At 42.3% G+C, this 72089-nt stretch overlaps 3 protein-coding genes across 5 annotated transcripts; 2 read left to right on the top strand and 1 right to left on the bottom strand.

Moving 5' to 3' along the window:
* Positions 1-30829: 30829 nt before the first annotated feature.
* LOC127345001 (U-box domain-containing protein 45) lies at positions 30830-35185 on the top strand. The gene is made up of 6 exons (XM_051371391.2): positions 30830-30998; positions 31847-31925; positions 32200-32385; positions 32509-32616; positions 32777-33984; positions 34119-35185. The coding sequence occupies exons 2-6, from the start codon at positions 31875-31877 to the stop codon at positions 34936-34938; spliced, it is 2373 nt and encodes a 790-aa protein (XP_051227351.1). The 5' UTR covers positions 30830-30998; positions 31847-31874; the 3' UTR covers positions 34939-35185.
* A 613-nt stretch (positions 35186-35798) lies between these two features.
* Positions 35799-37972, top strand: LOC127345003 (OVARIAN TUMOR DOMAIN-containing deubiquitinating enzyme 4). 3 transcript variants are annotated; one of them, XM_051371394.2, is made up of 6 exons: positions 35799-36135; positions 36700-36821; positions 36925-36965; positions 37195-37293; positions 37372-37516; positions 37683-37972. In XM_051371394.2, the coding sequence occupies exons 1-6, from the start codon at positions 36099-36101 to the stop codon at positions 37749-37751; spliced, it is 513 nt and encodes a 170-aa protein (XP_051227354.1). In that variant the 5' UTR covers positions 35799-36098; the 3' UTR covers positions 37752-37972. The 3 variants fall into 3 exon arrangements, with proteins under 3 accessions (XP_051227354.1, XP_051227355.1, XP_051227356.1); XM_051371395.2 differs by having other exon boundaries at positions 35949-36135; positions 37372-37536; XM_051371396.2 differs by having other exon boundaries at positions 35949-36135; positions 37372-37550.
* A 233-nt stretch (positions 37973-38205) lies between these two features.
* Positions 38206-42997, bottom strand: LOC127345002 (transcription factor bHLH128). The gene is made up of 6 exons (XM_051371392.2): positions 42451-42997; positions 39524-39888; positions 39305-39433; positions 39126-39191; positions 38789-38857; positions 38206-38598 (listed from the first exon to the last, which is right to left on the bottom strand). Exons 1-6 carry the CDS (start codon positions 42863-42865, stop codon positions 38545-38547), a joined length of 1098 nt encoding a protein of 365 aa, XP_051227352.1. The 5' UTR covers positions 42866-42997; the 3' UTR covers positions 38206-38544.
* Positions 42998-72089: the final 29092 nt, after the last annotated feature.

Genomic DNA, 72089 nt, shown 5'->3' with positions numbered 1-72089 from the left:
GCAAGACTCTCTCGTGGGATTTTATTAATCAGCAACAACAGTTATATCGTTCAAAAGTTTATAAAGAATAAAGCTAGAGGTTTCATCGACCCAATTACACGAAGCGTTTTTTCCCTCCTAGAGTTTCAAAGCGGCCAGGCAATCTCTCCCTTCCGCCACCGACGTCACAGCTCCTGGTTCCCCTGCCATCCTTCGGCAAAGGTGGCGGTTGGAGGGTTCACGAACATTCAAGGATTGGATGCGTTCAATTTTTTTAGGGGCATCGACAACGATTAGATTAAAGCCCCTCCAGCTCGCCCAAAATCATTGTTCTTTCCCTTAGGAGCGCCGACGGGCCCGAGTTTGGAGTCGATAATCGGGCATTACGTTTGGTGACGGTGGTGGCAGCCTCTCAAGGCAGTGGCGGACGCGGAAAAAAATTTGAGGGTGGGCACAACCTCTAATTTTTTTTTGCACTCCCCCGAATTGTGAAAACGTTTGCCAAATGAATAATATGCAAGACAAATTAATTATTAATATTGAAGTTCAATACAGATGTGCACGATAGCAGTACAAATAGTTCAGAACATAAAAAAAAAGTCTTAAAAAGAGCCAAAATACCAGTACAATCTAGTTTTTCATGCCAAAATACAACTATGCACTAACTGAGAGTAACACCCACCCAAAAAGACCTATATGCCCTTGCGGCCTTAGCTATTTACAAACTAACACCATCTCATTTCCACTCGTTTCAACATCTTTTAAGCAAGATTTCAGCAACATTTTAACAATACATGAGCAGATTATCCTAATGACGAGAAGACCCGTTGCTGTTTTAAGAAGCAAAGAGAAGACTTCTTCTCCAGTGTACTGAAAGGCAAAATGGGCATGGAGTTTAAAGCGAAATTTGGTTTTAGATCATAGTAAACAGGGCAGCGACAATAGTGAGCCCATTGCTGGCACGCAGATACAACATCCAAGACTGATAAACTTACAAAGGATGCCAGTCTCTGATCCAGGCTATGGCCCGTGTCGATTCCGCATTTTCTACAAACCAAAGCAGAGGCCTAGTCGTAGCCTCGTAGGGCTCAGCCAAAGGAGGGGGCGCTGCGCTGGAGCAGACCTATGCAGGGGCACAGTCGCCGAGCACGGCAGGCCGCGATTCGGCGCTAAAGCGGAGCAACCTAGCACCTGGCAGCGGCGGCCAGCAGTTGCCGGCCGAGATCCGGCGAGACCTGGAGCCAACGTCCGGAGCAGAAGAAAAGGAGCCCGAGGGGCTGAGCCATGGCCCATGGGAGGGCCAAGCCGGGCCAGCCAACGAGTTGGCGGCGGAGGGCGCCACCGCGCAAGGGGCAGCCGCCGTCAGACGGCCGGAGAGCGGAGGACGGAGGCCGCGGAGCTAGGTTTGTGTGATGACCAGCGTACCACTGCATGGTGTAGTACACAAGTCGTGGACATGACACAAGTGAAACACCGTTTCACTCATATTACATCTCTCAGAGTGGTACAACAGAAACATATGCGAGTCCAAGGTATGTCTATAGAAATATACACGAGCTGTTTACAGAAGATCAACACATCCTCCTACTTTAGAGTGAGGTAAAACTTCAAATAAAGCTCCAGAAGAACGACTCGTAGTCTAACTTGTTGCTAACTCAAGCTTAAGAGCTAATTGGCTTGCTATAGAAATCTAGCTACTTAGGTGCTATGATTAGGGAAAGGTTCCCTTCTATTACTAGTCTAGGTTTCCATTATAGTTGGTGCAGAAGTTGACTCCATTGACTTCTTTGCTTAAATTCTTCATCTGGTTGCAATTGACTCCTCTGTCTTCGAGTTCCACGGTAGTTTCTCCTTCGGCGCCTTGATCTAAGAAGGGGGTTCAAACGAGATAGAATGAGTACGAGCGTACTCAGCAAGTTCATATTAGGAAATATGTGTATCATGCACTAGCTACAGCCATAGACCAGAAAGTCATAGGCTAATGCAAGTTTTCATAAACATTTCTTCAAAAGGTTTATTTTATTCTGAAAACTATGCCCGTCAGTCTTCGCAGGTTGACCAGAACTTCATGGAGTTCCTTTCCTGCCGCGTTCGCAGTTTCCTTCCCGGAACAGGGAGTGACGGTCACAATTCTTGATACCCTCTGCAGAGGTACGTTACTTTTCTCATAAGAGACCTTATCCTTGTTGCCAACCAGGCGATATCTTTCCCGTCCACACTTCCTTTGGTGTGAGGCCAGGTGTAAGATCCAAGTCCACACCGCCTTCTCCGCGACTGCAAACCCACCCTTTTGTCCAACCGTACAACCCCAGTAGACTTCTCCCGATAATACGGCTTTACTCACGGTGTACTCCGGACAATCCTTCATAGATCATAGAGCTTAACATCACTAATGGATGGGGATTTAAAAGGATATCCCAACCTATTGCGGCAGTGCCTCCAACACCCCACCGGCTCTACAGATCCGTTGGCGTGCAGAAGGGAAAAGATACGGCTGACTTCCCCAGAGCCATTATAGATCTTATGGTCAACGCGATTTGTACGGCGCTAGAATCACTGGACGGCATTGGTACTTAGTCCTAGATGAGTAGTACCCATGCAATGGAACCTCCACCATATCAACACATACCATGGTTCCATTGCCCACCACATAGTCATATTCATAATTGTAAAATAATACTTTGCTTTTCAATGCATGAGTGATAAGTATAGTACTTTGCATATAGTTTGATACAAATAATCAAATGACATGACCAAGCGATGAACTTGCCTTTCTTGACTGCAAGATTATGCAGGCAAAAGCTTCGATACGTGATAACTCCAAATGCTGAAATACCATCATCGTCCGGTAAGGACAATGCTTAAAGAACGAGCAAAGATGCTATAATGCATAGTATGAGATGCAATCGTCCCGAGCGTATCCTAACCTCGATGGTTTAAGATGTATGAGTTGTAAAGATTTCTTTAGGGTTTGTTGCACTTTTAGAATGGTTCTCAAACAAGGTTCTTATTAGGGTTTGGTTATATTAGCATCATAACCAAGTGATATTAGACATCATAATAATCATACACATACAGAATAGTGATGGAATAATATGTAAAGAACAGTTGTCAATTTTAAGTTCTACAGATCATGGTTGATGATTACTTATACTATACTTCAAAAGAATAACTTTTGAAGAACATGTTGTTTAAGAAATAATGAGTATTTCAAAGAAGGATTAGTCTTCTAAGGTTTGATTGACATTTGTACTTCAAAAGAATAACTTTTGAAGAACAGGTTAAAATAAGAATATGAACTACTATATATAGTTGCTATGGCTTCTAGGGTTTACTATTGGATTCATTTAGTTTCACTAATAGGAACTAGTTGGGTTCTTAAGTTGAATTGGTTCTATATACAACAAGTATTGGCAGGGTTATTACTATGGTTTCTTCTTAAGCATCATATCAAAGGATGGTTATCTAGATGGTTCTATAAATTAGCTACTAGGGTTTGATGGTTGAGGTTGATCTTAATGGTATGGTATATAGGAGTGGTGATCAATGGTACTAATTCAATTAACAAGTTAGGGTTTATACTTAGGTGGCACTAGTGAATCATATAGGTTTTAATTAAGAATAGGGACATGGAATGATAATCTTATGTGACTTGGTTTTCATGCTAGTGGATCATAACTTGTATTTGTTGTTCATATAATATAGTTCTCTATCTAAGGTGTCATTCATATGATCACATGTGATAAGCAACTAGGGTTTTAGGGTTTAACATTTTGACATGATCATATAAAATAATGGGATCCAGGTCTTACTCAAATTGAAATTAAGGTTTCTAAATTATGGTACAACTCCTAAAATGATAATTGATAAGTAGAGTTGTGGTTACTAATTACTTTGAATCAAAATTAGTAATGGTTTAACATTTTATTAATTTTTACAAGATTTAATAATTAGAGTAACTCCTATTTTGGTTTAATTAAGAATCAGGGTTTAATAATTGTTATTAGGTTTAAAATAATTAACTTGTTAACTAGAGACGTTTAATTAATTAAGTTTTGAATTACCAAGTTAACATTGGCTTTTAATATTTTCTTGAGTTATTACTATTTAAAGAAAATAGAAAATAGTAATTTGCAAATTAGGGTTTATGAATTATCACTAATATTTAAGTTAATGCAAATATGATAAATAAAATTAATCTTAACATCTTACTTAGTTACTAAATAGTTAAAATTTAATTTTTATAACTTCACTAATTATTGAATTCAAATTGTATTTTAAATTAATGAAATGGCATAATTATTAAGGTTAAAAATAAGTGAATTTTTATTTTGACACACATTTTTGTTTTGTATTTTATTTGAATAGAGTTTATTTTTGTGAGCATTTTGATATATTATTTATATTTTTCTGAGCTAAAATGAATTTTATATGATTTGACAAAGTTTCAGCAATTTACTGGTTTTTAAATTAAACAGAAAATACTAACTGTACCGATCTGGATCTAACCCTAGTGACCGACAGGTGGGTCCTTTGTCCAGGTCAAATGCCACGAGGGCGAAGACCAGTCAAATACACCCTGAGGTCCCACCTGCCACGTCAAACACGCCGGAGACGCGCCGGTGAACGACGGCGTCGGCGTTCTGGCCATCCCGCGAGTGCGCGGAGATCGCCAAACGAACCGCCTCGTCTTGCTGGGCACGATAGTGGTGACGCCACCACGATATGGTCACCGGAGCAGCGACGGCGAGCATGTGCTGCGGCGGCTCAACTCCGACGAACTCGGGAAAAACGCTACGGTGGATCCTAGGATGCAATAGATAGCTCGGAGGAAGCGCAAGCTCACCCTGGTGCTGATGGTGTGATCGGCTCCGGCGATTGTCGACGGAGATGACGACGAATTCGCCATTCCCGGCGATGTACTGCGGGAGAAGATCTTGAAATTGGCCGCACACACACCTCCCCTGGATGCTCGGCTTGGTCTGTAGAACGAAGACGTCGAGGCGCACCTCCTCGACCTAACGGTGGACTCCGGGGTGCTCTCAATCGCCGGCTAGCCGGAGAACAGCCTTCGGTGGTTTTTGCTGATTGCCAGAGATAGAGAGGACTAGAGGGGAAATGGAGTAGCGGAGGTGAACAAGGAGTGCACAGAGGTCCTCCCCCTCTATTTATAGGCCGCGGCTAGGTCAGCATCGTCGGCGCGTCGCCGGAGACGGTGCGGATATTGCGATGAGGATGAACTCGATCCGGGCGCGAATCTTGGCACGATTGGGATAAGCTCGAACGCGAGAAACTTGTACGAGATTCAGAGATGGTCTACGACGTCTGGGGTCAGGCTTATCGCCGACGGTGAGGTGGCCAGGAAGCTCCATCGCGCTGTCGACCCTGGAGAAGACGACGGGTTCATTTTTCCTCTCGCACGATTTTTAAAGCAACCCAAACGGTAAGTGGCTTTGGGCTGGGCTGATGCTGGGCTTGGTTGACGTGGTGGTGATGGGCTGCTGCGGTCTTTGAGGTCCACCGTAAGTTTCCTTCCACTTTTTATTTCAAATTTTTATTTCCTTTTTCTCGTTTTTATTTATCGGTTTGAATTCAAATTGAATTCTGTTTTGTTTTACAGGTTCTAAAATATTTGAACATTAATATATTTTGATAATGATGCTTGCTGCATTGTTTTGTTTTTAAACAACATTTATTAATTGATTAATTTTAGTTCTTATGAGGCACAAGTTAAAAGTGCAAATAGATATGAATTTTAGGGTTCAATTCAATTACTTTAAATTTAGGAATCAATTCTGTTTTAAAAGATCTGAAATTGAGAACATGTGAATGGTGAACATATTATATTTTTCAAGTGCTTAACCATATTGATTATTCACATATAGATTAATTATGGCTAGGGTTTAACAAATGGTAAAGGAAATGGGATTGGTTCATGATTTTATGTGTATGATAGTTCTTAGGGTTTAAGAAGATGGTTTGATGAACTCTATCTTTAATAATCTTGCTTAGCAATTCTGGCTTGGCTTACTTGAAATAGATCCTAAGCTCATCATGGTTAATTTAACTACTTATATGAATACTATTTTATTTGGTTCACTAAACAAGGTACTTGGATAGCAAAGTAAAATGGAATATTGATTTCATTCTACTCCCAAATGGCATTAGTCTTTCCGTATATATGGCTTGGGTTATTACTTGTGATCCATGATACACAAGTTAGGGCTTAATATTTCATGTGGGGTGGATCCTATATGAAAGGGTTTGGGGTTTTGGAAATACTTCACTAATTGAAGTATTGAATAGGCATGAGGTATGGCAGGGTTCTACTTATAATCCAAAGTAATCCATGGGTTGGATTGCAGACTTGGTCTAGGGTTTTAGTAGTGATCACCAATGTGATACACCACTAGGTTTAGGATGTGAGCAATAGTTAGGTTATGTTTAATTGACTAGGATTACTCCTCTACACAAGGCATGAGGATTGGTTTGGGATTAACTACTAGTGATATACTTATTATTTTATGTGATAGATGAGATCTATTAATAACATGGGTTTAACTGATCATCTATATCTACAAGGTATAATCATGCATTAGACAATATCCACTTATTCCTCACTAATCACTCTTTATCATTCCTCTCATCACACTCACTTAGATTCTTAGGGTTTCTAATTAATACCAAATTGTGATGATTATGGAATTGGTTTCCTAAGGTCCTACTCAAGAGATGATGATATGATCCTCTAAATATATGGTTTGCCTAGGAATTCTACCTTGGTAACTTCTGTACCTTGTTCTTCAGGAAATCTGATAAACCTGCATCTTGTGGTATGCCTGTAGGATAACGTTGCATAGAAAACAAAAAATTTCCTACCGCGAACACGCAATCCAAGCCAAGATGCAATCTAGAAGACGGTAGCAACGAGGGGGTATCGAGTCTCACCCTTGAAGAGATTCCAAAGCCTACAAGAGGAGGCTCTTGTTGCTGCGGTAGACGTTCACTTGCCGCTTGCAAAAGCGCGTAGAAGATCTTGATCACGATCGGTTCCGGCGCCACGAACGGGCATCACCTCCGTACTCGGTCACACGTTCGGTTGTTGATGAAGACGACGTCCACCTCCCGTTCCAGCGGGCAGCGGAAGTAGTAGCTCCTCTTGAATCCGATAGCACGACGGCGTGGTGTCGGTGGCGGTGGAGAACTCCGGCGGAGCTTCGCTAAAGCTACGCGGGAGATATGGAGGAGAGGGGGCGGCTAGGGTTTGGGAGGGGGTGGCCGGCCTCAAGGGGGTGCGGCCAACTTGTGGCTTTGGTGTAGCCGGCCCCCTCCCCTATGCCCCTCATTATATAGGTGGAACCCCAAGTGTTGGTATCCAAGTCTTCGAATAAGACCCGAACCAAAAACCTTCCATATGGAGGGGAAACCTAGCCAAGCTAGGACTCCCACTAGAGGTGGGAGTTCCACCTCCCATATGGGGGGGTGGCCGGCCCCCTAAGGGGGAGTCCACTTGGGACTCCTCCCCCACTAGGGTTGGCCGGCCATGGAGGTGGAGTCCCATGTGGACTCCACCTTCCTTGGTGGTTTCTTCCGGACTTTTCTAGAACCTTCTAGAACCTTCCATAGAACCTTCCGCGACATTTTAATTCACATAAAATGACATCCTATATATGAATCTTATTCTCCGGATCATTCTGGAACTCCTCGTGATGTCCGGGATATCATCCGGGACTCCGAACAAATATTCGAACTCCATTCCATATTCAAGTACTACCATTTCAACATCCAACTTTAAGTGTGTCACCCTATGGTTCGTGAACTATGCGGACATGGTTGAGTACTCACTCTGACCAATAACCAATAGCGGGATCTGGAGATCCATAATGGCTCCCACATATTCAACGATGACTTTAGTGATCGAATGAACCATTCACATACAATACCAATTCCCTTTGTCACGCGATATTTTACTTGTCCGAGGTTTGATCTTCGGTATCACTCTATACCTTGTTCAACCTCGTCTCCTGACAAGTACTCTTTACTCGTACCGTGGTATGTGGTCTCTTATGAACTCATTCATATGCTTGCAAGACAATAGATGACATTCCACCGAGAGGGCCCAGAGTATATCTATCCGTCATCGGGATGGACAAATCCCACTGTTGATCCATATGCCTCAACTCATACTTTCCGGATACTTAATCCCACCTTTATAGCCACCCATTTACGCAGTGGTGTTTGGTGTAATCAAAGTACCTTTCCGGTATAAGTGATTTACATGATCTCATGGTCATAAGGACTAGGTAACTATGTATCGAAAGCTTATAGCAAATAACTTAATGACGAGATCTTATGCTACGCTTAATTGGGTGTGTCCATTACATCATTCATATAATGATATAACCTTGTTATTAATAACATCCAATGTTCATGATTATGAAACTAATCATCCATTAATCAACAAGCTAGTTTAAGAGGCATACTAGGGACTTCTTGTTGTCTACATATCACACATGTACTAATGTTTCGGTTAATACAATTATAGCATGATATATAAACATTTATCATAAACATAAAGATATAAATAATAACCACTTTATTATTGCCTCTAGGGCATATCTCCTTCGATCTCCCACTTGCACTAGAGTCAATAATCTAGATTACATTGTAATATACCTAACACCCATGGCATTCTGGTGTTGGTCATGCTTTGCCCTAGGGAGAGCTTTAGTCAATGGATCTGCTACATTCAGATCAGTGTGTACTTTGCAAATCTTTACTTCTCCATCTTCGATGTATTCGCGAATCGAGTGGTAACGCATCTTGATATGCTTCAGCCTCTTGTGTGACCTTGGCTCTTGTGTATTGGCGATGGCACCCATGTTATCACAGTAAATGATTAATGGGTCCAATGCACTAGGAACCACACCGAGCTCTACAATGAACCTCTTCATCCATACCGCTTCGATGAAGCCTCTGAAGCCGCTTATGTACTGATTCTGTTGAAGACTTCGCCACCGTGCACCGCTTCGAGCTTGCCCACCTTATCAAAGCACCATTCAATATAAACACGTACCCAGATTGTGACTTAGAGTCATCAGATCGTTGTTCCAACTTGCATCGGTGTAACCACTTACAACGAGCTCTTGGTCACCTCCATAACAAAGAAACATATCCTTAGTTCTTTTCAAGTACTTCAGATATTCTTGACCGCTGTCCGTTGTTCCATTCCTAGATCACTTTGATATCTGCTAGTCAAACTAACAAAGATGTGCTATCTCCGGTCTAGTACATAGCATGGCATACATGATAGATCCTACTGCCGAGGCATAGGGGATTTTACTCATCCTTTCTCTTTCTTCTGCCGTAGCCGGTCCTTGAGTCTTACTCAAGACTTTGCCTGGTAACATAGGTAAGAACCCTTTCTTTCTTTCGTCCATTCTAAACTTCTTTAGAATCTTGTCCAGATATGTACTCTGTGATAGCCCTATTAGGCGTCTTGATCTATCTCTATAAATCTTGATGCCTAATATATACGATGCTTCACCAATGTCTTTCATTGAAAAACTATTATTCAAATAACCTTTAACACTGCTTAATAGTTCTATATCATTCCCGATCAACAATATGTCATCTACATATAATATCAGGAATGCTACAGAGCTCCCACTCACTTTCTTTTAAATACAGGCCTCTCCATGACACTGTATAAACCCGAAGTCTTTGATCACCTTATCAAAGCGTCGGTTCCAACTTCTTGATGCTTGCTTCACCCATAGATTGAACGCTGAAGTTTGCATACTTTGTCAAAGATTTTTAGGATCGACAAAACCTTTGGGTTGTACCATATACAACTCTTCCTCAATGTCTCCATTAAGGAACGCCGTTTTGACATCCATCTGCCAAATCTCATAATCGAAAAATGCAGCTATTGCTAACAAAATCCTCACAGATTTTAGCTTCGCTACATGTGAGAAAGTCTCATCGTAGTCAACTCCTTGAATTTGTCAGAAACCCTTTGCGACAAGTCAAGCTTTATAGACAGTAATATTACCATCTGCATCTGTTTTTCTCTTGAAGATCCATTTATTCTCGACAGCCTTTCGGCTATCAGGTAAGTCTACCAAAGTCCATACTTTGTTATCATACATGGATCCCATTTCGGATTTCATGGCTTCTTGCCATTTGTTGGAATCTGGGCTCATCATCGCTTCTTCATATGTCGCAGGTCCTCATCATTGTTATCCACAATCATGACATTTAGACAAGGATCATACCAATCAGGAGTGGTACGTTCCCTTGTCGATCTGCGAGGTTCGCATGGTTTCCTCGTTCGAAGTTTCATGATCATTATCATTAGCTTCCTCTCGTTGCCGTGTAGGCGGTAATCGTACAACTTCCAGATCGCGCTACTCGATCAACGAGTATAGATTCATCAATCTCATCGAGTTCTACTTTTCTTCCAGTCACTTCTTTAGAGAGAAATTCTTTCTCAAGAAAGGTTCCGTTCTTAGCAACAAAGATTTTGCCTTCGGATTTGTGATAGAAAGTATACCCTATAGTTTCCTTAGGGTATCCTATGAAGACGCATTTCTCCGCTTTGGGTTCTAGCTTGTCCGGTTGTAACTTCTTTACATAGGCTTCGCAACCCCAAACTTTCAGGAACGATAGCTTAGGTTTCTTATTAAACCATAATTCATACGGTGTCGTTTCTACGGATTTTGATGGTGCTCTATTTAAAGTGAATGCGGCTGTCTCTAATGCATAACTCCAAAATGATAAAGGCAAATCAGTAAGAGATATCATAGAACGAACCATATCTAAGAGAGTTCGATTACGACGTTCGGACACACCGTTTCGTTGAGGTGTTTCCGGCGGTGTCAATTGTGAAAGTATTCCGCATTTCTTTAAATGCATGCCAAACTCATAACTCAGATATTCACCTCCACGATCAGATCGTAGAAATTTGATCTTCTTGTTACGTTGATTTTCTACTTCACTTTGGAATTCCTTAAACTTCTCAAAAGTTTCGGATATATGTTTCATGAAATAGATATACCCATATCTACTCAGATCATCTGTGAAGGTTAGAACATAACGATAACCACCGCGCGATGCTACACTCATTGGTCCACACACATCGGTATGTATGATTTCCAATAAGTCAGTAGCTCGCTCCATCATACCAGAAAATGGAGTCTTTGTCATTTTTCCCATTAGACATGCTTCGCATCTTTCAAGTGACTCAAAGTCAAGTGATTCAAGTAATCCATCAGTATGGAGTTTCTTCATGCGTTTCACTCCAATATGACCAAGACGATAGTGCCACATATAAGTAGAATTATCATTCAATTTAATTCGCTTAGCATCAATGTTATGTATATGCGTATCACTACTATCGAGATCTAACAGAAATAAGCCATTCTTTTGTGGTGCTCGACCATAAAAGATATTATTCATAAAAATAGAACAACCATTATTCTCAGACTTGAATGAATAACCGTCTTACATTAAACAAGATCCAGATATAATGTTCATGCTCAACGCGGGTACAAAATAACAATTATTTAGGCTTAAAACTAATCCCGAAGGTAGATGTAGAGGAAGTGTGCCGACAGCGATCACATCGACTTTGGATCCATTTCCAACGCACATCGTCACTTCATCTTTCAGTAGTCTTCGTTTATTCTTTAGTTTCTGTTTCGAGTTACAGATATGAGCAACCGAACCAGTATCAAATACCCAGGTACTAGAACGAGAACCAGTGAGATAAACATCTATAACATGTATATCAGATATACCTTCTTTCTTCTTCTTGACAAGGCCGCTCTTCAGATCAGCCAGATACTTGGAGTAATTACGCTTCCAGTTGTCCCTTCTCTTTGCAAAGAATAGCACTCAAGATCGTGCTTAGGGCCTGTCTTAGGTTTCATAGGAGGCGTGGCAGCTTTCTTGCCACCCTTCTTGAATTTTCCCTTAGACTTGCCCTGTTTCTTGAAACTGGTGGTCTTGTTGACCATCAACACTTGGTGCTCTTTCTTGATCTCAATCTCAGCAGCTTTTAGCATGCCAAAGAGTTCAGGTAACTCCTTGTTCATGTTCTGCATATTGTAGTTCATCACAAAGTTCTTGTAACTTGGTGGCGGTGATTGAAGGACACGATTAATCCCCGATCTGTTAGGAATCACTATTCCCAAGTCATCGAAGTTTCTTCGCATGCCCGGTCATGGCGAGCATGTGCTCACTAACGGAGCTGCCTTCTTCCATCATGCACCAAGAATTGTTTCGATGCTTCATAGCATTCCACGGCCGCATGAGTCTCAAAAATAGCTTTCAGCTCTTTCATCAACTCATGAGGATCGTGGTGCTCAAAACGTTTTTGAAGATCGGATTCCGCATCGCACAGATGGCACACCGAACTTGAGAGTACCGAATTTTTCGAGTCTCGTAAACGCCTTTTACTTCATCGGTTTCAGCTGCAGGAGGGTCACCTAGCGGTGCATCAAGCACATATTGCAGATTTCCGCCAGAGAGGAAGATCCTCACATGACGGAACCAGTCGGTGAAGTTGCTACCGTTGCTCTTAAGTTTCTCTTTCTCTAGGAACTGATTAAAATTGATTGGGGACGCCATCTCTACAACATATATTTGCAAAAGTTTAGACTAAGTTTATGACAAATTGAGTTCAAATTTTAATTCAACATAATTAAAAATCTAGGTGAACTCCCACTCAAAACAATATCCCTCGCATTGTCTTAGTGATCACACGAACCAAATCCACCGCACCTATGTCCGATCATCACGAGACAAGGTGTGATTTCAATGGCGAACACTCAAAGTGTTCATCATATCAACCATATGATTCATGCTCTACCTTTCGGTATCACGTGTTCCGAGACCATGTCTGTACATGCTAGGCTCGTCAAGGCCACCTTAGTATCCGCATGTGCAAAACTGTCTTGCACCCGTTGTATGCACTTGTTGATTCTATCACACCCGATCATCACGAGATGCTTCGAAACGACAAGTCTTGGCAACGGTGCTACTAAGGATGAACACTTTATTATCTTGAGATTTTAGTGAGGGATCATCTTATAATGCTACCGTCGTGATCTAAGCAAAATAAGATGCATAAAAGGATTAACATCACATGCAGTTCATATGTGATATCATATGGACCTTTTGTCTTTGCGCCTTTGATCTTCATCTCCAAAGCACGGACATGATCTTCATCATCTTCGGGCATGATCTCCATCATCGTCGGCGTAGCGTCAAGGTCAATGGCGCCGTCTTCATGATTGTCCTCCATGAAGCAACTATTACAACTACTTTGAAATACTACTCAACATGAAATTTAAAGACAACCATAAGGCTCCTGCCGGTTGCCACAATACAATAATGATCATCTCATACATATTCATCATCACATTATGGCCATATCACATCACCAAACCCTGCAAAAACAAGTTAGACGTCTCTAATTTGGTTTGCATATTTTACGTGGTTTAGGGTTTTCGAGAGAGATCTAATCTACCTATGAACATGAACCACAACGTTGATACTAATGTTTTCAATAGAAGAGTAAATTGAATCTTCACTATAGTAGGAGAGACAGACACCCGCAAAGCCTCTTATGCAATACAAGTTGCATGTCGAACGAGGAACAAGTCTCATGAACGCGGTCATGTAAAGTTAGTCCGAGCCGCTTCATCCCACTATGCCACAAAGATGCAAAGTACTCAAACTAAAGATAACAAGAGCATCAACACCCACAAAACCATTGTGTTCTACTCGTGCAACCATCTATGCATAGACACGGCTCTGATACCACTGTAGGATAAGGTTGCATAGAAAACAAAAAATTTCCTACCGCGAACACGCAATCCAAGCCAAGATGCAATCTAGAAGACGGTAGCAACGAGGGGGTATCGAGTCTCACCCTTGAAGAGATTCCAAAGCCTACAAGAGGAGGCTCTTGTTGCTGCGGTAGACGTTCACTTGCCGCTTGCAAAAGCGCGTAGAAGATCTTGATCACGATCGGTTCCGGCGCCACGAACGGGCATCACCTCCGTACTCGGTCACACGTTCGGTTGTTGATGAAGACGACGTCCACCTCCCGTTCCAGCGGGCAGCGGAAGTAGTAGCTCCTCTTGAATCCGACAGCACGACGGCGTGGTGTCGGTGGCGGTGGAGAACTCGGGTGGCGCTTGGCTAAAGCTCCGCGGGAGATTTGGAGGAGTGGGGGGGGGCTTGGGTTTGGGAGGGGGTGGCCGGCCTCAAGGGGGTGCGGCCAACTTGTGGCTTTGGTGTAGCCGGCCCCCTCCCCTATGCCCCTCATTATATAGGTGGAACCCCAAGTGTTGGTATCCAAGTCTTCGAATAAGACCCGAACCAAAAACCTTCCATATGGAGGGGAAACCTAGCCAAGCTAGGACTCCCACTAGAGGTGGGAGTTCCACCTCCCATATGGGGGGGTGGCCGGCCCCTAAGGGGAGTCCACTTGGGACTCCTCCCCCACTAGGGTTGGCCGGCCATGGAGGTGGAGTCCCATGTGGACTCCACCTTCCTTGGTGGTTTCTTCCGGACTTTTCTAGAACCTTCTAGAACCTTCCATAGAACCTTCCGCGACATTTTAATTCACATAAAATGACATCCTATATATGAATCTTATTCTCCTGATCATTCGAACTCCTCGTGATGTCCGGATATCATCCGGACTCCGAACAAATATTCGAACTCCATTCCATATTCAAGTACTACCATTTCAACATCCAACTTTAAGTGTGTCACCCTACGGTTCGTGAACTATGCGGACATGGTTGAGTACTCACTCTGACCAATAACCAATAGCGGGATCTGGAGATCCATAATGGCTCCCACATATTCAACGATGACTTTAGTGATCGAATGAACCATTCACATACAATACCAATTCCCTTTGTCACGCGATATTTTACTTGTCCGAGGTTTGATCTTCGGTATCACTCTATACCTTGTTCAACCTCGTCTCGACAAGTACTCTTTACTCGCATCAGTGGTATGTGGTCTCTTATGAACTCATTCATATGCTTGCAAGACATTAGACGACATTCCACCGAGAGGGCCCAGAGTATATCTATCCGTCATCGGGATGGACAAATCCCACTGTTGATCCATATGCCTCAACTCATACTTTCCGGATACTTAATCCCACCTTTATAGCCACCCATTTACGCAGTGGTGTTTGGTGTAATCAAAGTACCTTTCCGGTATAAGTGATTTACATGATCTCATGGTCATAAGGACTAGGTAACTATGTATCGAAAGCTTATAGCAAATAACTTAATGACGAGATCTTATGCTACGCTTAATTGGGTGTGTCCATTACATCATTCATATAATGATATAACCTTGTTATTAATAATATCCAATGTTCATGATTATGAAACTAATCATCCATTAATCAACAAGCTAGTTTAAGAGGCATACTAGGGACTTCTTGTTGTCTACATATCACACATGTACTAATGTTTCGGTTAATACAATTATAGCATGATATATAAACATTTATCATAAACATAAAGATATAAATAATAACCACTTTATTATTGCCTCTAGGGCATATCTCCTTCAATGCCTCCACCTCCTAGCTTCTTCATCTTGATCCTAGCTAATCACATGGAGTGGCTCTATGTGTTTGTTCCCTTGTATCATGGTACTTGATGAGAAAATGGATGAAGGTGTGGCTCTATTTATAGGCTTGGGCAAGCTCTAGTATCATGACACATAGGTGGTGACTCTTGTGTTGGTTTGATGAGTAAGGTGCTTGGGTGTCATGCCCTCATCCATAGCAATCCTTTGAGCATGAGGTGGCAAAGCTTGGGATGCAAGTCACGTAGATATTTTCATCCTATGTGGCAAGATCATTATCCTCTCATATGATTTATTTTTGGTTAGCCAAGTGGCATTTGTTACTAAATATCTTGTGGATGGTTTTATTATTGTGGATGAGTCACTATATCATATTGGATTGGATTTATATTATAATATTGATCAAAAGATCAAGGTTGAAGGTTATTCCTCAAATTTGGATAGTTGGTGTTTGATTTCACCAAGGCATGATCATAAGTGTTTCAAAATACTCATAGTCAGTTTGATTCAAATAGTTTGAACTATAAATCGTAATGTAAATGGATTTAGTTTTATGATATTTGATACGCATACAACACGCGTCCGTTGGGAACCCCAAGAGGAAGGTGTGATGCGTACAGCGGCAAGTTTTCCCTCAGTAAGAAACCAAGGTTTATCGAACCAGTAGGAGCCAAGAAGCACGTTGAAGGTTGATGGCGGCGAGATGTAGTGCGGCGCAACACCAGGGATTCCGGCGCCAACGTGGAACCTGCACAACACAACCAAAGTACTTTGCCCCAACGAAACAGCGAGGTTGTCAATCTCACCGGCTTGCTGTAACAAAGGATTAGATGTATAGTGTGGATGATGATTGTTTGCAGAGAACAGTAGAACAATTGCAGTAGATTGTATTTCAGATGTAAAGAATGGACCGGGGTCCACAGTTCACTAGAGGTGTCTCTCCCATAAGATAAATAGCATGTTGGGTGAACAAATTACAGTTGGGCAATTGACAAATAGAGAGGGCATGACCATGCACATACATGATATGATGAGTATTTTGAGATTTAATTGGGCATTACGACAAAGTACATAGACCGCTATCCAGCATGCATCTATGCCTAAAAAGTCCACCTTCAGGTTATCATCCGAACCCCTTCCAGTATTAAGTTGCAAACAACAGACAATTGCATTAAGTATGGTGCGTAATGTAATCAATAACTACATGCTCGGACATAGCATCAATGTTTTATCCATAGTGGCAACAGCACATCCATAACCTTAGAGGTTTCTCTCACTCCCCCAGATTCACGGAGACATGAACCCACTATCGAGCATAAATACTCCCTCTTGGAGTTACAAGCATCAACTTGGCCAAAGCATCTACTAGTAACGGAGAGCATGCAAGATCATAAACAACACATAGATTGATAATCAACATAACATAGTATTCTCTATTCATCGGATCCCAACAAACACAACATATAGCATTACAGATAGATGATCTTGATCATGTTAGGCAGCTCACAAGATCCGACAACGAAGCATAATGAGGAGAAGACAACCATCTAGCTACTGCTATGGACCCATAGTCCAGGGGTGAACTACTCACTCATCACTCCGGAGGCGACCATGGCGGTGTAGAGTCCTCCGGGAGATGAATCCCCTCTCCGGCAGGGTGCCGGAGGCGATCTCCTGAATCCCCCGAGATGGGATTGGCGGCGGCGGCGTCTCTGGAAGGTTTTCCGTATCGTGGCTCTCGGTACTGGGGGTTTCGCGACGAAGACTATTTGTAGGCGGAAGGGCAGGTCAGGGGGCGTCACGAGGGGCCCAGACGACAGGGCCGCGCCGCCCTGGTGTTGGGCCGCGCCGCCCTAGTGTCTGGCCACCTCGTGGCCCCACTTCGTCTCCTCTTCGGTCTTCTGGAAGCTTTGTGTGAAAATAGGCCCCTGGGCGTTGATTTCGTCCAATTCCGAGAATATTTCCTTACTAGGATTTCTGAAACCAAAAACAGCAGAAAACAGCAACTGGCTCTTCGGCATCTCGTTAATAGGTTAGTGCCGGAAAAAGAAAAAATGACATAAAGTATGCATAAAACATGTAGATATCATCAATAATGTGGCATGGAACATAAGAAATTATCGATACGTCGGAGAAGTATCAATATTTCATATACTTAATAAGTTATGATTTAAATAAGAATGTGTGGCTTTTATGCACTTTAGACCCTGTGGTTTACCTTATTTGGTAATAAGTTTAGAAGTGAATTAATTTACACACAAAGGTAGTTGCTAACTTTTAAGTGTTAATAAGTTAGGGTTTGATTCTTAAAGAATGTGTTGTTGTAAATATAATTCCATTTGATCTAATCCATAGATCAAATCATCTCTACCCAAAATAAGGTTTTAACAAAGATCACAGTGAAGTTTATAGCGCTTGACTTGATGATCTACTTCAATTCCAGCAAGTCAAGTGAAACTTCGCCATCGTGGTAAGTTTTATTTGAAAGCGCGAAAATTCCCCGGATTTTCTATGCATGAATGCAATGCACACTTTGGTGTTCTCTCATTTTATTGCCTCTAAACCTGGGATATTACAGCCTCTCCCCCTTAAACTAAACTTCGTCCCGAAGTTCGAACGCTCTCATATTTCGGAATGTTGAAATGTCTTGAACAGATCACCATCCTTCAACTCCATGGTGATCATATTAGATATAATTGAATATATCCCTTGTCTAGATCCTTCCTGGAGTCTTTTGATGTCTGACACTGATACTTTCTTCAATTCTATGATTTCTTCCAACACTCTAAGCTTATAGGCTTACTCTTCAAAGATTCTTGGATTAGGACATCTTATTGTGTTAGTGGCCTTTACTAATGGTTGTGGTGACATCTTCCTATTTGAGTACTCAAAGCTTGGTTCTATCAACTGCGCTAATCCAGCTGCGATGTAATATGGCACTATGGTGTACCAGCTGCGATACTCAAACCTTAATTCGAAAGGATTTGTGTAAAGTAAGGTTTTGTTGTCCCTTACTACCATAATGAAAGTAATGGTACTTCGTAAGGTATTTACAATAGGCATGGTCCTGGTGGTTTATTCCTACGAATGGATTAGACTCATTTAGTCCATCCAATCACGGCTTCTAGTTTATACTAGTTATCTTCCTTTTGGTTTCTTTAGGTTCCATGAAAGGAATCTTTCTAATAATCATTAGTTTTTGGTATGGTCAAACTTCTTCGTATAGTATCTTCTTAAGCTTGGATTGTCCTCCGACATCTTCATCATCCAACTTCATTATCTTAAGCTTACTTAAGTTCTCTTGGTTTTGAGTAATTACAATTACCCACTCAAGTTAAGGTCTAACCCTTACTTCCTCGAGATATGAACCTCGGCTTCTGGTCTGACATCCTCCTGAGAGTACTATTATATGGGTACTTCCCATCAACCTTATAAAAATAAGATTGAACTTCCTTTCAGTACAGACCTTTTTCTCCGTCTATCATTCTACAAATAATATCTTAATACTTCTCCTTCAACCTTCCTCTCCCCCTTGGAGTTTACTAATGATCTTCAAACTTCCTTTCTTCTAATCATTAAACTTCAAGGTTAGGTAGTTGGTTTAAGTCTAGTTTATATTTTGTACCTTTCTAAAGTCTCACGAAGAATTCTTTGCAGTGTATCCACACAGTTGTGGGTATCCATTATGAATCCTCCGACTAAATATTTACCAACCACGAGATACCAGCTATGAAATACTAGCTGCGGAATCCCCCTTTCTTTTAGGGTAAAGAAATGTTCAGGCTGTGGGCTATCTCTGTACCACTGCACCACCTAGTACCAGATGTGGCTTATTGGATACCAGCTGTGGCTATGTTATGGTTCTAGTCAATATCTACTTACCAGCTGTGGCTACTTACATAGTTTTAGTTAAGATATACCTCCCTTTACATTCTTTCTCTTCATGGTTATCCTATATCAGCTGCGGTCTTATGATACCAGCTGCGACTTCACTTGTCTATTTTCCTTCTTCTAGGGTTTGTCTTGCAAGATAACAACTTGTGGATACTATGAAAATAGTATTGTAAGTGACTTCACTTGCATTCCCTTCTTCTATAATGAATACAGCTCCACTTCTTCTGCTCCATATTCACTATTTTTCTCACTTTCATGATACTTCCATGTTGAAGTACTCCTTGACTAAGGATAAAAGTGAGTTTTAATTGGTCCTTCCTTTAGATTGTTGTGGTAGCTTCCCACAACTTGACTTACTTCTTCTAGTGAACCTTCATCTTATCTTCCAAAATTTTCAGAATTCGTCACTTCCTCATACGAATACCATATAAGATAGGTTTAGGTTGTGATACTTAGCACAAATACGTGAATTTCTACTATTTGTCTCAACAATTATCTTAATTGCACATTTGCAACGAGACAACTTGAAACAAAATGGCTTGGGATAGTTGAAGTTAACCTAGTTTCCTTTGGAAGTACTATCGAAATAGTATTCCATATATATGTGCTATTGAGGACTACTTCCTATAATACAATTAGTTCTAACATGCCTACTCTAAACACATGATTGTTTAGAATATACCACCTATAACTCTAGGATTTCTATATGTGATATGCTCTAAAGAAGTCTTCTTTAAATTAAGGACTATGGTTCTAACATTTTTGACACCGTTTCCAGGATTTTAAGGCCTAAGCTTTCGAACTATTCCCTAAATCCTACTCCTCATCATACTTCTGTTAACTCACTTATGATGTTCTACTCCCTCACATCATGATTCTCAAGTGAATCATATATTATTACCAACTTTACCGTGAAAAGTAGACTTGTATACTCCTATCTCTCTTCCTTACCTCCTATGATTGACTTATCATAGGTATATACTACCTCATATTACTTATCTACATTACTTAACATCAGTCATTTGACATTTTAAATGATTCTTACTTAACTATAACTTGCATTGGTATACTTCTTCCAATAGGATATCTACCTTATGGTTGTATCCTCTCTTTGGACTACCATGTATTGTATACCAATCGTGGTCTACTACCACCATTTATCTTAAGCTTCAATGGGGTTCTAATTATTTGGAATGAAGCCATATAACTAACTAACTTTACTTAAGAAAGATAGATAAGAAAGATTGACTCAAGTGTGTCAGGATTATTCTCAAGTGAATACCCATCTCAAGTCAAAAGAATAGCTGGTTTGGCTAAGACAACTTCCTATAGACACTACCAAACCTATAGGTCTCCTTTAAAGGGTTTTAATCCTAGGGTCAAAGCATTTGCTCTGATACCAGCTGTGATGACCCAGCGTACCACTGCATGGTGTAGTACACAAGTCGTGGACATAACACAAGTGAAACACCGTTCCACTCATATTACATCTCTCAGAGTGGTACAACAGAAACATATGCGAGTCCAAGGTATGTCTATAGAAGTATAAACGAGCTGTTTACAGAAGATCAACACAGCCTCCTACTTTACAGTGAGGTAAAACTTCAAATAAAGCTCTAGAAGAACGACTCGTAGTCTAACTTGTTGCTAACTCAAGCTTAAGAGCTCATTGGCTTGCTATAGAAATCTAGCTACTTAGGTGCTATGATTAGGGAAAGGTTCCCTTCTATTACTAGTCTAGGTTTCCATTATAGTTGGTGCAGAAGTTGACTCCATTGACTTCTTTGCTTGAGTTCTTCATCTGGTTGCAATTGACTCCTCTGTCTTCGAGTTCCACGGTAGTTTCTCCTTCGGCGCCTTGATCTAAGAAGGGGGTTCAAACGAGATAGAATGAGTACGAGCGTACTCAGCAAGTTCATATTAGGAAATAGGTGTATCATGCACTAGCTACAGCCATAGACCAGAAAGTCATAGGCTAATGCAAGTTTTCATAAACATTTCTTCAAAAGGTTTATTTTATTCTGAAAACTATGCCCGTCAGTCTTCACAGGTTGACCAGAAGTTCATGGAGTTCCTTTCCCCGCTGTCATAGCTCCCTTCCTGGAACAGGGAGTGACGGTCACAATTCTTGATACCCTCTGCAGAGGTGCGTTACTTTTCCCATAAGAGACCTTATCCTTGTTGCCAACCAGGCGATATCTTTCTCGTCCACACTTCCTTTGGTGTGAGGCCAGGTGTAAGATCCAAGTCCACACCGCCTTCTCCGCGACTGCAAACCCACCCTTTTGTCCAACCGTACAGCCCCAGTAGACTTCTCCCGATAATACGGCTTTACTCACGGTGTACTCCGGACAATCCTTCATATATCGTAGAGCTTAACATCACTAATGGATGGGGATTTAAAAGGATATCCCAACCTATTGCGGCAGTGCCTCCAACACCCCACCGGCTCTACAGATCCGTTGGCGTGCAGAAGGGAAAAGATACTACCGACTTCCCCGTGAGCCATTATAGATCTTATGGTCAACGCGATTTGTACGGCGCTAGAATCACTGGACGGCATTGGTACTTAGTCCTAGATGAGTAGTACCCATGCAATGGAACCTCCACCATATCAACACATACCATGGTTCCATTGCCCACCACATAGTCATATTCATAATTGTAAAATAATACTTTGCTTTTCAATGCATGAGTGATAAGTATAGTACTTTGCATATAGTTTGATACAAATAATCAAATGACATGAGCAAGCGATGAACTTGCCTTTTTCTTGACTGCAAGATTATGCAGGCAAAAGCTTCGATACGTGATAACTCCAAATGCTGAAATACCATCATCGTCCGGTAAGGACAATGCTTAAAGAACGAGCAAAGATGCTATAATGCATAGTATGAGATGCAATCGTCCCGAGCGTATCCTAACCTCGATGGTTTAAGATGTATGAGTTGTAAAGATTTCTTTAGGGGTGGTTGCACTTTTAGAATAGTTCTCAAACAAGGTTCTTATTAGGGTTTGGTTATATTAGCATCATAACCAAGTGATATTAGACATCATAATAATCATACACATACAGAATAGTGATGGAATAATATGTAAAGAACAGTTGTCAATTTTAAGTTCTACATATCATGGTTGATGATTACTTATACTATACTTCAAAAGAATAACTTTTGAAGAACATGTTGTTTAAGAAATAATGAGTATTTCAAAGAAGGATTAGGCTTCTAAGGTTTGATTGACATTTGTACTTCAAAAGAATAACTTTTGAAGAACAGGTTAAAATAAGAATATGAACTACTATATATAGTTGCTATGGCTTCTAGGGTTTACTATTGGATTCATTTAGTTTCACTAATAGGAACTAGTTGGGTTCTTAAGTTGAATTGGTTCTATATACAACAAGTATTGGCAGGGTTATTACTATGGTTTCTTCTTAAGCATCATATCAAAGGATGGTTATCTAGATGGTTCTATAAATTAGCTACTAGGGTTTGATGGTTGAGGTTGATCTTAATGGTATGGTATATAGGAGTGGTGATCAATGGTACTAATTCAATTAACAAGTTAGGGTTTATACTTAGGTGGCACTAGTGAATCATATAGGTTTTAATTAAGAATATGGACATGGAATGATAATCTTATGTGACTTGGTTTTGATGCTAGTGGATCATAACTTGTATTTGTTGTTCATATAATATAGTTCTCTATGTAAGGTGTCATTCATATGATCACATGTGATAAGCAACTAGGGTTTTAGGGTTTAACATTTTGACATGATCACATAAAATAATGGGATCCAGGTCTTACTCAAATTGAAATTAAGGTTTCTAAATTATGGTACAACTCCTAAAATGATAATTGATAAATAGAATTGTGGTTACTAATTACTTTGAATCAAAATTAGTAATGGTTTAACATTTTATTAATTTTTACAAGATTTAATAATTAGAGTAACTCCTATTTTGGTTTAATTAAGAATCAGGGTTTAATAATTGTTATTAGGTTTAAAATAATTAACTTGTTAACTAAAGATGTTTAATTAATTAAGTTTTGAATTACCAAAATAACATTGTCTTTTAATATTTTCTTGAGTTATTACTATTTAAAGAAAATAGAAAATAGTAATTTGCAAATTAGGGTTTATGAATTATCACTAATATTTAAGTTAATGCAAATATGATAAATAAAATTAATCTTAACATATTACTTAGTTACTAAATAGTTAAAATTTAATTTTTATAACTTCACTAATTATTGAATTCAAATTATATTTTAAATTAATGAAATGGCATAATTATTAAGGTTAAAAATAAGTGAATTTTTATTTTGACACACATTTTTGTTTTGTATTTTATTTGAATAGAGTTTATTTTTGTGAGCATTTTGATATATTATTTATATTTTTCTGAGCTAAAATGAATTTTATATGATTTGGCAAAGTTTCAGCAATTTACTGGTTTTTAAATTAAACAGAAAATACTAACTGTACCGATCTGGATCTAACCCTAGTGACCGACAAGTGGGTCCTTTGACCAGGTCAAATGCCACGAGGGGGAAGACCAGTCAAATACACCCTGAGGTCCCACCTGCCACGTCAAACACGCCGGAGACGCGCCGGTGAACGACGGCGTCGGCGTTCTGGCCATCCCGCGAGTGCGCGGAGATCGCCAAACGAACCGCCTCGTCTTGCTGGGCACGATAGTGGTGACGCCACCACGATATGGTCACCGGAGCAGCGACGGCGAGCATGTGCTGCGGCGGCTCAACTCCGGCGAACTCGGGAAAAACGCTACGGTGGATCCTAGGATGCAATAGATAGCTCGGAGGAAGCGCAAGCTCACCCTGGTGCTGATGGTGTGATCGGCTCCGGCGATTGTCGACGGAGACGACGACGAATTCGCCATTCCCGGCGATGTACTGCGGGAGAAGATCTTGAAATTGGCCGCACACACACCTCCCCTGGATGCTCGGCTTGGTCTGTAGAACGAAGACGTCGAGGCGCACCTCCTCGACCTAACGGTGGACTCCGGGGTGCTCTCAATCGCCGGCTAGCCGGAGAACAGCCTTCGGTGGTTTTTGTTGATTGCCAGAGATAGAGAGGACTAGAGGGGAAATGGAGTAGCGGAGGTGAACAAGGAGTGCACAGAGGTCCTCCCCTCTATTTATAGGCCGCGGTTAGGTCAGCATCGTCGGCGCGTCGCCGGAGACGGTGCGGATATTGCGATGGGGATGAACTCGATCCGGGCGCGAATCTTGGCACGATTGGGATAAGCTCGGACGCGAGAAACTTGTACGAGATTCAGAGATGGTCTGCGACGTCCGGGGTCAGGCTTATCGCCGACGGTGAGGTGGCCAGGAAGCTCCATCGCGCTGTCGACCCTGGAGAAGACGACGGGTTCATTTTTCCTCTCGCACGATTTTTAAAGCAACCCAAACGGTAAGTGGCTTTGGGCTGGGCTGATGCTGGGCTTGGTTGACGTGGTGGTGATGGGCTGTCATGTGCCGAGGTCCACTGTAAGTTTCCTTCCACTTTTTATTTCAAATTTTTATTTCCTTTTTCTGTTTTTATTTACTGGTTTGAATTCAAATTGAATTCTGTTTTGTTTTACAGGTTCTAAAATATTTGAACATTAATATATTTTGATAATGATGCTTGCTGCATTGTTTTGTTTTTAAACAACATTTATTAATTGATTAATTTTAGTTCTTATGAGGCACAAGTTAAAAGTGCAAATAGATATGAATTTTAGGGTTCAATTCAATTACTTTAAATTTAGGAATCAATTCTGTTTTAAAAGATCTGAAATTGAGAACATGTGAATGGTGAACATATTATATTTTTCAAGTGCTTAACCATAATTATTATTCACATATAGATTAATTATGGCTAGGGTTTAACAAATGGTAAAGGAAATGGGATTGGTTCATGATTTTATGTGTATGATAGTTCTTAGGGTTTAAGAAGATGGTTTGATGAACTCTATCTTTAATAATCTTGCTTAGCAATTCTGGCTTGGCTTACTTGAAATAGATCCTAAGCTCATCATGGTTAATTTAACTACTTATATGAATACTATTTTATTTGGTTCACTAAACAAGGTACTTGGATAGCAAAGTAAAATGGAATATTGATTTCATTCTACTCCCAAATGGCATTAGTCTTTCAGTATATATGGCTTGGGTTATTACTTGTGATCCATGATACACAAGTTAGGGCTTAATATTTCATGTGGGGTGGATCCTATATGAAAGGGTTTGGGGTTTTGGAAATACTTCACTAATTGAAGTATTGAATAGGCATGAGGTATGGCAGGGTTCTACTTATAATCCAAAGTAATCCATGGGTTGGATTGCAGACTTGGTCTAGGGTTTTAGTAGTGATCACCAATGTGATACACCACTAGGTTTAGGATGTGAGCAATAGTTAGGTTATGTTTAATTGACTAGGATTACTCCTCTACACAAGGCATGAGGATTGGTTTGGGATTAACTACTAGTGATATACTTATTATTTTATATGATAGATGAGATCTATTAATAACATGGGTTTAACTGATCATCTATATCTACAAGGTATAATCATGCATTAGACAATATCCACTTATTCCTCACTAATCACTCTTTATCATTCCTCTCATCACACTCACTTAGATTCTTAGGGTTTCTAATTAATACCAAATTGTGATGATTATGGAATTGGTTTCCTAAGGTCCTACTCAAGAGATGATGATATGATCCTCTAAATATATGGTTTGCCTAGGAATTCTACCTTGGTAACTTCTGTAGCTTGTTCTTCAGGAAATCTGATAAACCTGCATCTTGTGGTATGCCTCCACCTCCTAGCTTCTTCATCTTGATCCTAGCTAATCACATGGAGTGGCTCTATGTGTTTGTTCCCATGTATCATGGTACTTGATGAGCAAATGGATGAAGGTGTGTCTCTATTTATAGGCTTGGGCAAGCTCTAGTATCATGACACATAGGTGGTGACTCTTGTGTTGGTTTGATGAGTAAGGTGCTTGGGTGTCATGCCCTCATCCATAGCAATCCTTTGAGCATGAGGTGGCAAAGCTTGGGATGCAAGTCATGTAGATATTTTCATCCTATGTGGCAAGATAATTATCCTCTCATATGATTTATTTTTGGTTAGCCAAGTGACATTTGTTACTAAATATCTCGTGGATGGTTTTATTATTGTGGATGAGTCACTATATCATATTGGATTGGATTTATATTATAATATTGATCAAAAGATCAAGGTTGAAGGTTATTCCTCAAATTTGGATAGTTGGTGTTTGATTTCACCAAGGCATGATCATAAGTGTTTCAAAATACTCATAGTCAGTTTGATTCAAATAGTTTGAACTATAAATCGTAATGTAAATGGATTTAGTTTTATGATATTTCATATACTTAATAAGTTATGATTTAAATAAGAATGTGTGGCTTTTATGCACTTTAGACCCTGTGGTTTACCTTATTTGGTAATAAGTTTAGAAGTGAATTAATTTACACACAAAGGTAGTTGCTAACTTTTAAGTGTTAATAAGTTAGGGTTTGATTCTTAAAGAATGTGTTGTTGTAAATATAATTCCATTTGTCTAATCCATAGATCAAATCATCTCTACCCAAAACAAGGTTTTAACAAAGATCACAGTGAAGTTTATAGCGCTTGACTTGATGATCTACTTCAATTCCAGCAAGTCAAGTGAAACTTCAGTTACTGTGGTAAGTTTTATTTGAAAGCACGAAAATTCCCCGGATTTTCTATGCATGAATGCAATGCACACTTTGGTGTTCTCTCATTTTATTGCCTCTAAACCTGGGATATTACAGTTTGGCTCTCGCTCCATCGCTCGGCCTCGCTCGGGATTAGCCGCTCGGTCGTTCGTAGTTGGGCCAGAGATTAGGGGTATCCAGATTTTTTTTCAGATTTCTGGGTGGGCCACGGCCCCCTCGGCCCACCCGCTGCGTCCGCCCATGTCTCAAGGGTGCAAAATTCCGCCTTTGACTAATAAAACTCGGCCTCAATCCTCTATCGACGATTGTCAAAAACTCAGCCTCTCAAGTTTTTTGGGATTGTCTCCAAGCCAACCTCATTACTGGATTCTCCGGGACGACGATCTCTTAAGATTGTGGTTGTCGGTATCTTCTTGGCTACGCCTATGACTTCCCAGCAACTGCTTCTACAAGCGTCTATGTTTTTTAAAGCTTTATCCAACACGAGCCTTGCCACGCCAAAGGCGCATAGGTGACATCGATCTTTACTCACGGCGCACTGTCAAGGGATGCGGAAGGAGGAACTTGCGATTTTTTTTTGTCGTCCATCACCGTCTTGCCGGAATTGGGATTATCTCCCAGCCCACCTCAGTATCGGATTCTCCGGGACGACGATCTCTGAAGATTATGGCCGTCGGCATCTTCTTGCCCACGTCAACAACTTCTCGGCAACTGCTTCTACAAGCATCTAGGTTTTTTCTAGCTTTATCTAACACGAGCCTTGCCACGCCGGAGGCGCATAGACGACATCGATCTTTGCTCACGGCACACTATCAAGGGATGTGGGAGGAGGATGTTGTTGAACTTTTCAAGGACCTGTGTTTTGTTTCTTTTTTGTTATAAGGGCTGGTTTCAGATAATATATGACCTTAGGAGTTTTTGTCAAAAAGAAATGGTTTGTTACTAACTCCTCCGGACAGAAAAAAAATATTGTGGTCAATATTACTTGTGTCAAGATCGTTGTTGGCGTGGAAACATCAAACATTTTTGAAAGTGAAGAAAGAGAGAACAAGGAAATGTCATGAATAGACTGGCTAGCTTATATAAAAACACTGGGTGGGCAATTACATCATGCAAATGAGTGGTCAATACTCTCCCAGCCTCCTTTTCTTTTTCAGTCATGGAACCATCTCAAACTCAAAGTACACGTAGTGCGTCCAGCCAACAGTAAAACCTTTCTCCATATTCTCTGCTCCCGCACAAAAGCCGCTAATAATTCCCAGACACGTTCAACCATAATCATCTGCGACTCCAAGTGCTTGTCGCTTAAAGCCCCTAGTCGCATCTCCTAAGATAATCAAGCCTAGTACCTAAAAAAAAAAAGATAACCAAGCCTACTTGCATATTTTTGGTTACCAAATGTGCGCGCCCTTTTTCTAATAAGAATGAAAATGCGATCCGGTTGTGATGTGATGATTTGATCTGTTGCGCGCGATCAAGGATCCACGAGAAAGCAAGGCTTGATCTAACTATGAACAAATTTAAAACTCCAAAAGGAGGAGTGCATGGAATCACCGGCCAGTGGAGGGGCCTGATTAATTTTTTTCTTTAGATCAATTAGTTGGTTAGTGCGTGATACTCTAATCGGCAGGTCAAGATGTGTTTCTTTATTTCTCCTCTGTCTGGGGCTCTGTTTGGTTTTGGCATCAGATGGAATCAAAGATCCACAGAGGAGAGCAAAAGCGAATAGAAAAGCTTCAACTTGGAGAGGGCACTAGCTAGCTAACTAGATCTCTGTGTTGATCTTGGCTTCAGTTGTTAAATCTGGGATCGCCATTATCTTGCTTGCTGCTCATCACCAGTGGATTGTTTTAGAGGGAAACCCATTCAAGAGGTGCCAACTTTTGGGCATGCACAAGCAAGTTGGCTTGTGTTTTTGGGGGTGTGACAGGATCATGTGTTGCTTGCCCTCCAACTTGCCCCGAGGCATCACATTACTGGTGGGGAATGCACATGTGATCTGAGAGATGAAGAATGATGCTTGTTATTCCACGCAGTCTTACATCACATGTAATTGCCAAATTCATGATCTATGTTTTATTATAATAGAAACCAGTGTATGAGGGTACTCCTTTTCATGATTTCTACTTGCACAGAGGCTACAAAGGGATAACAATGAGTATGTTTTCTCTTTGTTAAGGTAAAAAGCAGACAGAAACATTACAACAATTTTGACCAGAGTAGTTTAAACATCAATATCATATATGACAAGAGAAAAGGGGAAGGGGAAGGAACATAACGACATGCCATCCAAGTCATCTTGCTTCGATTGGGATTGTTTCCTACTACATGTATTTGACATGACTTTATAAAGATAATATGATGACTGTAGAGCTCAAGTGGAAACTGAAAAAACTGAAATGATTTAGCCCACATGAATCTTGACAATCCCCTACTTTACTAATATGAAAAATAAGTATCACCCAACTAACATGCTCTTATATATTCTTGTTGATTAATTAGATCCGATAAACTTTCAACCCATTTTATTATGGTTGTTCTAGCATGATTTGCTTCCATCAACTATTTCAATAATAAATCTGGTAGCATGATTTACCTACAAACTATTATTCTTGAAAATAAAAAAAATACCAAAATGGAAAGGAGGCTAAATTCCAAAGTTTTGGAGTGAAGATTACAAATTGTATAAACTCACTCAAGGACCAACATATCCACACTAAACAACTACAAGACGTCCACATCTCACATATCCCAACATAGTATTTCCATGCATGATATAAAAACATCTATTCAAACTCAATCAAAAGCATGATAAATAAAGGCGAGATAAATTAACACAAAGTACACAGAGAGGAAATACTGAACCATGGATATTTAGATGGATACTTACACAATAAATAAATAGAAACATAAAACCCCACACACATACTTTCCCAAGTGCTCAAAGTAGAAACTGCAAACCTGATTTTTTTGAAATGCAAACCTGAAATAATTAGGCCGACATGAATCTTGACAATCTCCTACCTTTTGTAATAAAAGAAGATAAGTACCATTGACAATTAAATTCGATGAAGTTTGAACACATTTAATTATGGTCGTTCTATCATGATTTGCTTGCGCAACATGATTAACTTACAAAAAGATACCGTATTATTGAAGGAATAAAAGTACCAAAAGGAGAGAAACCCAACCTCAAACGTTTCATTGTGACATATATAAATTGTACAAACACATTCAAGGACCAACACACGCATGCTAACCAACTACTAGACGTCCACATCTCACAAATTGGGCAACTAAATCAAAGTATTTCCATGATATGAAAAACATATCCAAACTCCATCAAAAGCATAATAGAAGTGTGAAATCAATAATGCACACCACAAAAGGAAAGCTTCAACCATATTTATTTCCATAAGAATCATTAGTTATTAATTATACATATATACATATATATGTAAATAAATGCTCACATGATAACAGAAAAGAACCCCCACACGTCCCATTTTCCATGGCTGCCCCCCTACCCCTGACATCTGAATAAAATCCACCACTCTCCAACGCCCCCCGCTCTCCATTATTTTCCTCCCCTCCTCCTCCACCTCTTCCTTCCTTCCCTCCCTCCGCCGCTCCTCCTCCGCCGCAGCCGACGCCGCCGCCGTAGACCAGCGGAGACGCGCGGGCGCCTCTCCGGAGAGATCCGTCCGCCGCTTCCTCCGAGGCATTTCCCCTCGGCTTCTTCGCTCGACACGGTGCGTGTTTTCGCTCGTCACTTTGCCGCCATGGATCGTTCCTACTTTCGCTTTCCCAGCCAACGGGCCAAGAGATTAGGATTTGGAGTCGGCTTCCGTGGGATGGGTTGTGATGAGAGCTTGGTGTAGTTTCGTTTTGCGTTTTTCCTTCTGCTCCTTCTCCGAGCGAGTTCTACCATTGAGGGATCTCCGGGGAGCTCGCCGAGTTCCTGCGGTTCCAGCGTACTAGCCTTACACGCAGAGGACTCTCCCTCTGTTTCGATTTGTGGTATATTTCACTTGCAAAATAAGCAAGTTCAAATGGCAGATTTGCAGGGGTGAAAACGATGTCTCAGACCACTCCTTATCTTGTGGCTTTGCCCACTCTGGAGGAAACTGCTCTAATAAATTTCTAGTAGTAGTCAGGTTGAGAGCTACTCGAGAGCGAGCTGCCGACATCTGTTTAAATTCCATTTTTATTTTTATTTTTATTTTTTCGGGGCCGACTGACGCGGCGAGGGAAATGCGCAGCACTGCACCGGGAACGCCCGTGTGTCCCCTTGGATTGGCTTGGTCAAAATCATGGGCTCCAGGACCTGCCGCGAATCTCAAGTTTAGTGTGTGGAAACGTCGTGCTCAGTTGGTAGTTTTCCGAAAGGTGCTTCCTGGAGAGCACTGTGTTGTAGGCTTGCAGTGGGCAGATTTCTTACCATTCCTATCTCTTCCTTTCGTACTAATCCTGGGAAGGTTGTTTTGTCCCATCCTTTCAAGTCCGAGCCTGTTGTTTTCACTGGTATGAAACGTGTGCAGTGCTGAGAGTGATCTGCCGATCTGATCTTCTTTTTCTTCCTTCTGAATCTTGCAATCAGATGCTGGAGCTGAGGAGATAAGTCAAGCATGGATGCGATGGAGGTCGAGGAGTGCCCTTTTCTGGCTAATGATGCTAAGGTATCATCTTAAACAGTGGTTTTATCTTGATGGCAATGAGAATACCCATTGTTCATGGCATTAATATGTAATTTTATAAATAGATTTAGAAGCTATTGTATATCCACTTGTGCGTTCTTTACAGATTAGTAATTATTTTACTTTTGTAGCCATAATTTTTGTTTTACTTCTGTAGGATGTTTGTAGGGAAATATATTTAACCCTACTCTACCATTTTCTCTTTTGCTGGATTTGTGTATTGCTGCATAATCTGACGAAATTGTGCTTTGTGCAGTTACATGCTGGAATGTGCAGAGCATTTCATCCTGTGGTTTCTAAACTCTTAGCGATTTTCCCGTTCATCGAAGCATCAAGACCCAGAAGCAAGTCTGGCATACAGGCACTGTGTTCGCTGCACGTCGCGCTGGATAAATCCAAAGGTCTTCTTCAACTTTGCGCAGATTGCAGCAGGCTGTACTTGGTAAGTTGATGTACCCTATCATATAATTAGGTTGCAAAACTGCCGCTGGGAATTGGCACAGTTCTTTGGAATATCTGTGTCATTAACATCCTGAACCCTTACACTAATAATATTCACTTTCAGGCCATCACTGCAGAAACTGTGCTTTTGAAGTTTGAGAAATCAAGAACCCAACTTCAGGATAGTCTTAGGCGTGTCGAAAGCATAGTAACAGAAGATATTGGTCACAAGGTATGTTGTGCCAAATTCTAATTAGCACAGCTGAATTGTGTTTCTGTTTTCTTTCCTTGGACTGAAAATACAACATTATGCATTAGCTATTTAATGGTTAAACAATCTAGTAAAATTTTGCGGTATTTCCTGACATCCTTATCCTGTTGGTGTGCAACAGATTGTAGAGATTATTGGCGAGCTGGAGGAAGTTGTATTTACATTGGATCAGTCAGAGAAGGAAGCTGGTGATGAGGTGATCAATTTGCTCCAGAGAAACAGTAAAACGAACAGTTCCAATGATAGTGGGGAGCTTGAGGTCTTTCATATGGCTGCTCTGAAGCTGGGAATTACATCTTCTAGGGCAGCACTGACTGAGAGAAGAGCCCTCAAGAAGCTAATTGAAAAGGCTCGTTCTGGCGATGATAAGCGGAAGGAGTTTGTTGTGTTATACTTGTACAATCTCATGAGGAAATACTCGAAATTCTTCAGAAGTGAGACAGGTGATGACACCGATTCTCAAGGATCAACTCCATGTTCACCTACGGTATTAGGCATGGATGACATGTATGGCCCCTGCGGAAATAGCCGAGCATTCAGCAGACAGCTGTCGAGCATTCAATCATTTAATTCAAGGTTTGGATCTTTCAATTCGAGACTTGGATCATTCAATTGTAGACCTAGTGGTCCAAGGTCCGAAAACATGTCGATCCCTCCTGAGGAACTCAGGTGTCCCATTTCCTTACAGCTGATGTATGACCCAGTTATTGTTTCATCTGGTCAGACTTATGAGCGTGTTTGCATTGAGAAATGGTTTAATGATGGTCACAGCACATGTCCCAAGACTCAGCAGCAACTGGCCCACCTGTCTTTGACTCCAAATTACTGCGTTAAGGCCATGATTTCTAGCTGGTGCGAGCAGAATGATTTTCCAGTTCCAGATGGCCCACCAGGAACCTTTGATGTAAATTGGAGGCTTGCTTTGTCTGATTCCCAGGCAACAGCCTGTGTGTCTGTCGATAGTTTTGACACTAGCAACATCAAGGGTGTGAAGGTGGTTCCTCTGGAGAATGGGAGAAAAGAAGAGCCAGCATACAGCGAATCAGGAACATTGGACGATAGCTCTTGTGTTGAGTTTGATATGAACGAAGGGTACCGGAATCTGCTGCTCACGCTTAATGATAGAAACAACATACTCAACCAGTGCAGATTGGTTGAGCAGATAAGGTATCTTCTGAAGGATGATGAGGAAGCAAGGATTCAGATGGGCTCAAATGGGTTTGCGGAGGCACTAGTTCAGTTCTTACGGTATTCTGTGGAAGATGGAAATGAGAAGGCACAAGAAATTGGTGCCATGGCTCTATTCAACCTTGCAGTCAATAATAACAGGTATGGAGTCTAAATTATTTTCAGTTAAATGGTGCTTGTCATTTGCAACTAGTTGAGCGCTTCATCTACATCGATTTACCTTGAACTTTTGAAGTCCTTTTGTGCTTACCAAACCCTATGCTGGTCTATTTCAGAAACAAGGGGCTTCTGCTGTCTGCTGGAGTAGTCGATCTACTTGAGCAGATGACATCAAATCCACGTCTATCTGCTGCAGCCACGGCACTGTACCTCAACCTTTCCTGCCTCCCCGACGCAAAGAGTGTCATTGGTTCCAGCCAAGCCGTGACATTCCTAGTAGACCGTCTGTACAACCATGACGCCTGCGACACGAAAGCCAGCTCCTGCAAGCACGATGCCCTCTACACACTGTACAATCTCTCCACCCACCAAGCCAGCATCCCATCGCTCTTGTCCGCGGGCCTTGTGGACGCTCTCCACTGTCTCTTCACAGAGTCTTCGGTGTCGGAGGGCCTCGGATGGACAGAGAAGGCCCTGGCGGTGCTCATCAGCCTCGCGGCGAACCAGGCTGGAAGGAAAGAGATCATGTCCACCCCAGGGCTGGTGAGCACGCTGGCGATGCTGCTGGACACGGGCGAGCCGACGGAGCAGGAGCAGGCCGTGTCCTGCATCCTCGCCATATGCTCGGCTGACGACAAGTGCATCGCGCCGGTGCTCCAGGAAGGTGTGGTGCCTTCCCTGGTCTCCATCTCGGCGACCGGCACGGGGAGGGGGAGGGAGAAGGCCCAGAAGCTGCTGAAGCTGTTCCGGGAGCAGCGGCAGCGGGACGCACCGCAGCAGCTGCAACAGCAGCAGTCCCTGACGGAGACCGGGAACGGTGGCGCCATAGTATGTCACCGGGAGTCCAAGCCGCTGTGCAAGTCGAAGTCGAAGAAGCTGGGGCGGACGCTGAGCTCGCTGTGGAAGAACAGGGGATTCTCCCTGTACCAGTGCTAGCTATCGGAGTTCTGGGCTAGAGTTGATCATCACTAGAATCTGTACATCTCCTCTTTCTTGTTTTTTTTTGGAGAAATGCCTTTTTTTTTTCTTTGTTGTTGTGGTTGGTTTGGGTAAAGTTAAAAAGGACTTTCTTCTTCCCCCCCTGCTCGGTGGGGTGATGTAGGGCATTTTCCCCTTTTGCCTTGTTCAAGACATGTAACCTGTATATAGCCTCGTTAGGAGATGCTTTTCTCTCCTTGTTTAATCCATCCAGTACTGTAGTTAAGCAACCTCGTTTATTCTCTTTGTCTATATGATGTTCCGCTGTTCAGTAACAGGTGGGCTCCAGGATCGTGAGGTCTGCTAAGTAATTCCTTTTCTTTTCTAATAAAGATGTTCTTTTTCTTCAGAAGCCTAAACACGATTATGAGATTTATTTGTTAACAGCAACCCTGTTACTCATGCAGGTGACTTTGTTTTCATTCATGTGCCCGAGAAGTTCTGGTTGGCAGTACCCTGCATAGTGCAAAAATTGGTGTCGCGCATAAAAGTATGAAAGAAAAGGATAGGCTAGCGAAGACAATGACTGGGCAACATGGTAAGGGCGGCCGACACGAATGGAAGTATGAAAGAAAAGGATAGGCTTTCATTCAGCTTGGAAAATTCAGCTTGGCGTCTGACGTTCGGGTGTCGCACAAAGGTCACTGTGCTGTCCTGTTCTTTGCACGAAATTCCATTGGTTCAGCAGGAAGACGCCCCAGCTCTCCAGCGCCACAACCGGCCATCCTCCTAACTGAAGTTTTAAAAAAGCCACGGCCCCCTGTTTTATTTGTGGCGGGAAATCAACCGCGGCGGAGGGTTGATCAGCCGTCGATTCGACGAGACGCGGCGGCGATGGCAACGCGACGGGCGGGCACGCCTCAGCTCCACTCCACTCCACCCAGCTTGACGCAGACAAGAGGAAGGGAAAGGGCAAGCCGGAAATCCCAGCTGTGCAGTGCAGGAATCCAATTCCACCCTCATCCTCCGCTCCCCACTTTTGTTCCATAATTCATATTCCTGCCTCTCTCTATCTCGTACTCTCTGTTCCGGCCTTGCTTGTTTCGTCTGCATACCCTCCGTGCCCCAGAAGAGGAAGAGGAGGAGGACGATCGTCGGCTTCGGCGTCGGCACAACGGATGTCTGACCGGGACCTCCGACCACTGCGCTCGATCCGTATGTCTTCTCTTTCATGCCTGGGTATATGAAAAAAGAGGGTTGCTTTAGTGTTGGTGATCAGTTACTGAAAGAAGGTTCTTTTTCTTGGTCATGATTTCTCTGTGATCAGTAAGATCCTGAGCCTGGGCTTGAGCACAAAAAGGAGCGGGAGAGGGGGAGAAAGAGTAGATAGTGCCGATTTGAAACGGGATTTAACTAATCGAGTAGCTGGATAACTTCCCTAGTTTTATTCCTCCATGCTTTGTTACCTTTGTGCATGCTATGTACTACTGTATGACTAGTTTAAAGCTGCAATCTCACACAACTGGGCATCTCCTTTGACAAATTCAGAAAAAGGGATCAATATATTTTATTGAAAAAATGACCCCTCTTAGTCTTTTACTAGGATATTAGCTAGTGTGCATCACCCTGAAGCGTATACTGGTATTTGTTTCTGTGCAAGTCTGGGTGGTTAATTTAATTTTGACTTTAATTTAATTTTGACTTCTATTTAGCCTGGGTGGATGCCCTGGAACTTTGAACATAGGAACTGAACTTACATGCTGCCTTTCACATTTTCAGGAATCACAGGGGATGGGAGATGCCTGTTCCGGTCCGTCGCTTACGGCGCCTGCTTAAGGAGAGGACATCAGTCGCCTACCGACAGCGCCCAGAAGGAACTCGCCGACGAGCTTCGAGCAAAAGTGAATGAATTGTTAATGATTCTGTCCGTTGAGCATGCCATTGTTCAATGCAATTTTAGCCAGAAAAAAAATTCTCGCTGACCCATTTTCGCTCTGCTTCTAGGTTGCAGATGAGTTCATCAAGAGAAGAGGAGACACCGAATGGTGAAGTATTCTTCCGCTTACCATTTTACATCTAACCCATTTGTTTCCTGCAAAAATGGGAAAATGTGCTTAAAATGGAGAACTAAATTAGATGACTCACCATTCTAATTCAACAGCTTTTGGCACATGCTTTGTTTCTGCATTTCATCGCTAAAACTTCTTCATACATAAAAAAATACAGCCACAAAAACATGATTTCTTCTCTGTCAATCTTCGGTGTTATGGATAGGTTCCTCGAAGGTGATTTCGAGAGCTATGTGCGTAAGATGAGAAAGCCTCATGCTTGGGGTGGAGAACCTGAACTTCTCATGTGCTCCCATGTTCTTAGGTAGGCACCTTTCTTATTTAATTAATTATGTATATCTTCAGATGCCTACAACTGTTAGTGAGGAATGTCAAACTACAGGATGCCCATCACTGTTCACATGTACATCAAGGGGTCTGATAGTCCCAGGATCATAGCAGAATATGGTCAGGAGTATGGCAAGGACAGCCCGGTCCGTGTTCTCTATGATGGTTATGGGCACTATGATGCGCTGCAGCCATCTCTTGTAAGAACACAATCAAGACTGTAAGTAAAATACTGTACGAAATCCGACAACTTTGGTCTACTCTTTGAGGAACCAACCCATTCTTAAATTAGCTTCAAAGAGTACTTTAAGTATGCAGTGCTACGCATTAACCTCAGTAATGTAATTTAAGTATGTAAATTTGCAGGAGAGGAGTGTAGCTAACAGGAGAATGCGTTATCTAAGCTTCTTCTACTTCTCTAGGACAGCCGCATAAGTGCTGGCATCTGCTACAACTTGGTTTTGCCCAGACTTGCCAAAACCATATATAGCGCACATGGAGTTCAGCTTGGCTTTACTGCTTCATAGGCTGATGTATAAATAAACTTCAGCTGTGTAACTCCCGATCAATCAGAAATTTAACTGTATAACCTTACACTGGGTCCAGCTTAAGAGAGCTGAATGTTTTGTGAAATTATGCAACATTTCAATCCTAAAGCATGCTGCTGGACATATATAACTTACTGACAATTGCTTGGAAGAAACTAAAATCTCTCAGCAAATGTGTGTACAATTTTTTTTTTTTTGAGAGTATGAGTAATATCATACAATGCTAGGTTTGCCACTAACTTTCCTCTAGGAGTTTCTCCTTAGACTAAGATATGTCAATTGGCCATATCTATTACTAATCAATCCCAGTGGTTATTCAGAGATCTGTGTAAGTCTGGCAGTTCAGAAAAATAAACCTGATGTCAAGAGGACACAAGGGATCCTTACAATAATTTTGCCAGGGACAATGGTGATAAACAGAAGCAATTCGGTTCGCGTTGAAATGAAAGATTGCTGATGCCTTATATTACATACTTAAATTACTCTACTTGCCATCTCCTAGTCTTCGAGCCATTTGAAGCTAATCCGTAGTACAAAGTACAAACCAAGAAATGGGGAAGCTGGGCATGGAGATCACTTGACATGCCGGACGACATTTACAACTTAATCTTCCGAAGGAAAACTTGTGTTTTGTGAATCACATTGGTACAACATAACATCGTAGATCTGGTTCTCCAGCCTCAGCATTCCTGCTTGGCTGAGCAAGAGCAGTTTTCTTGGTCCTGTTTTAATTTCTGCATAAACCCATTTTAATATAATAAGTTTTACATTCTACTGTTTTCTTGGAAGCAAATATCTTATTACTTGGCTAGTCTATACTTATGTAGAAAATGAAGGAAACATATTAGTATGTCACGGAAAGTGACATTTTTTTAACACCTGGAAGTGTGCGAAATATAGGAGCTGTGCCTGTGTGGAACATACCTCAATTTGTTCCTGCAGAACTTTGATGTAGTCTACAGCAATGTCCAACATTTCTGAAGTATTTGTTTGCTGCATAGTCAAGAAGAAACTTATCAGTATTTCTGTACTACATGACTTTTTTTTTGGAGAACAGGTGTACACGCGCAAAATAATCAGGTCCAATTCAGTTTAGGTCTGACAAGACAATACTTTCAGTCTAGGATAGAATTGTCGGTGTTAGTACTTCAAGTGAGTATGTGCTTCTGTAATTCCTGGTGGAAATTTCATCCCTATCTACTGACAGAGTCGATAGTGGCCAAGTAGCTATCAGTTAGTACAGTTTAACTTATTTAGTTACCTTGTCCATGTTTGGCACGAGCTCTTGCAGCTTCCTTAGCCTCTTGCTGATCCTTGTTCTTCTTTCCTGAACAACACAAGCGAAGAAACGATTCAGCATAAACATCAAACACCAAGATGGAGAGTGCAAAGAATCTTCATGCTAAATTAAGTCTGAAGTTAATATTGCAGATAACTAACCCTCTCAGCGATACTTCGCGGATGAGTCGCGCAGCCACGCTTGGCGCGGACTCTGCAGGCGATGGAGTCCTGCATCTGCAGGTATTCATCCATGCCGGGCATCTCCAGAGACGAGCTCGACAGGCCGAACTGAATTGGACGAAGAGGAAAATCCATCACCGTTAGCACGAAGTTCAATCGCACAATGGCAAACACGACCCTGATCGAGTCTGGCCTTACCTGCGAGTCGATGTTGCTGAAGTTGGCGTCGTCGCCGTCCACCGCCACCCTGGCCCTCTTGTTGGGAGAGGAGAACATGATGGAGGTGGTGTCGTCCCATGAGCTCATGGAGAAGCTCCTGGAGAGGTCGCTGGAGCTGTTGCATCCGGCGCCGGCGCTGCCGTTGGCGATGCTCTCCCCGATGTCGTTGGTGCCCGGCATGGTGGCCATCCCCATCTCCGTGATGTGCGGCATCATGTCCTGCCTGGAGAAGCTCCACTGCGAGCTCAGCCGACTCTGCTGCTGCGTCATCACGTTGATGTTGCCTCCCGCTCCTTGCGAGTAGCTCCCCATCACTGCCCTTGTGCCAGCCATGCCGCCATTGCCTGCATAACAAAAGCATATCTATCAGTCTCGTGACTGTGGGTCCAGTCTATCAGTTTGAGTTCCACTGTTAAAAAATATAACTGGTAATTGCGAGAGAAATATTAATGGGAGATTTGATGCATGGGTCTAGGATGGATGGAACTTTGGTTGGGTGTGTTTTGTTTATAAGTCGAAGCAATCCGTTAGTTTCTACTACCTCCATTCCAAAGTTTAAGGTTTTTTTTAAATCAAATTAAATAAAGTTTAACCAAATTTTTAGAACAATCTATAAACAAAGATAATATTTTATAGATACCATACGAAAATATATTTCATTATCTATTTAATGAAATTAACTTTGTATTTTGCATGTTAATGATTTTTGGTAAAAGCTTAGTCAAACTTGACATAGTTTAGCTTTCTAAAAGTAATATAAGCCTTAAACTTTGACCCGTAGTACATGTGACACGTGATATAAACATCATACTATTGCGAAGTATTTCGAAAACAAAAACAATGGTAACTCTTATGGCATATAAACGCGAAGGGGGCAGTAGGGCAATGTGCAACTTGGACAGTGAAATCCTTTAACTTGGACTGTTAACCCGGTACTTATTTTTTACTCCAGTTACACATTTTCAATTTAAGTTTGAAACTTGATACACGCATAACTGCATACATCTTTCCGATGCCAAATTTTTGTTTCGCATTTTTCCGATTTTCTTTAGTATTTGTTTCGATTTTATTATTCATGACTCGAAATCATAGAAAACTCAAAGGAGCGTGTAAGCAGAAGCCAAAATTTGACCATGACACAAGATAGGCTGATTTTTGCGTAGATCATAGACCGGAAATCCAAGGCCCAGTCGTCACGCGCACACATGATGTGTTGTGGTCGGCAGAGGTTTCGTTCGTAGGCACGTGTGACGTCAAACACCCCACCAACCCGCTAGAGGACACGAGCTAGTATCCTACAGCCCCACTCCGTCCACTGAACAAGAAGCTCAAGACAAGCCAGATTTATCATCATCTGCCGACGAGCATTGGTGAACAGGGGTCGTCCCGTCATGATCAGGGGGCAGGAGCCAATTATGTGAAGTACGTGGTGCTGCCACCGCCCACAGCCTAGTGGAAGGATAATTGCTGACCTGGCGCTAGAATTGCTGACACGAGCCAATTATGTAAAGTGGTGCATGGTTAATATTTCAAGTTACGCAAAGCTACCCCATATGATTAGGTAAACAGATGGATGATGTAACTTTGCGACTCGCTCATCCTCCTCACCGTTCCCAGCTTGAGCTATGCCTGAAGCATGATCTCCTCAGAACTCAGATGGATGACTTGACTTTTCAAAGTCGTCGAACCGAGAAATGGCTGACCATACGATTTTGTTTATTATTAGTCAACCCCAAGCACCACAGCCACAGATTAGAGAATATAAAAAATTCAGGAAATGCAGTGTTTATTACAGTGTCGCCGTTGTTCCACTTTTGATGCCTGACACGTCGGAGCGACGTGGACACGACACGCGCGGTGGTAACCAAGCCCCATGCCGGTCTTATCTGCTGCTATTTTCTGTATTTGTGTTGCGTTAACGACCAGGTACGTGCATAAGTAAATCCCACGGAAACAGCTGTGTACACGTGATACGTGTGGGCCATTTGATTATCATATTACTACTACGTAGCAGGAATCGTGAATGCGGAGACAAGTGGTATTGCCTCGTCGGGGAAAGAGAGAGAGATGAGAGAGATGCCACATGTGTCCAGGTTCTCTGGTGCCAGCAAGGAAGGATAACGCCAGGTCAGCCAGATGCAGTGTACTACGATACGAAGCTGCTGCGCTAGCCTGAACTTTGTTCTGGTTGTAGCACAGGTACAGATTGATAGGTTCAGTGCATGCGATATGTGCCCTACGACGGAAGAATGTGTAGCCGCAACAAAAAAAAAAAGAAGAGTTTGTAGGCTTGTGGTAGGAGTGTAGAATAATGATCAGTCAATGATAGTGGTGCATCGGAGAGAAGATAGATAAGGTGCTCTTCACGAACAATGGAAGCGACAGGATGAGGAGGATTGTTTTTTATCCGGTGTATTAGAATAAGGCGGTTATTCCACTCCGTTCTTTCGTCGCACTTGCGAGCCACCCAAATTATGATAAGTGTAGCAATTAGTCGGAACCATGGATCCATTGACCTTCATCTTAGTGCTTGTGTCGAGACTAATTACAGTTGGACAGGTTAGAGTGGACGCGTAATTAGTTTAGCTGCCACTACCGGAAGCAGGATTGATTAATGGGGAGCTAAAGCTGGTAGATCAAGCGCACGAGCTGGTTGTCAGGCGCCAGTAAGCTAAGCAAAGCAAGTGTCGCTTAAAAGAATGGTGATCAACAGATAGGAGCTGGATGCCGGAGAGCGCGCGCGCGCGGTGACCGCCCCCGGCGGGCACGGAGCGATCGAACCGGGACGAGACACGCAACCGCGGCGGGGCCCGCCTAAGAAGCCTAACCAATGATGGACTGGGCGGCACGGCACGCGAGCAAGTAGGTGGGTAGCCGGGTAGTAGTAGGAGACGAGAAGCGCGTACCGTGCGGGTCGCCGACGAGGCGGGAGAGCAGGCCGGCGGGGGAGCTGCTGTGGCGGAGGAGGCCCGACTGCTGCTGCTGCGGCGGCGGCGCGAGGGCTGGTGGCGGCACGTGGATCTCGCCGGAGCCGCCGTAGGCGCGGTGGAGCGTGGGGACGTCCGGGCGGGAGGTGGACTCGCAGGAGGTGAGGCCCGAGGACTCCCCGGAGAAGAAGCGGCTCACGGCCTGCTGCTGCTGCTGCTGGGGCTGGTGGTGGTGCTGGTGCTGCGCGGGCGAGGGCGAGGGCGCGTCGCCGCGCACGACCTCGGAGAGCGCGGCGAGGAAGGAGCCCGGCGCGGAGCCGTACCGGGCCAGCCCGTGCCGCGGCGGCGGCGGCATGCCCCCGTGGCCGTGGTGCGCCTGGGTCGGGCGGTTCATAGCGGTTGACTGGAGCAGCTAAGCGACGATCGATCAGGTGGGCGGCGCGGCCGTGGGGAGTGTGGTGGTAGGAGCAGGGAGCAGCAGAACAGAACGGGAGGAAGGTGGTGGTGGCGGCTTGGTGATGGTGCGCGCGTTCCCCACTGCTTTCTAGCGACGCGCGGCCGATGCGAGGGGGCAGGGGGGATGGATGCTGCGGCACTCGGAAGCCCGACCCCACGTGCCAAGTGCCGTTTCACAAGAGCGACAGAGTCGTCATTTTTGGTGTAGTTTGGCCAGCCCTGCCCCGGTGCTCTGGGAATCTGGCTCTGTTTTCTGCCTCGGCCTGGATACAAGGGCACCATCCCATCCATTTTAGGCCCTATTTCGGATTCGTTTTCGCGGAAAATAAAATCAGAAAAATATATCACGAAAGTTTTTCACCAAAAAGAGGCATCTGAAGCTTTGGGTCACGAGAGAGGAGCCACGAGGCCCGAACGAGGCCAGGTGGCGGGGCCCAACTTCTTAGCCGTGCCACTAGTGCCCGTTCGGCCCCGATCGTCGTCTCGCCTCCCCCCTTCACGAGACGCCTTATATACCCTAAAAACCCACCTCCTGGAAGGACACGACGTTTCGCGAAACAGAGCACCGCCGAGACCACGATCTTCGTTTCGGGGGCCAGACGGAGAGAGGGGATTTCGAGGGCTTCTTCATCATCACTACCACCGACGTCATCACCAACCATCATGGACTCACTCTCCATCACCATGAGTGAGTAATTCTCTGTAGGTTTAGAGGTGGATGGGTTTTGGATTAGATTGGTCATGTAATACTCCGTACGGGTCGAGATTTTAGGTGTTCGTCTTGAAGATATTCTTGTATGAGTGTTGGTATACCTTTGCTATGTTTAGTGCTTGTTACTAGGACCCGAGTAACATGATTTCAGTACTGAACTTATATTGCTTATCGTATATATTAGGTGGTATTTATCTGCGAGGTGTATCACTTGTTATTATGCTGATCCTGCGAACCCCTAGATGACAGGTGGGGAAAAACAAAGGTGAGATGTAGTGATTTCGAGGATTGTGTGTGTTCATGAATCTTGATGCTTTGTTCCGGTCTATTCCGAAGGGTAAACCTTAATTGCTTGTAGTTCCAAGTTGGCCCCGGTGAAATGGGCAAGCTGGACAAAAGATGTTATGCAAATTCTCTTAGTTAGTACGCATAACTATATTTGAAGCACACATCTGAATTAGATATGAGTGCTATGTTAGTTGGATTACGTTACATGATCAATATCATCCATATATCACCACATTACTACCTCATGCCTACGATTTTATCTACTGCATGTTTCACATTCCTTATTCCGGTGAAAACCGGAATTCTGCTGCTTCCATTTACTGTTTTCTTTTACTGCTTTGAATCAACTGCTATAAAATAATCACTTTCTTTGTGAGTTTATTGATATACAGGTGTGGTTGAGAGTGACGTCTCAATTGCTAAAATCTTATTGGTATTCTTGTGTTCCCCTTTAGTCGAACTATAAATTTGGGTAATACTTCCCATCGAAGATTTCAGCGATCCCCTATACTTGTGGGTATCAAGACATTTCTGGTGCCATTGCCGGGAACCTAGATTTATTGGTAAGACAACTTATTATCATTTACTTGCTGCACTTATTTGTTTCTCATCATGGGAAATAATAAGTAACCTACTAAGAAGATTACCATGCCCTCTACTACAAGGAAAGGTACGGATTTACCTTCTAGACCACATTTTTTGCCTCAAGATGCTATTACTCATGCTACTAAAAAGAAAGTTATTGCTCATACTAGTTTTCCATTATCTATTATGTCAACTAGTAATGAAAGAGATTCGTTGGAGGTTGATAAGGATAAAGAAGATAATCCAGATTTATCCAACTCCATGTCTGATGAAAACATGTAATCTGAACTTGAACATGATGAACTGTATGATGAACATGATAGGTCTTTAAGTCCTAAAGTATCAAATTTTAAAGATGATAGTATCTTTACTGAAGCTTTTATGAATGTCGAGCTAGATGATTTGGATGAATTCAAAGCTAGCTTAAGTTCCTGCTTAGAAGATTTATTTCCTAATGCTAGAAAAACTGAAGCTCGTGTGATTTACATTAAAGATAAAGACTATTAAATTTAATGGTAGAGAGGATGAACTTCCTTGGGAATATTTAATAAATCTCTCTGAGCTAGCAAATTTATTTGGAAATAATGAAATCGAAAGACGCTATTACTTCTTGAAACTGTTTCCTTTCTCTTTGGGAGGTGAAGCAAAAGCTTTGTTTAATTATTTAGTGCTTCGGTCTATTACTAGTAAGGAAGCATGCATCTATTCGTTTTGTAATAAATATTCTCCTACTAGTAAGATACATACTTTGGTTGAAGAAATTATTCACTTCGCTCAAGGTAAAGAAGAAAGTATTCTGCAAGCTTGGGGAGATTTAATTCCCTCGAAAGGAAATGTCCTGCCCATGGTTTAAAGGATAACCAATTACTTGATGTCTTTTATAATGGCTTAACTGAAGGTTCAAGATCTTATCTAGACAGTATTGCAGGTAATATTTTTAGGGAAAGGACTGTGGAAGAAGCTAAGAAATTATTGAATACCATCAGACAAAATCACGATGATTGGCATATTGATGAAGATATTACATATGTAAGAGGTATTCATAAATTTTCTAATGAATATATCAAGGAAGCTTGAAAGTCTCTCAAGTAGAAGGGCATTAAAACTTCTGAGTTGAAGAAACGCTCCGAAGATGGCTATAAATTTAATACTTATGGACCATGTTTTGCTATTCAAGTACATTCTATAAACTCTGGTAAATGATAATGAAGAGGTATCATTCCCTACTGAAGTTTCCTTTGTTATTAAAAGAGACATATTGGAAAATTCTCGCAATATAGAAATTATTCATAAAAATCTGAGCTTGTGTGTAGATTCTCATAAAATAACTGTCAAACGCTATCATATGATGCAAAATCAAGTTGAGCAAATGATTTATCTTCAAAATAAATTGTATGAAAAGCTTCTTGATGAGAAAATATAGGTATGTGAAGTTAATATTAGAGGAGGTTCAAGTACTCAGGACCCTGATTATCCTGAAGGACATCCTAAGAGAAAAGATCAAGAAGCTCGCAAAAAGAAATCTATTGCAGGGAAATCTCCCAATGACCATGAAGAGAATGAGAATTTTGAAGATGAAGATAATGATGTATCTATTTCTCATGCTAAAATTAAAGATGAGAATAATAATGAAGAAAATGTGGAAATGTCTCAACCACAAGAAGAACCACCTGAAGACACTGCTGATAAAGAACCTAAGCCCACAATAAATGAAGATCCTTGATACGTCCAAACGTATCTATAATTTTTGATGCTCCATGCTTATTTTGTTACAATTCTTATATATTTTATGTGCACTTTTTCACACTTTTTAGCATTTTCTGGGACTAACCTATTAACGTAGTACCGCAGTGCCAGTCCCTGTTTTCTGCTGTTTTGTGTTTCAGAAAAGTTGTACATGAAAGTTTCTTGGAATTGGACGAAACAAAAGCTTAGAGTCTTATTTTTTCGGGACGAAGACGGAGCCAGAAGGACACACGCATGAGAGCTGCCACGTGGCGGTACATAGGGCAGGCGCGGCCCCACCCTTGGCCGCGCCTGGCCCATGTACTGGCGCCTCGTCGCCTCGTTTGCTCCGCCCTTCCGCCTATTTATTCCTTGTATCGGGAAAACACCAGGGACCAGAGCCTCCATCCACGAAAAGTTCCGACGCCGCCGTCAACCGAAACCCTAGTTCGGGAGGGTTCTGCAGTCTATCCCGGTACCTTGCCGGAGAGGGAAATCACCGCTAGAGGCCTCTACATCGCCATGTATTCATCCAAGGTGATGCGTGAGTAGTTCTCCACGGGACCATGGGTCCATAGCAGTAGCTAGATGGCTGTCCTCTCCTTGTTGTGCTTCATGTATAGATCTTGTGAGCTGCCTAACATGATCAAGATCATCTATTTGTAATTGCTACATGTTGGTTTGATGTGGATCCAATTTATAGAGAGATTTCTTTGGTTGAGATTATGTATTATGTTATTATGATCTTGCATGCTCTCCATTTCTAGTAGATGCTCTGGCCAAGTAGATGCTAGCGACTCCAAGAGGGAGTATTTATGCTCGATCATGGGTTCATGCCTCTATTTAACCATGGGAATTGTCCTTGTTCTCTACGGTTGTAGATGTGATGTTGCTACTAGGGAGAAAACAATAATATTCTATTCAAGGGTTGTTTCATCGTTTACTTTACACACATTGCTTAAACCGATAGTCTGTTGCTTGCAACTTAATACTGGAGGGTGTCGCGGATGTAATCCTGAAGGTGGATTATTTGTCATAGATGCAGTTGGATTACTGTCTATGTATATTGTTGTAATCCCCGCATACTTTCATAGCATGTATTCTGCACCAACCATTAGCGTAGAATCTCTGTTTGTCAATTGCCCATCTGTAATTTGTTTACCCAACATATTTATTTATTGGGGAGGCGCCTCTAGTGAACTGTCGACCCCGGTCCTTCTTCTTTTAATTGCAATCTTCTACAACATTTTCATGATTTGTTCTCTGCAAACAATTCTTCTTCCACACGGTTCGTTTAATCCTTTGTTTTCAGCAAAACTAGTGAGCTTGACAACCTTGCTGAACGTTGGGGACAAAGTACTTTGTTGTTTGTGTGCATGTCTCCACGTTGCTGCTGACGCCGGCAGTGCGCCCTGCCACGAGTTGGTTCGCAACACCTCGTGAGAGAACGTTTTTCTACTAGTGGTCGATAAACCTTGGTTTCTTACTGAGGGAAAACTTCCTGTTGTGCTCATCATACCTTCCTCTTGGGGTTCCACTCAACGTTGCGCATAAATTCTCTTTCATCAACTCCGCGCCCAGCAAAGACTTTTTCTGGCGCCGTTGCCGGGGAGAAAAGCATCTCTTCTGCGAGGGGAGTCTCTCACTCTCAACTCTTTTACTTTGTTATTGTTTTGCTTGCATATTTTATTTTTATATTTTTTGCATTTTATATCGAAAATCCAAAAAGAATTTAGTATAGCTTTTATTTCTGTTGCTTGCATTATTTTTGTTCAATGGATAGTCCCATTACTATGTCGCACGCGGGTATGATTTTCACATTCAAGCAAGGGAGTGAGGAAAGTTTTAAGGAAGCTTGTGGTAGAATTAATAACTATTATGATAATACTGAGCCTAAAATGACCTTAAGTTTGCTTCTTAGTAGCTTTTATTTTGGACTTGTTCTTCGTTATAGGTATGCTTTGGACACTGTAGTTGGAGGAGATTTTCTCAATTGTGATGGAGACTAAGCTTTTAATGGTGTTAAGAAATTAATTGCAACATACAGCTCTAGTGATTATGATTCGTCTCTTATAAGTATTTGTGCTAGGTTAAATACCCTTGAAACAAGCACAACTAGTTTGAAGGAATGTTGTGTTATGCTTAGTGAAAGTTTGTCAATAAGTTCTAAGCCATCAAGCTGGTTTCCTACAATGAATGTTGCTATACATAATAAAACTCTCCAAGCTCTTTGTGATATTATGTCTGAGTTTTACCTTATGCCAAAAGATATTTATAAGTCCCTGAATCTTTGGGAATATTCGAAAGGGGTAGAAGAAGTTATTTGAGATGATAATACTATTTTATTACCTCTTGGAAAAGCTAAAGGAGTACATACAAGTGTCTTGGGAAGAGTGGTATCTACTGATTATCGTGTTATTGAATGTGCAGGAAAAGGACAAATCACACTAGGAAGGTCCTTGCTAGAATGCTTGGGAGCAAAGATAAATATGGGAAAAGGAAGTATAACTTTTAGCACTCCGCCAGGAGGGTCTTATTAGTTCCCTAGGAAAAAAAGAGTAGGAGCAAGAGAGGTAAACTTAATGCTCGCGCGTATGCTTTTGATGAACCACCTCCTGATAATACTTGATTTGCACCCTTTCTGCGCCTAGCTCAAAGGCGTTAAAGAAAAGCGCTTATGGGAGAAAACCCATGTTTTGTTTCTGTTATTTTTGCTTTGTTGAGTCTTGGAAGTTATTGCGACTGTAATAACCTCTCCTTATCGTTTTTATTTCGTTTTTGTGCCAAGGGTAGCCTCTAATAGAAACAAAGCAGTCTTGGGGGTATTTGCAATTCTGAAACAGATTTTGTGCTGGTCACACAAAAAATACTTAAAAATCGCCAGAACGTCATTTTGAGCTGCAAAGTTTTGTGCTTATGCCCCAGCATATCTTAGCTAACTGATACGTCCATTTTGCATCACTATTTTATATCATAATTTGCTGTTATTCATTGATATATTTCATATTTAGAGGTAATACTTATGTTATTTCATCTATTTTGCATGTTTCATGATTATTGGAGGATCGCGCACCGGAGTCAGGATTCTGCTGGAAAAAGCGCCGTCAGAATGCAATATTTCGGAAGATCAACAATTGACGAAATTTATATGAAAAATCCTATTTTTCCAGAAGACGAAGGGAGCCAGAAGGAGGAGCCGAGGAGGGCCGCCGTGGGCCCACCTCACAGGCCGACGTGGGCCAAGGCCTGGCCGCGCCGCCTTGTGGGGAGGGGGCCCACAGCCCCCTCTGGCCTCCTCTCCTTCGCGTACATCTTCGTCCCGAAAACCTAAGCTCCAGAGGATAGTCGCGAAGAGTCACAGCCGTCTCTGCGGGGCGGAGAACACCAGAGAGAAAAGAGCTCTCCGGCAGGCTGAAATCCGCCGGGGAAATTCCCTCCCGGAGGGGGAAATCGACGCCATCGTCACCGTCATCGAGCTGGACATCATCTCCATCACCATCGTCATCATCTCCATCATCATCACCGCCGTCTCCACCGCTGCACCTCGTCACCGCTGTAACGATTTGGGTTGGATCTTGATTGTTTGATAGGGGAAACTCTCCCGGTATTGATTTCTACTTGTTATTGATGCTATTGAGTGAAACCATTGAACCAAGGTTTATGTTCAGATTGTTATTCATCATCATATCACCTCTGATCATGTTCCATATGATATCTCGTGAGTAGTTCGTTTAGTTCTTCAGGACATGGGTGAAGTCTAAATGTTAGTAGTGAATTATGGTTGAGTAATATTAAATGTTATGATATTTCAGTTGTGGTGTTATTCTTCTAGTGGTGTCATGTGAACGTCGACTACATGATACTTCACCTTTATGGGCCTAGGGGAATACATCTTGTATTCGTTTGCTAATTGCGGGGTTGCCGGAGTGACAGAAACCTGAACCCCCGTTGGTATATCGATGCAGGAGGGATAGCAGGATCTCAGAGTTTAAGGCTGTGGTTAGATTTATCTTAATTACTTTCTTGTAGTTGCGGATGCTTGCAAGGGGTATAATCACAAGTATGTATTAGTCCTAGGAAGGGCGGTGCATTAGCATAGGTTCCCGTGTGTCCTCAAGAACGTTTGGTCATTATAAGTAAACAAACCGGCTTGTCCTTTGTGCTAAAAAGGATTGGGCCACTCGCTACAATTGTTACTCTCGCACTTTACTTACTCGTACTTTATTCATCTGCTACATCAAAACCCCCTGAATACTTGTATGTGAGCATTTACAGTGAATCCTTCATCGAAACTGCTTGTCAACACCTTCTGCTCCTCATTGGGATCGACATTCTTACTTATCGAAAATACTACGATACACCCCCTATACTTGTGGGTCATCAAGACTATTTTCTGGCGCCGTTGCCGGGGAGTGAAGCGCTATTGGTAAGTGGAATTGGTAAGGGAAACTTTTACTGTTTGTGCTGATTTTATTTCTGCCTGCTGCCATAATTTATTATGGAGAGATCTTCTCTTGAATTTTTATTTGGAAAATCTACTACTACTGCAAAGGTAGTGGATGAGGCACCAGGTGAGGAAGAAGTTCCATACAAAATACCTATGAAAATTATTGAACGTGTAGTGGATAATCGTTATACAGGGGATGGAACTGTCCACCCTGGAGATCATTTACTGTTCTTACATGAATTATGCGGTTTATTCAAGTGTGCAGGTATTGCTATGGATGAAGTGAGGAAGAAATTATTCTCTATATCGCTGTCTGGTAAAGCGGCGCATTGGTATAAATTACTGGATAATGGGGATTCTCTTGAATGGAATGATATTGTGCCCCGATTTTATTCTAAGTTCTATCCTCCAAGTGAAATTCACAAGGACCGGAACCGCATATATAATTTTTGGCCTCATGATGGAGAGAGTATTGCCCAAGCGTGGGGAGATTGAAGTCTTTAATGCTCAAATACCCCATTCATGAGCTTCCTGGTAATATTATTATTGATAATTTCTATGCAAGACTTTCTTTTCAAGACAAGACCTTGCTGGATACTTCTTGTTCTGGATCATTTACACGCAACAAAGAAGAGTTTAAAAGGGACCTTCTTAATCGGATCCAGGAGAATACTGAAGGATGGGAGAACGACAAGGATAGAGAATCAGGTATAAATTATGATTATAAATGCATTGAAGCTTTTATGGACACTGATAAATTTCGTAATATGAGTGCTATTTATGGTCTTGATTCTCAAGTTGTTGCAAATCTTTATAAAGCTTTTGCCTCTCATTATGAATTGCCTAAGAAGAATTTTGATAAGTATCATGAACCGTATAAAGATAAAATTGATTCATCTATAAATAAATGTGTTGTAGTTGAAACTGTTGATCATGTTATTCCTGAAGCATATACTGAAAAAACTCCTTTCCCTGCTAAGATGAAGGAGTACTCTGTTATAAATAGTGCGGTTAATAAAAGTGAAAAGAAACCTATAGAACCTGAAGAACAAATAAAGGTTGAACCTGCTGTTGCAATAGTTAAAGATCTTGTGACTGAAAATGTGGAGGATGGTCATATTATTTTCTATGAAGATGCTTCTAATATTGTTTCACATCCTAATAAGTCCAAGAAAGCTAGTGTTCCTATGCTATCCATTAGAATTGGTGATCATTGTTATTATGGTTTATGTGATATTGGTGCAAGTATTAGTGATATTCCTTATGAGCTCTACACGGAGATTATGCACAAAATTGGTTCTTGTGAACTTGAAGATATTGATGTGGTTATTCGGCTGGCTAATAGAGAAACTATTTCTCCAATTGGTATTGTTCGAGATGTGGAAGTTCTATGCGGTAAGATTAAATATCCTGCTGACTTTTTGGTACTTGGTTCTGCTGCTAGTAAATATTGTCCTATCATTTTTGGTAGACCTTTTCTAAATACTTGTGGAGCTGTTATAGATTGCAAGAAAGAGAAAATTTTGACTAAATTTGTTGGTGAATCTTATGAGTTTAATTTCTCTAACTTTGCCAAAACTCCTTATAAAGCTGATTCGCCTAATAATGATTTTAGAGTTGAACAGTGTGCATCTATTGCTCTTGCTCCCAATAATCCTTTGGAGCAACATTTGGAGAATAGTGAGAGTGAAGTTTTTAGGGAAGAAAGAAATGAGCTTGATGAAATTTTCCTTCATCAACCTATTCTTAAGCATGATTTACCGGTAGAAGATCTGGGTACAACACCACCACCAAAGGAAGATCCTGTCTTTGAATTAAAACCATTGCCTGATAATCTTAAATATGCTCATATTGATGATAAGAAAATATATCCTATTATTATTAGTTCTAAGCTTTCAGAGTTTGAAGAAGAAAGGCTATTGGAAATATTGAAGAAACACCGAGGAGCTATTGGCTACACTCTTGATGACTTGAAGGGGATTTCTCCCTCTATTTGCCAACATGCCATTAATATGGAAGATGATGCAAAGCCTGTTGTTGAACATCAGCGTCGTCTAATTCCTAAGATGAAGGATGTGGTAAGAAATGAGGTATTAAAACTTCTTGAAGCTGGTATTATATATCCTATTGCTGATAGTAGATGGGTTAGTCCTGTGCATTGTGTTCCTAAGAAAGGAGGAATGACTGTTGTGCCTAATGATAATGATGAGCTCATCCCTCAAAGAGTAGTTGTAGGGTATAGAATGTGCATTGATTATCGAAAAGTTAATAAGGTTACTAAGAAAGATCATTACCCTTTGCCTTTTATTGATCAAATGTTAGAAAGGTTATCCAAAAATACTCATTTTTGCTTCCTTGATGGTTATTCTGGGTTTTCACAAATTGCTGTTAAAACTAAGGATCAAGAGAAAACCACTTTCACTTGTCCCTATGGAACTTATGCTTATAGACGCATGCCTTTTGGTTTATGTAATGCTCCTGCTACTTTTCAAAGATGCATGTCTGCTATTTTTCATGGCTTTTGCGAGAATATTTTAGAGGTATTCATGGATGATTTTTCTGTCTATGAGAATTCTTTTGATAATTGCTTGCGGAACCTCGATAAAGTTTTGCAGAGGTGTGAAGAAACTAACCTTGTTCTTAATTGGGAGAAATGCCACTTTATGGTTAATGAAGGAATTGTATTGGGACATAAAATTTCCGAGAGAGGTATTGAAGTTGATAGAGCTAAAGTTGAAGCAATTGAGAAGATGCCCTATCCTAGGGATGTTAAAGGTATTCGTAGTGTTCTTGGTCATGCTGGGTTTTATAGGAGGTTTATTAAAGACTTCTCCAAGATTTCAAAAGCTCTTACTAATCTTCTTCAAAAAGATGTACCTTTTGTTTTTGATGATGATTGTAAGGAAGCTTTTGAAACTCTAAAGAAAGCCTTAACAACTGCTCCTATAGTTGAACCCCCTGATTGGAACTTACCTTTTGAAATTATGTGTGATGCTAGTGATTTTGCTGTAGGCGCTGTTCTTGGACAGCGAGTAGATAAAAATTGAATGTTATTCATTATGCTAGTAAAACTCTTGATGCTGCTCAAAGAAATTATGTTACAACTGAAAAGGAATTGTTAGCTGTAGTCTTTGCTTGTGATAAGTTTAGATCCTATATTGTAGATTCAAAAGTTACAATTCATACTGATCATGCTGCAATTAGATACCTGATGCAAAAGAAAGATGCTAAGCCAAGGCTCATTAGATGGGTGCTTCTGTTGCAAGAATTTGATTTGCATATTGTAGATAGGAAAGGAGCTGATAATCCTGTTGCTGATAATTTGTCTACATTGGAAAATATTGCTTATGATCCTGTTCCTGTTAATGATAGTTTTCCAAATGAACAATTGGCTGTAATAAAGGTGAGCTCGCGAGATAGCCCTTGGTATGCTGATTATGCTAACTTTATTGTGTCCAAGTACTTGCCTCCAACCTTTTTCAAATTTCAAAGAAAGGAGGAAATTCTTTTATGACTTGAGGCATTATTTTTGGGATGACCCACACTTATATAAAGAAGGAGTGGATGGTATTCTGCGAAGATGTGTTCCCGAATATGAACAACAAGAGATATTGAGTAAATGTCATGGTAGTGCTTATGGAGGACATCACGCCGGAGATAGAACCGCGCAAAAGGTTCTACAATCAGGTTTTTATTGGCCAACTCTCTTCAAGGATGCAAGGAAGTTTATTTTATCTTGTGATGAATGTCAAAGGGTTGGTAATATCTCCAGACGCAATGAAATGCCTATGAATTATACTCTTGTTATTGAACCATTTGATTGTTGGGAATTTGACTTCATGGGACCTTTTCCCTCTTCAGAAGGTAACACTCATATACTTGTCGTTGTTGATTATGTTACTAAATGGGTGGAAGCCATACCCACAAAAAGTGCTGATGGTGAGACCTCTTTAAGAATGCTTTTAGATATTATTTTTCCTCGATTTGGAGTTCCTAGATATATTATAACTGATGGAGGTTCTCATTTTATTCATGGTGGTTTTAGAAAAACTCTTGCTAAATATGGTATTAATCATAGAATTGCTTCTGCTTATCATCCTCAGACTAGTGGGCAAGTAGAACTATCAAATAGAGAGATTAAATCTATCTTACAAAAGACTGTTAATAAAACTAGAAAGAATCGGGCTAGTAAATTGAAGGAAGCACTATGGGCTTATAGAACTGCTTATAAAAATCCCATGGGTATGTCACCGTATAAAATGGTTTATGGAAAGCTTGTCATTTACCTTTAGAACTAGAGCACAAAGCTTATTGGGTTGTAAGAGAACTAAATAAAGATCCTAAACTAGCCTGTAAGAAGAGGTTGCTACAATTGAGTTCTCTAGATGAATGGAGAAGTGAAGCTTATGAAAATGCTAAACTCTTTAAAGAGAAAGTTAAGAAATGGCATGATAGAAGAATTATCAAAAGAGAATTTAATATTGGGGATAAAGTCCTATTGTATCGGTCTCGTCTCAGATTCTTTGCAGGGAAATTACCCTCAAAATGGGAAGGACCATATGTCGTTGAGGAGGTGTATCGCTCAGGGGCGATTAAAATTAGTTCTCTCCAAGGCGATGCCTCACAAGTGGTGAATGGACAAAGACTCAAGCATTATATCCTGGGTGATTCTTATAATAAAGATATTGATGTTATTCGAGTGGAAACTCCGGAAGCTTTCATCAAAGGTCAAATTGACAGTCCGGCATAATTCGACTTTGAATAGGTAACAGTACTGGTAATAAAAAGTTCGCGTTTTACTTTCCGAACAATGTTTTTGTTGTTTTTGGTAAATATGAAAAATTACGAGATCGAAACGGAGTGGAGGAGACGCACGAGGGCGTGCCCCCATAGGCCGGCGCGGGCCTCAGCCTGGCCGCGCCGCCCTATGAGGTGGCCACCTCGTGGCCCCTCTCCGACTCTGGTTCGACCTGGTACTTTCCTTTTGTTGTAAAAATTCCTACTATATAATCCCCCGGACCCCTGGAAGTCCGTATATCGTTTTCTCGACGTGTTTTGTTTCGAGCTGTTTCTGCCAGGTTCTGCTCCGGATCTAGATCCATCATGTCTTCGTCGGGAACTCCGAAGGACAGCTTCTTTGAGGACGTCGTCAACCCGTACATGAACGAGCTGAAGATGCACCCCAAGGAATTGCTGCTCGTAGATGGGGAGTTGCAGATCAAAGATGTTCAGGGTCCTAAAGGAGAGGGAAGCTTGGAAGACAGGATGGAGAAGCTAGAGCAAGAGGTCTTCAACTACAAGAAGATGGCTGAGCGTGAGGTGGACATCTTCCACAAGACTTTGTCTGAACTTATTGATGGACACAAGAAGGAGACTTCGAAGCTGTGGGACGACATCCTCTCGCTTCACGACACCACCAACAAACTCCAAGCTCAACTCTATGATGTTCAGAATCAAAACTGTGAGTATGAGAACAGGTTTAAACACATAAGCTATGCTGCTAGTTTCAGGATTCCCGAAACCAAGATGTCGTTTGTTGATGGAGAGTCTCTTCCTTGGAAGTCTGATGATGGGAATTCATCATCACCACCACCGAAGGAGTAATTCATCATCGGTATTGGCATCCCCTTGGTTTGTTCCAAGCTTGGGGGAGTGCCGCGGTATCATATCATCACTATCTTTTACTTTTTACTATCAAGTAGTGTCATATCATGAGTAGGGAAGTTATCATATAAGATGGGTTGCAGTGTGGAAGTATCTCTCCTTAGTTGGTTGTCTATGTATCCCTTGGTGTGAGTTATCGTTATGAAATATTAATGAGAAGTCTTATCATTTACATACCGCACATCTTATTTTAGTTTGCAATCTCTATTATATGATTGATCTTGTTATTAGTATTAGTATCACTTTGGGAGCCTTGAGTAAATCTATTTGGTTTTGGCAAACTTAGCATTGGTCAATAGCAACAACACTTTGAGGTTTAAGTAGAAAAGAGAAATACATGTAGATACGTTGTTTCATTGTCTTTCTTTCTTGTTAGCTCCTTGGCTTATTATTCTGAAGTTAAAATTGTTTGTGCTTACAAGGAAGATGCATGATTGTTTCTATCACATGTATATTTGTTTGTTTCCCTCAACTCTTGTGCTTGCTAATTAACCTTGCTAGCCAAAAACCTGTACCGAGAGGGAATGCTTCTCGTGCATCCAAACCTTAACCCAAACCTATGTCATTTGTGTCCACCATACCTACCTACTACATGGTATTTTCTGCCATTCCAAGTAAATACTTCGTGTGCTACCTTTAAACAATTCAAAATTTATCATCTCTTATTTGTGTTAATGTTTTATAGCTCATGAGGAAGTATGTGGTGTTTTATCTTTCAATCTTGTTGGGCAACTTTCACCAATGGACTAGCGGCTTCATCCGCTTATCCAATAATTTTGCAAAAAGAGTTGGCAATGGGGTTCCCAGCCCCGATTAATTAATTTTCATAATTTTACAAATAGACACTCCTCCATGGTATGTGATTGTTGGACGGCACCTGAGGATTCGGTTAGCCATGGCTTGAGAAAGCAAAGGAGGGGAGGAGTGTCACCTAAATAAAACTAAAATAAAAAGACACTCCTTCATGGTATGAGAATGATTGGAAGGCACCCGAGGATTCGGTTAGCCGTGGTTTGTGAAAGCAAAGGTTGGAAGGGGTGTCAACTAAAAATAAAACTTTATGGGAGCCGCTCTTCGAGAGTTTGTCTGGCAAGGGGGTTAGAGTACTCGCTACCAACCGTTGACAACAACAAACACCTCTCAAAATGTTACTTTTACTCTCTTTATATGATTTCAAAACTGAAAAAGCTCTAGCACATGATTCAATCCCAGCTTCCCTCTGCGAAGGGCCTGTCTTTTACTTTATGTTGAGTCAGTAAACCTATTTCCCTCCATCTTAAGCAAGCATTTGAGTTGTTGTGATCAAACCATTTATATTGTGATTTACTTCATCATGTCTTTTACTCTTCCTTGTTTAGTACAAGTTTTATCCGAATGAATATAGCTTTGGAAATTATCAATGATTATGAGGAGATTATTATGATTGAGTATGCAAGTTGTGCCATATAAACTTTAACATGAGAGCGCTGCTCGATAGATACGTATAACCTGTTAATTGTTCTCTGACCAAGAACGAAGTTTGCCATCACCAATTATGATTTCTTATGCACCTTTATTCGTGATTACCTTATACTTGTTTCAACTTGAATTATATGAGGAAGTTGTTCACTAGAATGTCTTGTGTGAATGAATGTGATGCTTCTTGTCCGTATTTTATTTATCGACTCTTCACTCCATAAACATGTGGTCCTGTTTACCGAGTTCAGTTTCGCTTGGGGACAAGCGAAGTCTAAGCTTGGGGGGAGTTGATACGTCCATTTTGCTTGGAGGGGAAATCGACGCCATCGTCACCGTCATCGAGCTGGACATCATCTCCATCACCATCGTCATCATCTCCGTCATCATCACCGCCGTCTCCACCACTGCACCTCGTCACCGCTGTAACGATTTGGGTTGGATCTTGATTGTTTGATAGGGGAAACTCTCCCGGTATTGATTTCTACTTGTTATTGATGCTATTGAGTGAAACCATTGAACCAAGGTTTATGTTCAGATTGTTATTCATCATCATATCACCTCTGATCATGTTCCATATGATGTCTCATGAGTAGTTCGTTTAGTTCTTGAGGACATGGGTGAAGTCTAAACGTTAGTAGTGAATTATGGTTGAGTAATATTCAATGTTATGATATTTAAGTTGTGGTGTTATTCTTCTAGTGGTGTCATGTGAACGTCGACTACATGATACTTCACCTTTATGGGCCTAGGGGAATACATCTTGTATTCGTTTGCTAATTGCGGGGTTGCCGGAGTGACAGAAACCTGAACCCCCGTTGGTATATCGATGCGGGAGGGAATAGCAAGATCTCAGAGTTTAAGGCTGTGGTTAGATTTATCTTAATTACTTTCTTGTAGTTGCGGATGCTTGCAAGGGGTATAATCACAAGTATGTATTAGTCCTAGGAAGGGCGGTGCATTAGCATAGGTTCACCTACACAACACTTATCAAAAAAATGAAGATTAATTAGCTATATGACGCGAAAGCACTAGACTAAAATCCCGTGTGTCCTCAAGAACGTTTGGTCATTATAAGTAAACAAACCGGCTTGTCCTTTGTGCTAAAAAGGATTGGGCCACTCGCTGCAATTGTTACTCTCGCACTTTATTTACTCGTACTTTATTCATCTGCTACATCAAAACCCCCTGAATACTTGTCTGTGAGCATTTACAGTGAATCCTTCATCGAAACTGCTTGTCAACACCTTCTGCTCCTCGTTGGGATCGACATTCTTACTTATCGAAAATACTACGATACACCCCCTATACTTGTGGGTCATCACTAACTTTCGTTAGTTTAGCATTTTTCGATTTGAGCAACATAACTATTTCTTTAATTTCGATCTCTGCCTGCTTGTCTGTTTTGACAGATTTCTGCCATATTTTGCATTTGCGTCTTATGCTTCGTATTTTTGAGTTTTTTTGTGAAAAAGAGCTTTGGGAAGAAGTAACTACAGTAGCATATGTTAAAATGAGTGTTTGATATGTGACATTACTGAAGTCTTGCTGGTTTGAAATATTTTTATTTGCACTAATGTTGCTAATCAATTGTGCTGAGTTTTGTTTGAAGGAAATTTTCAAGTGCAGGGAGAGAAGAATGATGCAATAAAATGAAGCATGGAAAAGAGCTCAAGCTTGGGTATTTCCCCTAGACCCCCAAGAAATATCCAAGAAGTACAAGCGTCAAGGCTTGGGGATGCCCGAGGCATCCCCTCTTCATCAACAAAAAACACCAGGTCATTTTTCAACACGCTATATTTTTATTCCTTCATGTGATATGTGTTATCCTTGGAGCATCTTTACTTTTTGCTGTGTGTTTACTTTCAATAAATTTGGATCCCATCATTCATGTTTACTTTGGAGTGAGACACGCTCCACCGCTTTGCATATTTACTTTGGAGTGAGACACGCTCCGCTGTTTTGCATGTTTATTTTGGAGTGAGACACGCTCCACTGTTATGCATTTTGCGTTGGAGAGAGACACACTCCACTTTTACATTTATTTGAGTTTCAATAGCTCTCTGAACATTTAATTGTTTGTCATATATGATAGTTGTTTGGTTTCATTTGGTTGGCGTTGGAAGCATGAAAAAAGTTTTATGTGTATGTGATGCAAATGGAAGCATTTTTGGACTGTGGCATAGTTATTTTTGCATATCTTGCTAGATGTTATTCTCATGATGAGCTTGTTAATTATGTTTTTATTATGATTAGTCTCAAATACTGAGAGTGTTTAGTGTGCCATTGAAAGTTTCATGCATTGTTTTTAGCATACAATAGAAAAGCATAATATTGTGGTATATATTCTCCTGCGAATGTTTTTATTTGGGTCGACTTGGCACATGTTTTGCAACATGTTATGACTACATTCCAGTCAATTCTTGCCTCTATGATCGTTTAGTTTGCAACTTTTGTATCACTTTATGCTTTGATTAATATATTTTGTCGATGTGCATGATTATGGCTATTATGCTCTCTTAGTCGGTCGCACCCGGTCTTTTTCTAGCCTCCATTTGTGTGAGTATTTTATTCATGCATCCAACCACCAAAAACCAAATATGCCAAAGTGTCCACCATATCTACCTATATGTGGTATTTCATTGCCATTTCATAGTAGTTTGCTCGTGTGCTACCTTTAAAACATTTAAACAGTTTCTCATTTTGTGACATTATTTTTAGCTCATGAGGAAGTAAATTAAAATTGTGGTTGTCGTCTTCCATACTAGTTAAGTAACTCAAAGACTCGCGAGCTTCATCTTGCTTGTCACATAAAAAAGTATATATAAAAAAAAGCTGGTTTGACCACAACTTCCAATAGGGGAAGAAAATAGGAAAATTATAAGAAAAGGGCCCTCCTCCATGGTTTGTGATTGCTTGGTCGGCACTCGAGGATTCAGTTAGCCATGGTATGTGTAAGCAAAGGTTGGCAGGAGTGTCACAATTTTATAAGTAGTATAAATGAAAAGAGGCTTCGTCCAACTATTTCGGAACCGCTCTCAAACTTGCTTAGTATGGAAGATGAAAATAGCTCTTTTTACTACTCGTTTACATGAACAACCACCTCTCAAAAGTGCATTTTATACTCTTGTTGTTTCAATAAAAAGCTCTAGCACATGAGTGATCTTACTTGCCTCTCAAAGAGAGACCTTCTTTTACTTTTATGTTGAGTCTCCACCTTCTAGTTTATGCACCAGTTATGAGAGCATAATTGTCATTCTTAGTTTTATGTGCAGGGTCCCAAGATTTTATTGATTGATTCATAATTATGGTATTGCTTGTTCAAACTTTTTGTTTCTAGTCATCCTTATAATCTTTTGAAGGTGTCCAAGCATTTATATTTTGCTTCCACTTATGGGACAAGCTGAGTACCACTTTATTATGTATCTATGCTATGCTCTTGACAATCACTTTGCTTTCCATGCACGTTATACATTTTCTTTTGTTTGATTACTATTCATATTTTAGCATGGTTATTAAGTTTCACTGTTTGACTATATCTATCATGCTTATGTTAGGATTCTATGATTCCAGTTATGTTTGCTTTTACACTTAGATTGATCAAAGTAGTGTGACGGCATGTCACCTCAAAAATTATTTGTTTGTTATCACTTACCTCCTCGAGGAAGAGCATGAGTTAAGCTTGGGGATGCTGATACGTCCCAAACGTATCTATAATTTTTTATGCTCCATGCTTATTTTTTTTACAATTCTTATATGTTTTATGTGTACTTTTCCACACTTTTTAGCATTTTCTGGGACTAACCTATTAACGCAATGCCGCAGTGCCAATTCCTGTTTTCTGCTGTTTTTGTGTTTCAGAAAAGTTGTACATGAAAGTTTCTCGGAATTGGACGAAACAAAAGCCCAGAGTCTTATTTTTCCGGGACGAAGATGTAGCCAGAAGGAAACGCGCAGGAGAGCTGCCACGTGGCAGTACATAGGGCAGGTGCGGCCCCACCCTTGGCCGCGCCTGGCCCATGTACTGGCGCCTCGTCGCCTCGTTTGCTCCGCCCTTCCGCCTATTTATTCCTCGTATCGGGAAAATCACAGGGACCAGAGCCTCCATCCACGAAAAGTTCTGACGCCGCCATCAACCGAAACCCTAGTTCGGGAGGGTTCTGCATTCCATCCCGACACCTTGCCGGAGAAAGAAATCACCGCCGGAGGCCTCTACATCGACATGTCTTCATCTGAGGTGATGCATGAGTAGTTCTCCACGGGACCATGGGTCCATAGCAGTAGCTAGATGGTTGTCCTCTCTTTGTTGTGCTTCATGTATAGATCTTGTGAGCTGCCTAACATGATCAAGATCATCTATTTGTAATTGCTACATGTTGGTTTGATGTGGATCCGATTTATAGAGAGATTGCTTTGGTTGAGATTATGTATTATGTTATTATGATCTTGCATGCTCTCCGTTTTAGTAGATGCTCTGGCCAAGTAGATGCTAGCGACTCCAAGAGGGAGTATTTATGCTCGATAGTGGGTTCATGCCTCTATGTTACCATTGGAAGTGACCTTGTTCTCTACGGTTGTAGATGTGATGTTGCTACTAGGGAGAAAACAACGGTGTTCTATTCAAGGGTAGTTTCATCGTTTACTTTACACACATTGCTTAAAGCGATAGTCCGTTGCTTGCAACTTAATACTGGAGGGTGTCGGGGATGCAATCCTGAAGGTGGATTATTAGTCATAGATGCAGTTGGATTACGGTATATGTATATTGTTTGTAATGCCCGCATACTTTCATAGCATGTATTCTGCATCAACCATTAGCGTAGAATCTCTGTTTGTCAATTGCCCATCTGTAATTTGTTTACCCAGCATATTTATTTATTGGGGAGGCGCCTCTAGTGAACTGTGGACCCCGGTCTTTCTTCTTTTAATTGCAATCTTCTATGACATTTTCCTGTTCTGTTCTCTACAAATAATTCTTCTTCCACACGGTTCGTTTAATCTTTTGTTTTCAGCAAAACCAGTGAGCTTGACAACCTCGCTGAAAGTTGGGGACAAAGTACTTGGTTGTTTGTGTGCAGGTCTCCACGTTGCTGCTGACGCCGGCAGTGCGCCCTGCCACGAGTTGGTTCGCAACACCTTGGGAGAGAACGTTTTTCTCCTAGTGGTCGATAAACCTTGGTTTCTTACTGAGGGAAAACTTCCTGCTGTGCTCATCATACCTTCCTCTTGGGGTTCCACTCAACGTTGCGCATAAATTCTCCTTCATCAACTCCGCGCCCAGCAATCCTCAATCATCTAAGGATAAAAATAAGAAGAAGAAAGCTCCACCGCAACCAAAAGGTAAAGAAAGGGATCCATGGGTTCATAGAGCTATACCATATCCCCAAGAGGTAACTAAAAGTCTAGACAATGAAAGATTTGAGAAGTTTATTGATTTGATAAAGAGTCTATACTTGCAAATTCCTCTTGTTGATGCTATTAAAATTCCTCCATACTCAAAGTATATGAAAGATATTGTTAACAATAAGAGTAAAATCTCTAATGAAGCTATTACTCCTATGCTTGCTGATTATTCTTTTAAGGAGAAGCTGCCAAAAAAGCGTGGAGATCCAGGTATTCCCACTATTTATTGTACCATTAAGAATACCTATATGAAATATGCTCTATGTGACTTGGGAGCAGGGGTAAGTGTCATGCCATTCTCTCTTTATAAGAAGCTTAACTTGAATAAATTAGTGCCTACTCAGGTTTCACTTAAAATGGCTGATAATTCCACTGCTATTCCTATTGGTATATGTGAAGATGTTCCTATTATGATTTCTAATGTGCAAATCCCTATAAACTTTGTGATATTAGAAATGTCGGAAGATGGTAATTTATCTATTAGTCTTGATAGACCTTTCTATATACTTCATGGGCTGTTATAAATTGCACTGAAAGCAAAGTTACTTTCCATGTCAAAGGAAAGGAACATACTATTTATTTCCCGAAGAAGAATGGTCAATAAAAAAAGGAGATGGGATGACTAGTCTTGGCATACCGATGCTCAATAATGCTCAATCAAACCCGCTTTAAGTCGATCATGAATGTGGCAATCATGGATCTCATGATGCATATGAAGGATCTCCTCAAACGATCAACTCATCATGAAATTGCCACCTTTGGTCATGGAGGCGTGCATGATCACGTTCATCCCGAACGATCATGTTGTGCATGATCACACAAGTGGTCATCACCTCCCACGTGGTCTCAACACTCCATGTTCTAGCAGGGTGACGAACATTAGCACACCGAGATTTGAGCACACCTCCCGCTCCATGTCTTTCCTAGTACATGCCTCTTGTTGTTTGGCAAAACTTTACTTTTTCTCTTCTTCAATTGCACATATTGTCTTCACATGTGTGGCCTAGTCAGAATAGACGCCATCAAGTAGATAGTAGGGTTTGTCGTATGCATTTTCATTGGTCTCGCAGTGAACCAATGGAGCATTGCATGTTATATGCCCGGAGAACACTTGAGAGCGGTGGAGCAATGTTGATGTCATTGTGGGAACCTCCCATGCCAAATAAAAAGAAGGTCAAACCCGTAGATCTTGTAATGCAACTGCCTTGAGAATGACATTGCATCTTTTCGCATGCCCACTAAAGTGCCTTTGCCATGCAAAAGGACGATTCTTCCACTCCCAAGGCATGCAATCCATGATTCTAATTATCCCTAGAATATTCCTTTGCCTCGTTGATCGACAACAACCAGACAGTGTCGGCAACATTTGGCTCTCTCAAGTAAACCTCGTCGAACACCCCAATCATAGATTTGCATAACTTGTACATCGAGTCAAGGTATGTGATCTTGCTCATTCGCAAATACTCATCAATAAGATCACCCTCCAATCCATAGGAAATCATGCGAATAATTGTGGAGCACTTATAGCAAGAGGTGAAGCCATACTTACCATCGGCATTAGGCCTACATCCAAAGTACGAGTCTAGTCCCTCACTCCTTTTAGTATAGTAAAAAATAACTCTCTTGACATCCAAAAGCGGTGTTGGAAAATGTGCTTGGATAGATTGGTTTGGTGGAGTGGAAGTAGTACCTATAGATCATGTACTTGACAACTTCTCGAATGCACTTGAGTTGCCCTTGCGTGGCATTACCATGCACTTGTGCACATTCCTCTGCCCCTCGATGTGCTCAAGGATGATAGTGGCCGCGACAATCATGAGGTCTAAAGAGGCGTCCGAATCATCATTTTCCGACGATGTGTACATGCTGTTATTATACAAAAACTCGATCGACTTGGCGAGGTCCATCCGTTCACAACTCTTATGTGTCAATGGCTAGTGTCCTTGGTGCAAATGGACGAAAATGGTCTAGGGTTTATACCTCAAACTCGCTGATCCTGGTGGGTGGTGCCGAGGCGGCAAACATGGACTAGGGGGTGATGCCGGCAAGTGCACGCGAGGACACCGGTACGAATTGTGGCACCGAGAATGGCGAGGAGCGGTCCAAACAGTGGAACCGAGAATGGCGAGGGGCAGTGCAGGTGGCATCGTCGCGGCAGGGTTGTGTCGCAGGGAAAGGGAGTACTAGAGGTGTACACACGTGGCGAGGTCCATCCGTTCACACCACTGGCGGCATGCCCTGGGAGTACTAGAGGTGTACACACGTGTATGCGGCTGCTGTCCGCGCGCATCTGTATCCCAAATCTGGGCTTCAAATGGGCCACCGTGGACATGTTAGTCCGTTTGCGTCTATCCGGTGAGCTTTGGTTTTGGTATCCCTCTATCCGCGCGGGTCAAAACAGGCACATGTGGTCTGTTGTCGTCGGTCCGTTGGAGTTGCCCTTACTCCCTCCATCTTAAAATAAGATGCATATAGTTTTTGGTCGAAGTCAAACTTTATGAAGTTTGACTAACTATATAGAAATGACATAAACATGTACAATTCCAAATGCACATAATATGAAAGTATACTTCACGATGGTTCTAACAACGATGGTTTGAAATTATAGATCTTAATATTTCTTTTCTATAATAGTTGGTCATATTTTAAAAAATAAGTTAAGAAAACTATATGCATCATATTTTGCCACGGAGTTCCCTCCTTTAGTTGACTATAAGTTTGAACGAGAATATTTTGGAACGGAGATATTACTAATTTGGACGCGCACGCATAGACTTTTCTTTCTGTTTCTTTCCCCCGCACGGCATCACGTACTACGCGAGCAAGCAATTTGCAGCGCCGACGTGCACAGGTGATGTGTGCATTACCGTCGTACGTTGACGTGGCTGTATCTTTCGGGTCGGCAACTATATTCCTTGGACACCAGGGGCGTCACGGCGGGCTAGGTTTCGTGGACGAGCTTGTCGGCCGGGTCATATACCGTCCACGCCTATCTTTCTCGTCTTGATTGTACATATTTTTCCATGGAAAACTGTAGTCCATGCGATGCGTGCATTCCCGGTCTCAGTCACGTACAGACGTGCTCGTGCAGCCATGCTATGCAAACTGGACGAACTGGTCTCATCATTATTGTGTTCACGTCGGTCCAATCCGCTGGTTTTCTTCCCTTCCTGCTTGATTGCTCGTGCCAGGACAGATCGGCCGTTGCCCGTTAACAGCTACTACTACATAGTATATACAGTATACTCCATTGTCCAATTATGCGTGCTTAAGCTCAAATCAACTGAATGTTAAAATACTCTTTCCTCCAGTCATAACGGAACATACAAGCCAATTATACGAGGAGAAAAGAAATTAACGCACTATGTTTTAGTTGACCTCTCAGTTAGGGTTTAGTGCTCTGGCTAGAGTTTCGGGCTTGGGCCCCTTCTCAGTTTCTATGGTCCTTCATCACCTCGCTATCTCCCTTTTCGTTGTTTTCGTCGGAGCAGTCTAGGCTTGAGTTTTCCGCCGCTAGCTAGGGTTTTGGCAGAAATTAACCATCGATTGCAAAAGAAGTAACCGTAGGGACCTCTAACATCGGTGACGGCGAGGATAAGAAGAATTCTAGTATGTTCAAAGATCTGGAGTTAAAACTGTTTGATGTGCTTCTAGGCTTCGAGGAGATCGAAGAACTTTCAGAATCCGACACATGTTGGGTGCCAACGAAAAAAGGTCCACACCACGCTATCATTTAATGCGAAAGGCGCTATTCAAAAAGATATGGAAAAAAATGCCTTGGAACATTAAAGAGTGTGAGAATGACAAAAAATCCCTTTTCATTATCGTTAGTGATCTTCGGTGATATAAGTCGTTAGAGCATCCCCACTCGTCCCACGAACAGGCCCCACTAGTAGAAAAACCCCCCTTTAGTACCGGTTCTAAAGGGTCTTCAGTACCGGTTTTGGAACCGGTACTAAAGATCCGGTACTAAAGGCCTCCCACCTTTAGTACCGGTTCCTTACGAACCGGTACTAAAGGTGCCTCCACGTGGGCACGGAGGAGCCCGCGGGGCTGAAGACCTTTAGTACCGGTTCGTAATACGAACCGGTACTAAAGGCTATTTCGTTTAATTTTTTTTATCCATTTTTTTCTAATTATTTTTCACTCTCTCTTTTATTTTATTTTTTTCACTCCCTCTTTTTTTATTTTTTTCAGAATTTCTAGTATTTTCGTTAGTCTCTAACTACACTTTATCTCTAGTCAAATTACTTACCCATGGTCAAACTTCCCGGTCGGTCACCCATCCTCACACTACTCCCGCACTAGCACGCTTAACTTCCAAGTTCCAACCAGTTCCACTTCCAAGTGCTTCGCGCGCATGTTGTTGATAGTACTATCATATCAATCCTATTAACATGTTGGTCGATGTCACACTTCTTTATTGTTTAAAATCCAAATAATTATTTTAATAAACAAAAGTAATGATGTAATAATAATGTTGAATAAATAAATTAAATTAAATTTTTAGTTTGTATTATTTTTAATTATTTTTTAAAATTTTCATTTTTTTTGCCAAACATAAAACCTGAAAATTTGAAAATCTTATAATTTGCTAAAAGTAATAGTAATATTTTAGTACTCAAAAAATCTTATAATTATTAATTTTAATTTTTAAAAATAAAAAAAAACATAAAAGTCTAAATTTCTGGAAAAAAATTAAAATCATCATGCTTTCATATTTTCATTTGGAATTTTGAGAATCTAAAAATTGGCTAACCGGGTAAACCCAGGTGAATTCGGATGTAACTTTTTCTCACGATGATTTTTACGCATTTTTCCGACGTCGTATGCAAAAATTAATGCGATTTTACCATTTTCAAACTTTTTTTGCAAAAAAAGTCAAAATTTGAATTTCTTAATTTCACCGAATAGTAGGTTGCATAACATACAAGAATCTAAAAATATTTTATGTTTTGAATTTTCTATCATTTTCATTTGTATTTTACAAAAGCAAAATTTCTATCATTTTCACCGAATGGGGAGGAAAACCTTTAGTACCGGTACTAAAGGTCCTTACGAACCGGTATTAAAGACCTAGGCAGTACAACCGGTACTAATGCACCCTTTAGTACCGGTTCGTAAGGGAACCGGTACTAAAGGTTTAGACGGAAGCCCCCTTTTCTACTAGTGCCCCCGCGTGCCTTTTTTTCATTCGGACTGTGAAAAATGGTCCAGCCGCGCCCCCCGGTTCCTCGTTCTTCGCCGGATTTGGGCTTTCATCCATCCGGCGAGCCCACGCCAACCCCGGCCTACCGGGGAGCGCTCGGGGACTCCGGACGAAGCGAAAGCGCGCGAAACGCGGAGATATTTGTCCCGCGCTTTTCGCTTCGTCTTCGCCGCAGAGGTGGACCCGACCGGTCAGCGACACGCGCATCGTCTTCCGCGCGCACTCGCATCGTCTTCCGCGCGCACTAAAGGCTACTGCCGGTCAGCTCGCCGCGGACACGTCGCATTCCACGCGGCATTTAATCGCCGGCACCAGCCGCGCCTATATACCCCGCTCCACTCGCCGCGACGCGTATCCCCGCTCCACTCTCCCTCCACTCTCCCTATCCATGGCGTTCTACGACGACGACGGCGCAACCAACAACGGCTTCCCCCGCCGGTCGCTCCACGCGTGGGAGGGGCACCTCCTCCACCAGGCGGGGTACCCCTGCCCGCCAGACACGAGGCCTCCCGGCGGCGGGTGGCGGCTAAGTGCTGGCCGCGCACCAATCCCGCCGCCGCCGGGGCCACGCCCTCGACATCGCCATCGAGGAGGCTCGACTGACGATGTCGGACGAGGAGCGCGCCGAGCCACGCCACCACCCCGACAACTACACGGCGTGGAACTCGTACTTCCTGCGGCGGTGGGAGCAGGAGCTCGCCTCCTACGACGGCCCGCCGCCTCCGCCTCCCCGCAACAACGCCGCGGGCCACCGACGTTGGTGGAGCGCGCCGGATAGGACGCTGGCGAACGTCCTCGAGCACATCGAGGGCGGCAACTTCCCGTTGCTGACGATGCCCCCTCCATCGAGGGCATCGGCCAGCCGCCGCCGGGGAAACATCTGGCAGCCACGGCGCATGGCTGCCAGCTCGTCGTCTTCCGGATCGGCGTCGAGGCCATCCTTGGCGCCGGTGAAAAAGGAGGCAACGTCTCCGTCGACACCGGCGCGCGTCAAGAAGGAGCCGGCGTCTCCATCGCCGAGCAGAGGGCGCAGCAGCAGCGCCCTCGTCATCCGCGACCAACCCTCCTCCCCGCAGTGCGGGCGGAAGAGGAAGTCGGCGAAGAAGGAGGACGCCACGGCCGCCATCAACGACGCCGTAAACAAGCTCGCCGAGGAGGAGGCGAAGCGCGCGGAGGATGCCGCCGTGGCGGAGGCGATCGCCAGGTCGCTCAAGGACCTGGTGCCCGCCGACAACGCCCTCCCCGAGGACGCCGCGCTGGAGTGGTCGAGGCGCGACTGGGAGCGCGAGGAGGCGCAGCAGCAGCGGCGGCCGCCGGATCTGGCCGCCGCGCGTCAACTCGCCGCCCGCGCCGCCGCTCCCAACCGCCGCCGACGACGTCGCTCGCTACCGCCGGCCTGCGACACCTCCATCCGGCGTCGCCATCCCCGTCATCGACCTCGAAGCCTCCGACGACGAATGGTACAAGCCATCGCCGTCCCCCGCCTCGCACCAGCGGCCGGTGGGGAGACGCCGGCCAGGGCAGCAGCCAGGCCGCGCCGCCGCAGTTTGACGACGACGGCTCCGACGACGATGGCGGTGACTACACGGTGTTCTACCGCCATTTGGGCATGTAGAGCACCGTGTTTTAAAATTTAGAGTTGTATTCCCCTAGCCGAATTCGAAATATAGTCGAATTCAGCCTCTATGTATGAACTTCGCCCTCTATATAGTAAATATCATTAAAGTTAGTCTAAATTCAGTCGTTTTTGCCGAATTTCGTCAAGTTTTTGCCGTATTTCGTCAACTTTACGTTTTCCAAAATTAAATCAACGGCTAGGCCTGGGATCGCGGCTGAGAAACTGGCCATCCCCACGCCATTTTTGGGCGAATTTGGGCGTGGGGAGCGCCAACGAGTGGAGATGCTCTTACACTAAGGATAATTAGGCATAACTGTGTTTGCTCGTTATTTATCTCGTGATAGTGTTGGGGCTTCCAATTGCAGCAACTCTAGTACGAAAAAGCTTTCCCTAGCTCCAGTGGTGGAGGGGCGAGGGTGGTGTTGCGTCTTTGGCTCGCGCCAGTGTTTGTAGCTGTCTCTTGGTGGTCTAAGGACGTATTTGTAATCTGCTATATTTTATAGTAGGTTCTTTGTAGAATTGCAGCATGAATCAATAGATAAGTGGAATTTTGCAAAGAAAAAACTTTATATGGATACAATTTTATCAAAAGAAGTGGTGAATTCTAAAGAAAAGCTCTTGCATGTCTGTTTAGAAGTGATGTTACAACAAGACGACGTTTTTCCGGCGTCGTAGATAATTCATCCGACTGTCAAAAGGAGGGAGAACCCAGAAACGTTGTGCATGGAGATGGAGGAGCATCATCATCTCACCTAAATCTGATGGTGCCGTTGCATTTTTTTCGATAAAGAAAATATATTAATATCAAGAAGATACCAATTACACCCAGCCTCTGCAACAACGCACCACCCTAATGGCACTACGGATGCACACAGCCAAAAAAAGGAAAAGAAAACTAAGAAACAAAAGTCTTGCTACAGTATCTCGGGCCTAACAACAGCAATACATCCACCACCATGACAACACCTGAATTACAGACTCTCGAAAAAACGACGCCTTCAAGAAGGGAACAGTGCTCAAACACCGTCGTCGCCCGATCAAAGATCTTAGATTTTCACCCTGAAGATAGTCTCCGCTCTCAAAACAATGCCTCCACCAAGGTCACTGCCAGGCACAACCAGTTAAGGCCAGACCTTGGATTTTCACCCTGAAAGGTAGGACTCTGCGCTTCACCTGTGTTGCCGCCCCCACTTCCAAACCGCTGCTGTAAAGCCGGGACACCAAGCAAGCCCGTCAACAGCGCGGAGACTTGAACCTCCCTTAGCTAGTCCTCCCCTCCGGTCTTTAAAAAATTCTCTTCTTCCGACTTTCATCATGGATCCATAGTCACTTGATGTCAACACAGAAAAAGAGCTTCGCGTCGTTCCCTCCAGAACCAAACGATCGGAATAAACGCATGGGTGATGCCGTTGCATGGGAAGAGGAAAAGGCCCGGCAGGGTCGCGTGGTTTGAGCTCACAGACAGCCTTGGTGAACATGCATGCATTGGCATCCTGTTCCTGTGTGCGCGCGAAGCGCCGGCGGTTTCGTTTGCGTACTGCGTGCGTGCGTCCCATGTGCGAGGACGGCGGCAGCGCCGGGGTGTGTCTGCACCCTGCGTCCCTGCCTGCTCTGCTGGAGGTAAGGCAACAATGGGGGGCATCAAGAGTTGATTGTTTATGCCGATTACAGGGAGCCGTCAGCCAGGAACCCCAAGCGGCAGTCAGGTTGCATGCCAAAGAAGCAAGCAAGATGATGAAGCTGTTTAACTAAAGCCAAATTGGGATGCACATGGAGGCCGCACACCGCCACACGCACGCACATGCTGCTTGACCTAGGACTTGGAGCACAGCCTTGCCAGATCGGCCAATCCGACGAGGCCGCATTGCTGCTGCTTCATATGCCCGTCCGGTGGCGCCGCTGAGGACTGGACCCCGGCAGACCCCGTCGTGCACCTCGCGTGCGTGTGTGCACCACTCGATGCCGCCGCAGTTTTTACTTGTGGCCGGCGATGACCGGTCGTCGGGCGCGTCGTGGTCGGCCGAAGCCATGCATGGTCAGGAAATCAAGCGAGGTC

This window comes from Lolium perenne, chromosome 3 (genome assembly GCF_019359855.2).
Source record: "Lolium perenne isolate Kyuss_39 chromosome 3, Kyuss_2.0, whole genome shotgun sequence".
Lineage (NCBI taxonomy): Eukaryota > Viridiplantae > Streptophyta > Magnoliopsida > Poales > Poaceae > Lolium > Lolium perenne.
Note: the sequence above shows the minus strand (reverse complement) of the source record. Positions and strands in the feature narration are given on the sequence as shown.

Excerpts from the sequence above, each read along its gene's own strand:
- LOC127345003 (XM_051371394.2), top strand. The coding sequence starts at position 36,099 with ATGTCTGACCGGGACCTCCGACCACTGCGCTCGATCC. Across the intron at positions 36,136-36,699 it reads CCGACCACTGCGCTCGATCC|GAATCACAGGGGATGGGAGA; the intron begins GTATGTCTTCTC and ends TCACATTTTCAG. Across the intron at positions 36,822-36,924 it reads CCGACGAGCTTCGAGCAAAA|GTTGCAGATGAGTTCATCAA; the intron begins GTGAATGAATTG and ends CTCTGCTTCTAG.
- LOC127345001 (XM_051371391.2), top strand. The coding sequence starts at position 31,875 with ATGGATGCGATGGAGGTCGAGGAGTGCCCTTTTCTGGCTAATGATGCT. Across the intron at positions 31,926-32,199 it reads TTCTGGCTAATGATGCTAAG|TTACATGCTGGAATGTGCAG; the intron begins GTATCATCTTAA and ends TGCTTTGTGCAG. Across the intron at positions 32,617-32,776 it reads CAGAAGATATTGGTCACAAG|ATTGTAGAGATTATTGGCGA; the intron begins GTATGTTGTGCC and ends GGTGTGCAACAG.
- LOC127345002 (XM_051371392.2), bottom strand. The coding sequence starts at position 42,865 with ATGAACCGCCCGACCCAGGCGCACCACGGCCACGGGGGCATGCCGCCG. Across the intron at positions 39,434-39,523 it reads TCAGCAACATCGACTCGCAG|TTCGGCCTGTCGAGCTCGTC; the intron begins GTAAGGCCAGAC and ends CGTCCAATTCAG. Across the intron at positions 38,858-39,125 it reads TCGTGCCAAACATGGACAAG|CAAACAAATACTTCAGAAAT; the intron begins GTAACTAAATAA and ends TTGACTATGCAG.